This window comes from Vicia villosa, linkage group LG2, assembly GCF_029867415.1.
Source record: "Vicia villosa cultivar HV-30 ecotype Madison, WI linkage group LG2, Vvil1.0, whole genome shotgun sequence".
In the NCBI taxonomy this organism is placed as follows: domain Eukaryota; kingdom Viridiplantae; phylum Streptophyta; class Magnoliopsida; order Fabales; family Fabaceae; genus Vicia; species Vicia villosa.
Genome location: NC_081181.1, coordinates 1,405,601 through 1,466,548, shown reverse-complemented (window position 1 = coordinate 1,466,548; position 60,948 = coordinate 1,405,601). Strand labels below are relative to the sequence as shown.

Below are 60,948 nucleotides of genomic sequence, written 5' to 3'. Positions count from 1 at the left end.
ATTGACACAAACCCGGTTGTATGCATTTGCTATAAGATGGCCCATCTCGGGGAAGGACATCGACTTTGAAACTGGTGCATGAGCAGTAAGGGATGGAACAAGCGCATCATGAATTTTATCAAACTTTTATTTATTCTCATAAAGTCGGGTGTAGAGGTCCCTATGCAAAGTCAACTCCGAAATAAATGCTCGGCGAATAAACTTGTGATTCTCTTCTCCCTTACCGAGTAAACCTACAACGGCTCGATACCCACAATTACCATTGGTCCCTACATCAACTATATTTTGAATATGTTTATGCATAAATAGAGGCATCTCATCAATATAGATCATCGGTGGTTTTTTAATTGGAGGTGTGTGAGGCAGTTTGGAAATGCGTGATCCCTAATTAGCACTACACTTAGATTTTGGTGTAGGTGAATCCAGGATCAAAGAACCAACATATTTATTATAAGAAGGAGTCTGTTTAGTTGATGTGTCATCTTGGGTGCTCTCCGTCTTCTTAGGCGTACCGTTGGTTTTAACCGGTTGAGATGGATGTTTCAAATCGGTTGTTTCTGGAAACACGACTTTTTGCAATTGTTCTTTTATGTGAAATTTCATGGTGTCATCCGCTTTAGAAAATTTATTCATGATCTCTTCCAACTCGGTGGTGATGGATATATTGGATTCACCCTCTTTCTCTAGTTCATAATCATCAAAACGGAGTTTTTCCAATGATCGATCACTTCATCCATGCGTATCTGGGAACTCAACTTCATCTTTTTAGAAAGTATACAAGCACATGGAAGCCCGTAAGTTTTTCTAATTGTACACTCACATTTTGAACTATTCGGACACGTCGTTTCCACCCGTTTTGCCTCATGAAAAACAAAATTCAATCCCGCCTGGGATATGTTGAAAATCAATTACGAGTAGAGACTTTTTCCCTTAAGCCGGTGTTCCACAACCGTCTTGCTCCGAACAAATGATGTTTCAAGTTGATTATGTTAATTTTGTAGCATTTGATTCTCCGTGACCCATCCCCTACAAAAACCCCCTTGCTATCACCCAACCATTTCTTCAATTCCGCATGCGCGGATTCAACTCGGTTGGATGTTGTGCAATCCAAATGTCTAACTTGGTCCGTCCAAGCACAAATAACTTTCTCTTTTACTTTTCAAGGATAGTAGATTCAATTTATGTAAAAAAATTGGGATATCTGACACACAATGTCTGGATAGTAGATTCGATGTATGTAAGAAAATTGGGATACCTAACATTTTTTGTTATATGATACCGGAAAAGTATTGTGGTTGATGTCAGAAAGACGGTACTAAACACATTCATAAGGGCATTATCTAGGTCGATAACGATGACATTAGGCATATTTTTTGGATCAACCAATAAAGTCTTGCATATTCCCAAAGCCCATGTAACATTATCTTCTTTCTCACATTCCAAAAAAGTGAATCCAACCGAAAATCCAAGAAAAAGAAAGAGATCAAAGCTTCTCAGCGGGAGAAGTATGAACAAACCCTAGCAGAACTAGGAAAGACAAACGCAATAAAAAAACTCATATTGTGTTAATATGCAAAGTTTTCTTAAATCTCTTTGAATAATCATCAAAGCCAACCGATTCCCACAATCTCTCAAATAATCCAGAATATCACAAGGTTAAAACACAAGTAGAAAGAGAATATATAATAAAGTCCATCATTGAAAGTTTCAAACAAAACTAATCATTATAAGGTCAAATCATATACATTCATTCTATTCAATTACATAAGAAAAGACACTTTGACAGTAAACTCACCGGTAGACATTCTTCCACCAATTCAACTCTCAACTCTATCCTACTTTCATGCAAATAACCTGTATATAGTTTCACATAAACAAGATTAACACACATTCAAAACATTAAATTTTATAATCATCAAAATCTAAAACTTTATATATATATATATATATATATATATATATATATATATATATATATATATATCTCTTGTCATCAAATCACATGAAAGTAGAATATAATTCATTCTCTTTTAACATAAACATCCATGGCGAAAGATTTCATCAGCAGCATGATTGGTTCGGGACTCATTCAAATCGAAGTTACAAACAATTCTAGGCCCTAATTATGTTTCAACATCATTCGTCGGGAGCTCGTCCAAATCAAAATTTCTAACAACTGTTATTTCACCGTTATTTCACCTAATTCCCTCGGGTTCTTCTTCACTTTCACCACTGTTTCATCAATGGGAGAAGAAATTGTTGTTATTTATATAAGAAAAATCAACAGAAATTAAAATAAATTATTTGAAAAATTGAAGAAATGACATTGATGATTATTAATTGGGAGAAGAGAAAATAGATTTGAATGATTTGCATTGAGAAATCAAAAGAAGCGACTGTTTTTTGAGAAACCAAAATGAATGTGAAACGGTGAAATTTTTGTTTGGTTTCAACGCATAATTTAATTAATTATAATTAATTAACAATGAGTTTAAAACAATAATAAAAAGAGTAGTTAGAAATGAATTAATTCATTAAATAAAATTTTAAAACATGATTAACGATAATCGTAGAAAATGTTTTATTAATAGAAAACATAAAAATAGTAGGGACTTTAATATTTTCACAAATGACAAAGTTGTCAAAAATATTCCTTTTTGCTTTACAATATTTAATGATTTTCCTTTTCTTATATAAAATTGATTTGCCTCTTTTTTTTTTAAAGGAAATTTTCAAAGAAAATTTGACTAGATTCTTTAATGATATTGAGTACAACGTACTACTCAATTGAAATATAGAAATAAATTATAATCATTAATGTAAGTTACTTATATGAAATATTTTCTAGATATAATCTATTTTTGAGAATAAAATAAAAATAATAAAGTGCTATAAGTTGATCGACACCACCAACACACATTCTTATAATCTTTTAATGAAAGTTTCTTCATCAATAGCTATTGATACTTATAGTAATCATGCTCCTGGTATCAGAAAAGCAATGAAAATTCTTAAAGAACAATTTTCTCATTCAAGTGTGTCATCATCACCATCAGTTCATAATAATAATGATGTCGTCAGCATTTACAACAACAACATTAACATGAATGTTTATAATGAAGCTTATCATCCCAATCTTTTTCTCGCAGGTTCATCACATGAACCACAATCCGATTAGACAGTTGTTGATTCTGATGTTCGTGCTGTTTCGGTCAGGGTTCATTTCAAGAAGAAGAATGTTGATGATGGTAGAACCCACAACCTACCGCACAAGAAATATGGACCATACACGTGTCTCGAGTGCTACAGAGTGTTGGTTACGTCACAGAAATTTGCTTCTCATATGACTTCAAAGCACTACAAGTTTGATAGTCCAGAGGAGAAAAAAAAGAGATATATGTCTCGGGTCAATAAAAAACCAAATCTCCAGAACGATAAGCACGATAACGGACAAACTACATTTGCTCTTGTTGTTCCATCTACTCATCATCAACGGGTTGCTTCTCAAGTCAATAATGAAGATCAAAGTCAATCTCCTTTTGGACAACGTTTAATTGAGTTTAAATAAATGTGCTCAATTTATAATGTTGAAATATTTTCTTCATAGTCAAGCTAATAAGTGCATTTGTTAAATTACTGTACGCTTTATTTAAGTTTTTTTAATGTTTCATTTTATTTGGTCTTTAATTTTGTGTCCACTTTGTCTTGTTCTTGTGTTGTGATTTTAATTACATAAATAATAAAATTTCTCTATCTTGATATTAATTTATATATTTGGTAGATTATTTATACGATTCACTTCATAAGCGTTTTGCATTAGATTAGATTTTTTCTTTACCCACTCCCTATGGGGGTCACCCCCAGCGAAAACCCCATTTTACCCTGCTTCGGAAATGCATTTCCGAAATATTTTTTTTTCTAAATTTTTCCAGACTTCGGAAGTGCATTTCCGAAAAAATCCCAAAATTTAGGATTTTGACTAATTCGGAGATGCATCTCCGAGACAACAAAAAAAATCTTAAAAAATCCCAAAAATTAATTTTAGGATATTAATTAATTCACATATCATAAATTTGATATAATTTATGAGTAATGAATAATAATAATTATATATTTTGATATAATTTATGAGTTATGAATAATAGCTATTATATATTTCTATCCTGATTCATATTTTAAAATTTAAAATAATTTTAATTAAAATAATTAAAATAATTTCACTTATAAAATAGGTTATAATTTTTTATTTATATATTTATAACAATTGTTATATATTTATAAAAAAAATGAGTGTTTTAATTTATATATTTATATAATAATTATAATAATTATTATATATTTATAAAAATTATTATATATTTATACAATAATTATTATATATTAATTATAAATATATTTATATATTTATATAATAATTATAAAAATTAAAAAAATGAGTGTTTTAATTTATAATAATTATTATATATTTATATATTTATATATTAATTATTATATATTTATATATTATATATTTATATAAGTTAAAAATTATTTTTAACTTTAAAATTGTTTAGGAAATTTTGATTCACCTTGATTTTATTGATTAACCTTCATTTTATTGATTCACCTTGATTTTATACCTATTAATTGTATTGATTCACCTTGATTTTAATTTTTTAATAATTATTGAATTCTTTCGGAAGTGTATATCCGAAACATTCCAAGACCAATTTGGTCTTGAAATATTTCAGATATGCATCTCCGAAGACACCCCCTCCAAAAAAAAAGGTGTTTTCGGAAATGCATCTCCGAAAACCCAAAGAAGGGGTGTTTTCGGAAATGCATCTCCGAAAACACCTTTTTTTCGTGTTTTCGGAAGTGCATTTCCGAAATAAGACAAATTTTGAAAAAAAAAAAAGCGTTTCGGAAATGCATTTCCGAAGTGAGGGTATTTTGGGTTTTTCACCGGAGGTGATCTAGAAAAGAGGGAGGTAGGGAAAGAAATTTCCTTAGATTATATGTGATATATTAGGATAATTATACATTTTGTATTGTCTAAGGCAAGAATTTAAGTTTTCCACAATCAAAAGAATAGGAGTTATATTAGGAATGTTCGTGGTTTAAGAACTGCATTGAACTGAACTAAATTAATGGTTCAGTTCAGTTTTTAAAAACCACTTTAATAAAAAATCAATTAACCGTTAAAACAGTTTCAATTCAATTTCAAACTGGTTTTAAAGCAGTTTGTATTTATAAATTGGTTTATAATCAATTTCTAGTTATAAACTAATTTAAAACCAAATTATAATTAAAAAAAAAATTGTTGTGCATACTACATATATTATAGAATTACTATATATATATATATATATATATATATATATATATATATATATATATATATATATATATATATATATATATATATATATATATATAATTTTGTATTTTTTACTTTACGGTGCAAACAATTTGGCTTCTATTATAACTAAATCTATAAGATGTTCCCTTATAAATATTATATGTAAAAATAATTACTACTTGCTATTAACATTTTTTATTTATTTTATCTATTGTGTGATATTTGTTTTTTAATTATAAGAATAAGATGCAAATTCAATTTCAAGTTTTTTCATCATTGGTTTTAGTTTGCAAAATATTTTACAGTCGCTACAACGAATAAGGGCTTTAAAAGCGCTTATTTTGAGCTTTAAAAGCGCTTTAAAGCGCTGCCAAAGCCAGCGCTGCCGTAGGTAATGACAGCGCTTTTGAAACTCCAAAAGCGTTCTCGTAGCCCCCCTATAGCAGCGCTTTTTTTAGAAAAGCGCTCTCGTATCCTCCCTATAGCAGCGTTTTTTCTAGAAAAGCGCTCTCGTAGCTCCCATATAGCAGCTCTTTTCCATAAAAGCGCTCTCGTAGCCTCTCCTATAAGAGCGCTTTTATCCAGAAAAGCGCTCTCGTAGCCTCCCCTATAAGAGCGCTTTTCCAGAAGCGCTTTCGTAGGTTGCACTTTTTTTTATTTTTTATGTTTTTTTATCTTAGGCAGCGCTTTTAGTTATAAAGTGCTTTAGTAGGTGGCAATTTAAGAGCGTTTTTTAAAAGCACTGTCGTTGCTAAATGCAGTATTTTAAAGTGCAACCTGTAATTTAAGCCTCACAATTCGACTTGTAATTTATATTTATTTTCAACCTGTAATATTTTCGACCTCTAATATATTTTCAACCTGTAATATTTTCAACCCGTAATATATTTTCAACTATAGGTAGGACAATATATATATACTAATATAATACCATTATAATCCAAAATTATATATACATCATTATAGTTCAATTCACATGTAACTAACTCATGTCAAACAAACTAAATCAGTAACATCAACAATATTATACTTCAAATATTGGCAACAGTATGAACAAAGTTAGTAACCACCAAGACTATAATATTATACTTCAAAAGTTTGATCGTTTCCCGGCCTGGTCCTGCAAAGTATGAATAGAACAACTCGGTCAATTAAAGGCTCCAACATCTATACTTCAAATTTTCCAAGAAAACAAATTGTCATTCAGTAACATCAACAATATTATTAGCAACAATTTCATGTGATTTGCAACTCAATCCACCAATGTAATGTGTCATCAATTCAGTCTCAAATCAAACTATCAGCACCACTTAACAACAACAAAAACAAACATGATTCATATAACAACGTCATCATCGTCAACTAATATTAAGCAAAATGAACCAACATCCACCAAAGAAACTCAAACACAAAGTCATTATCAAAATAATGTATTCATAAAACTGTTCACACAATAATGTATTCATACCTATATGAATTGTTGCTGAATATAAAATTGACACAATTCCTCTTTGATTTCTTCCAACTTAAGTCTCCTGTAAGAAGCAGCATAGAAGTCATCAAAGTACTACATAACAAAAACATAATATGAATGATTTAGTTAAATGTAATAAATTATAAGAAATTATCTTAAGTTATAAATCCATACCGTGATTGGAATCTCTAATTGATTCGTTTGAATGATTTCTTTCATAAACCTCAAAACATAGTATCCGCAATCTGAACTGTTTCGCTGTATCGGACACTACATAGAAAAACAAATAAGATTTTATAGTTGTCTTGTTTTATCAAGTAGCATAAATATTATAAGCAAAATTGTGAAAATTAATGTACCTCCACTTTGATCCAAGTAATGTTGTTTGATTTAGTCCGAGATACTTGTGCGTCTCTTTGACTTCGGAACACTTGTGTTGATCTAACAAAAATATAAAAGCATATATTTAGATCAATCTCACAAATAATTAAATATATAAATATACACGAATATTTAGAACGATCCCACTTACGTATCAATCATTGACTTCATAGCCGGATAATTGGTCCACTCACCATCTACCGAATTCAGAAAATATATCACTTCTCTTATAGGGTTGATAGCAAGCAACAACCAGTGTGCTCTATACATTAAAACAAAATGAAAATTTTGGATAAACTTTTTCGTGGGGAATCCACTTTCATATGGTTACTTTAGTGTCAACAAACATTTCCTATTCTAATTATCGTTAATTCTACTAATTAATTGATTGTAATTGTATAAATTTTAAATGTAATATTAGATGTGCATGCATATAAATATTTTAGGTGTAGGTACTACTATTAGATATGCATGCATAGACGTAAAAATTATTTTCGAGAATTTATTTCTTTGGAAATGTTTTTATTTAAAATTTTTTTTTCTTTTCAGAATTTTTTACTCTTTATGAGAAATTAATTTTTATAATTAAATCAGTTTATAAAATAAAACTGGTTCAGAACCAGTTTTAAACCGAATTTGAATTGTTTAAATTAAATGGTTCAGTTCATGAACCATTTAAATGGTTCAGTTCGTTAACCATTTAAATGGTTCCGTTTTTTTATGGTGCAATACAATTCAGTTAACGACATTTTTGAACACCCCTAAGTTATACCATGCCATGTTGAGAAAATCCTGAAGCAGCAGGGGTTAAAAGCAGCAGAAGAATATACTAAAATGTTGTATGCATGCTTAGTTTAGTGGAGGAATAGTTGGAATTTTAATATTTGAATTCTAGTGGGTTAATAAAATTACTAGACAAAAGGAATATTTAGATTAAGGCCTATTATTTAGCATAAAGTGATGGAAAATAGCAGTTTCAATTTTATGTAAAGTTATTTATACAGCTTCAATTTTCAATTTTCTTTATAGAGCAAAGTTTGCAAAATCAACAAAGTTTGTGTTTATTGTGTTCTAACCTTAATCAACACTTGGTATCAGAGCCTCATCAAAGAGGCTTGATTAGGGAAGAATAGAGAATTTAAAGAAATTCGTGAGAATGACAGATAGTAGTGGCAGCGGAAAATTTGTGCAATCATCAATTCTTAAATTTGATGGCTTCTATGAGCATTACGCGAAGCTGATGGAGAACTTTCGATGATCTAAAGAGATATGGAACTTGGTCTAGGACAGAGTGGTTGTTGGTCCACAAAACTGAGAGACAATTGACGAGGAGGCAAAAACAATTTCAGAACAGAAACGGAAGCCAAGAAGTCTGGAAGATTCTTAGGACTACTCATGAAGGCACATTCAAGGTTAGGATGTCAAGGTTGCAGCTCCTCACGACCGAGTTTGAAAAGCTGAGAAGGATAAAAGATGAGTCCATATCTGATTTCAATGTTATGGTGAGTGAAATAGCCAACAATTCTATTTCCTTGGGGGGAGATATGTCAGAAGAAAAGATGGCTAGAAATATTCTCAGATCCTGGCCATAAAAGTTTAAGATGAAGGAAACATCCATTGAAGAAGCACGGGACTTAAGCATTTTGAAGGTTGATGAACTCATTGATTCTCTTCAAACTTTAGAAGTCTCTATAAATGATAGATCAGAAAAGAAGAAGAAAAGTATTCTTTTGAATCCAACATTGATTACGATGCAAATCAAAGTGAGAAGGAAACTGCAGAAAATATTTCAAATGCTATAGTTCTTGTTGGAAGAAATTTCAACAATCCTTTGAAGAAGTTGGAAAGCAAATAGAAAACAAATTCTCAAGACATCAGGTTCGACATTGGTCGTGAAAACAAGAACAAAGAAAAAGAAAAAGGTAAAGAAGAAGACATTGGTCCTCAAAAATCTATATATATATATATATATATATATATATATATATATATATACTTTGACTGTTGAGTTTGTGAGATGAGATTTGCACAACTTAGTCGTATCAAATCTCTTTTTAAATAAATCAAAATTAGGCTTTAAAATGAATAATTTGATGCGCATGCTTTTATCCACAAATAGGAGAACGCAAGAAGCATGTCTTCTTTAAGGTCAAATACTCTTTTCCATTTAAAAATAATGATAAATAAATTGTTTTTCGTGGACCAAAAAGGGATGGCAAAATGTACATCCTTCTCATCCTCGAGTAAATGAAAGCAAGACATGCGTCTTGTTTAAAAAGGGAATAATTAGATATACATTATTCTATCCTCATATAAACGAATGTAAGATGAACGTCTTATTAAAGTTTGAATTCTTTTCTTTTCTTAAAAATTACAATAAATAATATTCTTTTTCTTTTCGTCGTAACATAATCTTTTCAAGAACTTTTTTCGACTCCCCGTGATCAAATTGCAGAGTTGCCAAAATACTCTTTTTATTTTATTTTATTTAATGATTTTCCTTTTATTATATAAAATAGATTTGACTCTTTTATTTTTAAAAGGAAATTTTCAAAGAAAAATTGACTAGATTCTTTAATCATATTGAATACGACGTATTACTCTATTGAAATATAGAAATAAATTATTATCATTAAAGTAAGTTACCTATATGAAATATTTTTTAGATATAATCTATTTTTGAGAATAAAATAATAAAGTGCTATAAATTGACAGACGACACTATCAAATTAGCTCGCCCTAGTTATGTCATCAATGAACTGGCTACACCACTAGCACACACTCTAATAATCTTTTATTGAAAAATTCTTCATCAAAAGTTATGGATAGTTATGGTAGTCATCCCCCTGATATAAACAATGAAAATTCTTGAAGCACAATTTACTCATTCAAATGCGTCATCATCACCATCGGTTCATAATAATGATGATGTCATCATCATTTACAACAATATGAACATGAATGTTTATAATCAAGCTTATCATCCCAATTATTTTTTAGTAGGTTCATCGCATGAACCACAATCCGATCAGACAATTGTTGATTCTGCTGTTCGTGTTGTTTCGACCGAGTTCATTTCAAGAAGAAGAATGTTGATGATGGTAGAACCCACAACCTACCGCACAAGAAATACGGACCGTACATGTTACAGAAGATGCTAATGCTGAATTGGGCCAACAATATGATGATGTCATTCCACAAGGAAGGCCGAAAAGAAACAGAGTCAAGCCCAAATACCTAAAGGACTATGACACGTCTCATATGATATGCAAATGATGGATGATAAAAGCTTGCAGAGTAATATAATAATCTAGAACAATTCCTTGACAGCTAGCATAGTACTGACAACTGTTATTCTTATCCTTTACTGATTCCAAGGAATATGCTCTGTAAAAATTGCCTATTTAAGAACCAAACTTTTTCAATAAATGCAAGCAATCAATTATGAAGTAAATGATAGGTTTTGTTAGCGTCTAAGTTTCAAAGTTTTCCTTTTTCTCCTTTTGTTTATGCTGGTTTAGTGGCATTGGTGCTTTCATTGAATATGGCCTCCCCTACCAACAACTTTAATATCCTTTCAGCTCTCAACCAAATCATCGAAACACAACAAACCTTTCGCCAAGACATTACCCACCTCTTCACCAAAATGGAACAGATCCGAGCTAACTTGCCACCACTGGGATTCACTAGTGCAGATAGTATTTTTTACATCGGGCGAAAAGTACTTTTTACATCGATCCTAGCCCCGATGTAAAGCCAGGCGATGTAATAAGTCTGAGACATTTTACATCGGGCCAAGGCCAGGTGTGAAAATTATCGTACCACATCAGTTGAATTCATAGGCGTGATGTGAAAACCAATGCAATTTTTTTATAAAAAAATTATACGCAACATTTTACATCGGTTTTAAGCTTGGCCCGATGTAATAGATTATCATACCACATCGGTTGAGTTCATAGGTCTGATGTGAAAAATATTGCAAATTTTTATTAAAAAAATATAAGCCACATTTTACATCGGTTTTAAGTGTGGGCCGATGTAATAGAGCCTTTTTTACATCGGTTTTATAAAATTCCGATGTAAAAGGTTTTCTATTTTTTAGCATATTATGGCTGTTTTTCCTATTTTTCCATTTTAACCTGTAATTTTTTTTTGTACCTAATTTTCCATATAAGACTCAAATACCACACAGACCAAAAAGGTCGCTATATATTTTGCACATTTTTACTCACAGCACACAGACCACATTTAATTGCACCAAATAGCTAAGATGCATATATATATATATATATATATATATATATATATATATATATATATATATATATATATATATATATATATATATTCGTCAAAATATACAAAAGTATTAATCTAGGATACACAAGTGTACAAAATGATAAGAATGGTTTACACACGGTTTACTACTACAAAATAATAACATAACAAATATTCAACCATTTAAGTCCTTTCGCGCACTTGAAAAACCAACACGCATCCACGAGAAACATAAAGTTATTCTTTATATAACTCAAAGAAACATATCCAACATATTTTTCATCACATAGTATCCACAATCATTAATGTTATGTTGTTTCCTTGTCTACAAATGAAAGACATAATTAGTGAATAATTATCATAAAATTAAATATAGAATTATAATGTACATCACACTTACATTGGGCCTAAGCCATGTAATAGCCTTTCTTCTATTGCCATTTGCAAATTGATGAACCTCAAAAGCACTAATTCAAAAAAAATCCATATAAAGCCACATAAAATATGAAATTACTTTTGTAACAATTTATGTATATATATGATATATACTATATTATAACAAAATTCACATAAAAGATAAACTTACGTTGAAATAATTTTCATCGTGACTTTATCAATATCCCGATGAAGTGAACAAAAGAATACCACACTATTGTCTCTTGGACACAAGACTATTAATTGCCAATGTTGTCTGTACATGTGTATGGAAATACAAAAGTCACATAAAATATTTATGTTATCAAAATTAAAAAATAGAAAACAGAATTTCATAAAAACTTACCCATGAATAAGTGGTAGTAAGTGGCAAACTTTGTTTTGCGACATTAACTTATCTTGTACGTATTTTTTAACATCTACTATAGATTTCGGCACAGCATCATAATACATACACATAGCAGGAGGAAAATACGTCTTGTTACCTACATAATGTTATCATCAAGAATTTCAACAATTAAAGTTATGAACATGCTATTTTAATATCAAAAGGTAATGATAACTTAATTTGAACAAATAGTTGGTACCTATATATTGTGGAGTTAGCTCTTCTCGTATACCCATCACGCCCAAATCTAGACGAGCATTAATACCATCCTTTGTCTTGCCTTGAATGTTGAGAAGTGTTCTGATTACACTATCACATACATTTTTCTCCACGTGCATCACATCAATACAATGTCTTACCTCAAGACTAGACCAATATGGAAGATCGAAGAAAACCGACCTCTTTTTCCATATATTATTCATAATAGGCCCGTTTTGGTACTTTCCAAAAACAGCAGTAATGCCCTGTTGTCATTGATAAACTTCCTCTCCGGTTAAGGGCTTTGGAGCAACACCATGCCCTTGTTCCCCATTGAAAGCTTTCCGCAATCTACGATATGGATGATAACGATTTAGAAATTTTCGATGCCCGAGATAAACAGACTTCTTTACAAGCTGATGGTAACATGTGTCTTTTTCACATACAGGACACGCTTTATGCCCTTTAACTTTATACCCAGACAAATTGCCATATGCCAGAAAATCGTTGATAGTGCAAAACAACATGGCACGCATATTGAACTGTTCATCGGAATGCGCATCGAAAACATCCACCCCTTCCTCCCACAACAATTTTAAATCATCAATCAGTGGACTTAGATAAACATCTATGTCATTTCCTAGTTGTTTTGAGCCCGAAATCATCATGGATAACATCACATATTTACGCTTCATGCACAACCTAGGAGATAGGTTGTAAATCATCAGAAGAACGGGCCAAGAAGTATGGTTAGTATTTAGATTACCAAACAGATTCATTCCATCAGTAGAAAGTCCAAGTCTAAGGTTTCTCGACTCTTTGCCAAAATTTGGAAACAAAGAATCTATTTTCTTCCCTTGCAAAGAATCAGCTACATGGGGGATTTGTCCATCACATTTTCTTTCTTCTGCATGCCATCTAAGATTCTTTGCGTCGTTTGCATTAGCGAATAATCTCTTAAACCTTGAAATTATTGGTAGGTGCCATATCACTTTCGTGGGAGGACCCTTTTTGACCTCGTCATCATCACTATATTCACCATGTCTCTTTTTGTAGCATGACGCCTTGCACTTCGGACAATGGTTATAGTTTACATACTCTTTTCTGTATAATATGCAATCATTAGGACATGCATGTATCTTTTCATACTCCAAACCCATCGGACACAGTATTTTCTTCGCCTCGTAATAATGACTTGGCGGTACGTTACTTTCTGGAAGCATTTGTGTCAACAATTCAAGCAATTCGGTAAAACTTTTGTCAGTCAACCCGTTAATTGCCTTCAGATTAAACAATTTTAACACGGCTGATAAACGTGTAAAATTTGTGCATCCCGAGTACAAAGGTGTATCCTTGTCATTGCATAAAATATCATACGCATGTTCCCTCTTAAATGAATCTTGTCCAATATCACACATCATGTCTTCCAGAAGATCATCCATTTCTACTTAACATTATCTCTTTGGGACACGTTTGAATTTTCTACCACTTCACCGTGCCATATCCATTGTGTATAACTTTGACAAATCCCTTCACAAATTAGATGATCCATGATTTCTTTCTTACTAAGCTTTGGTTCTTTATTTGCACAACGAACACATGGACAGAGAAAAAGCGTAGGGTGACTATCTGTAGCATTACTTTTAGAAGGAGGAAGATCTTTTTTAGCATTACTTTCAGCAAACTGTAGAAATTCCATCACTCCATGTTCGTACTCAGCACTTAATCGATTAGCTCTCATCCAACTACGATCCATACCTATGTTGTGAAATTAATGCATACAGAATTAAATTTTTATGACGCCTACAATTGACAATAAATATTTGTCCAAAACGCGGGGGTGCAGACATTATTTCTAATAAAATTATTTCATGTTTAGCTTAGCTAACTCTAACTCTAAACTTTTTTTTCTTTTGTAAACCCGGTATTTGGCCTAATAATATAATAATCCTGAGACCAATCTCACTGACTACCGGAAGAATTCACGAAGCAAATAGGTATGAATAAACATAAACATATTCAACAAATTAACACATTCAAAACGAATTCAAAACCAAAATTCAATGCGATTATACTTCAATCTCCATGCCAACATTGCCGCGATATATAACTTTTATTAACACAATGAATCAAATCATACCACAAATATTCTTAGATTTAAACCAAAATTCTTATATTTAAAATAATGCATCGGTATAAGAATTTCAACTTTCTATTTAATTAAAAAAACGAGCAAAAACATCATACACATGAAGATCATAATTTAACCGGGAGTAATAATCATGAATTTGTTATTTTTATACATACCCACACATATCCTTCATCACATTTCCAACAGAATCAGATTCAGTAATAAGTAAGGACTCAACTAATCAAATGGAAACAAAAATATATACTCAGATTCATGAAACAAAGTTTGGGAAAACAAAAATATGTACCTGGAATGGGAATGGTGGCTGGCTGGAAGATGTTGAAGACGCGTTGACGGCGGTCTTGGTTTGCACGCCGTCCGGCTGAACGCGTTGACGGCAGTCTTGGTTCGTGCACCGTCCGGTCGAGCGACGTTGACGGTGGTTCGGTCGAGAGCGCAGCAGGTAGGCGGTGGTTGGTTCGGTCGAGGACGGCGGAGGGAGGTCGGAGCGGAGGTCGACGCAGTGGAAAAACAGAGGGGTTCAGTCGTATGTGGAAGAAAGGTTTCGCATGCAGGTGGAAGAAAGAAAAGAAATGTTTTGTGAGAAAGGAGGCTAGCGTTTAGTTGGAAATAGTGGAAATAGTGAGATATTTTTCCCATCGGGTATTACATGGGCCGATGGAAAAGCCTTTTCAAAAAAAATTTTCCCATCGGGTATTAAATGGGCCAATGGAAAAGCCCATTCTAGTAGACTTTTCCCATCGGTTGCTATAATAACCGATGTAAAAGCCTTTATAAAATATTTCATTTTATTTACGGTAATGCCACCATGTAATGAATTTTTAATTTTTGAGTTATTTTTCCCACCAGCTCCATTAAATGTCTGATGTAAAATCCTTAAATCAAAATTTTTTCACATCAATTTGTTTTAAAACCTGATGTAAAAATCTTTGACATATATTTTTTACATCAGTTTTCTTAATACCTGGTGTAAAATCTTGTAACCAAATGAAATATTTTTAGTAGTGATTTAACCACCTTACTCACTCACTCTCCAACACCACAATCAAGCTTGATATACCCAAGTTTGATGGTACTGTACCCTCAACTGGATCTTCAAAATTACATAATTTTTTAACTTTCACCAAATAGCTGAAGATCAACATCTCCGAACAGCTTCCTGCTATATGAAGGGAGAAGCTCTTACCTGGTTCCAATAGATGTTTTTCCAATGGACAACTCAGATCATGGCAAGCGTTTCTTCAAGCCCTAGAATTGCGATTTGCTCCATCTCACTATGATGACCCGAAAGGCGCACTATTTAAGCTCTGTCAAACCACCACCGTTACCGAATACCAAACTACCTTTGAGTCACTCGCTAATCGCATTGTAGGTTTGCCTTCTCATTTCTACTTAAGTTGCTTTATCTCTGGCCTTAAACCTGCGATTCGTCGCGAGGTTCAAGCTTTTCAGCCATTATCCCTTTCTCATGCCATTAGTTTAGCTCGCCTTCAAGAAGCCAAAATTAATGACCGTCCTCAACCAAACTACCCTCCCGCACCGAAACTTCTCCACCAGTCACCACAAACACACCTCTCACTCAAACCAACATCAACCAACACCATAACATCCAACCCGCCCTAACTACAACCCATATCGCACTGTTAACAAAAAACCCAACCCATATCAAACGCCTATCGCCGATAAAATTACAAGCACGCCGCGAAAAGGGCTTGTGCTACATCTGTGACGAACTTTATCATACTAGCCACAACTGTCAACGCCGATTTCACCTCCTTATAGCCGAACCTGACCCAATTGAGCCAACCTCTCATACTGCAACCCAACTATTGTTGGAAGCAGCGTCTACCCAACCACTTGAACCTGAACCCGTTGACGACCCATCTCAAATTAGCTACCACGCATTAGTGGGCCATTCCGTTCCTCAAACGCTGCGTGTAATGGGCCGTATTGGCAAACAACAAGTGTCTGTACTAATTGATGGTGGTAGTGCAAATAACTTCATCCAAGATAGGCTTGTTAAACAATTGGGCTTGGAACTTTAACCCACAGATGCCTTCAATGCCATAGTAAGAAATGGCGAGGAACTACCATGTGGTTATCTGTGTCGTCAATTAACTATTTTATTAGGCTCCAATGAATTTTTTGTTGATTTTTTTGTCCTACCCATTAGTGGAGTTGAGTTAGTTATGGGGGTCCAGTGGCTTAAAACACTCGGCCCAATTCTAACATATTATAACACACTCATAATGAAATTCATCATCAACAACCAAACCATCCTCCTTCAAGGCATTCCCAAACCTCACCCAACAAAAGCTTCACTCCACCAGTTAAAAAGAATGATCTCTGCCAAAGCCATTGATACTTGCTTACAACTACACCTTATCTCCCCACAACCTTCACCACACACTCCCACTACAACTCCTAAACCTGTCTCTATCCTACCTGAACAATTCAATCCACTATTTGAAACTCCAACCCACCTTCCTCCCTTAAGAAACACTGATAACCAAATACCCCTCCAAACCAGGACCAATCCAGTGAATGTCTGACCATATCGCTACCCGCATTTTTAGAAGCGTGGAATTGAAACTCAGATTCGTGACATGCTAACTCAGGGCATTATTCGTCCCATCTCTAGTTCTTTTTCCTCTCTGGTTCTCATTGTACGCAATAAGGATGGCACGTGGCGGTTTTGCGTAGATTATGGTGCTCTTAATGCCATTACCATCAAGGATCGCTTTCCGATTCCTTCCATCGATGAACTGCTTTATGACCTCTATGGTACTCACTTCTTCTCCAAGATGGACTTCCGCTTAGGTTATCATCATATTCTTATGTGCCCAGGTGACATACCTAAAACTGCTTTTTGCACTCATCAAGGTCATTATGAATTCTTCGTGATGCCCTTTGGCCTTTGTAATGCTCCATCTACCTTCCAAGCTACTATGAACATACTCTTTGAACCTTACTTGCGACACTTTGTTCTAGTATTTTTTGATGACATTCTAGTCTTTAGTAAGTCTCTAAAAGAACACTTATTTCATCTTAAACTGATACTTCAATTATTGCTTGATAACAAATTTTTCTTGAAGAAATCTAAGTGCTATTTTGCTCAGTCATCTATATCTTATCTTGGTCACATTGTGTCTACTGAGGGGGTTGGTGCATACCCTGAGAAGATAGAGGCTATGGTCAATTGGCCTACCCCAAATAAATTGAAACAGTTGCGAGGTTTTTTGCGCCTCACGGGCTTCTATCGCAAATCCGTGAAGAATTATGCTTCCATTGCAGCCCCTCTTATTGAACTCTTGAAGTAAGACTCTTTCTTTTGGAATGAAGATGTTTCTCATGCTTTTGCTACATTAAAGCAAGCCATGACTGAGAGCCTGGTATTAACTCTGCCTGATTTTGCAAGTGAGTTTTTGATCAAAACAGATGCTTCTGGACTTGGTATGGGTGTTGTTTTATGCTAACAAGGTCACCCCATTTGTTATTATAGTAAGAAGTATTGTTCACGTTTGCTTGCTTCCTCTACTTATGTGCGTGAATTATGTGCTATTACCTCTGCTGTAAAAAAATGGAGTATATACCTTATGGGCAGAAAGTTTGTGACCCACACCGATCAAAGCAGTCTTTGTGAACTAATGAAACAGGTTGTTCAGACTCCAGAACAACAATTTTACCTTGCAAAACTGATGGGTTGTTTCTATGAGATTGTTTATAAACCCGGAGCTCAAAACAAAGTTGCAGATGCCTTATCTCGCATCCATGATTCTGCCCCTACTTGTTTGGGATTTACAGTTTCACACACGGTCTTCTTGGACAAGCTACGTACCCACTGCCTTCAAGATCAGGCTTATCTGGAATTACTCTCCGAAGTGCACCACCAACCTTCTGAATTTCTTGACTTCAAACTAGTTCATAACCTGTTGTTCTATAAAGGTAAACTTTATATTCCAGCATCTTCTGGCTTTAAAGCTACACTCTTAGAGGAGTTCCATTCATCCCTTATTGGGGGGCATAGTGGGATTACAAAGACATTAGAGAGACTAAAGGAGAATGTCTATTGGGAGGGAATGCACAATGACGTCACTAAATTTGTCAAAACTTGTCTCACATGTCAACAAACCAAGATCCCCCCTCACTCACCATATGGTTTATTACAACCTCTTCCTATTCCCTTGAATGTTTAGGAATACATATCCTTAGACTTTATAGTAGGGCTCCCTTCCTTCCAAACATTCACAGTGGTGCTTGTTGTTGTTCATAGATTATCCAAAGTTGCACATTTTGGTATGTTACCTACTCATTTCACTGTTGTCAAAGTAGCAGAGTTTTTTACCAAAATGATCTCAAGTGTGTATGGAATGCCAAAGAGCATGGTTAGTAATAGGGGCCCTGTTTTTCTTAGCAAATTCTGGCATGAGGTATTTCACCTAAGTGGAACTGTGCTACGAATGTCTTCCGTTTATCACTTTCAAAGTGAAGGGCAAACCGAGATTGTCAACAAAGATTTACAATAATACCTTCGTTGTTTTGTCCACGAACAACCTAAGACTTGGGGAAAATTCCTTCATTGGGCGGAATGGCATTACAACACAACCATTCACGAAAGCACAAGCATAAGTCCTTATTAAGCAGTTTTTGGTAAACCAACGCCAACACTGAACCAGTACATTCCAGGGACAAGTCAGATTAAGGCTGTTGACACTGACTTAGTAACACGAGACCAAATTCTGAACGTGCTGAAAAGAAAGCTGCTGAAAGCACAGGAAAAAATTAAACATTTTACTGATAAGCACCACAAAGAGCATTCCTTCAAACCGGGTGATTTAGTGCTTGTCAAGCTAAAACCATATCGACAAGTCTCGGTTACCGGTTACCATCCTAAGAAGCTAGCTAAACGTTTCTATGGTCCTTTCAAAATTACTAGAGCTATTGGGGAAGTTGCTTTTGAATTGGAGTTACCACCTAGTAGCAAGATTCACTCAATGTTTCATGTTTCCCAACTGAAATCATGTCGTGGTGCCGTTGATTCCTCACTGGAATTACCTCCCAATGACTTTGAAAATTGTCCTATTATTGAACCTGTTGCTATTCTGGACAGAGGATGGAAGGAAGGCAAAGATATGGTGCTGGTGCAATGGAGTGGTCTATTTCCAGAAGACGCAACTTGGGAGGCGGCTGCTATCACACTCAAGTATCCTTAGTTGAACCTTGAGGACAAGCTTAGTCTTGATGGGGACATGGATGTTACGGAAGATGCTAATGCTAAATTGGGCCAGCAATATGATGATGTCATTCCACAAGGAAGGCCCAAAAGAAACAGAGTCAAGCCCAAATACCTGAAGGACTATGACACATCTCATATGATACGCAAATGATGGATGATAACAGCTTGCATAGTAATAGAATAGTCTAGAACAATTCCTTGACAGCTAGCATAGTACTGACAACTATCATTCTTATCCTTTATTGATTCTAAGGAATATGATCTTTAAAATTGGTTATTTAAGAACCAAACTTTTTCAATAAATGCAAGCAATCAATTATGAAGTAAATGTTAGGTTTTGTTAGCGTCTAAGTTTCTGAGTGTTCCTTTTTCTCCTTCTGTTTATGCTGGTTTAGTGACAGTACACATGTCCAAAGTGCTACGAAATGTTGGTTATGTCACAAAAATTTGCTTCTCATATGACTTCAAAACACTACAAGTTTGATAGTTCAGAGGAGAGAAAAACGAGATATATGTCTAGGGTCAATAAGAAACCAAATCTTCAGAACCATAAGCTCGATAACTGACAAACTACATTTACTCTTGTTGTTCCATCTAATGATCATCAACGTGTTGCTTCTCTAGTCAATAATGAAGATCAAAGTCAATATCCTTTTGGGAGACGTTTAATTGAGTTTAAATAAATGTGCTCAATTTACAATGTTGAAATACTTTTTTCATAGTCAAGCTAATAAGTGCATTTGTTAAATTACTGTACGCTTTATTTAAGTTTTTTTATGTTTCATTTTATTTGGTCTTCAATTTTGTGTCTACTTATACTTGAATCTTGTGTTGTGGTTTTAATTACATAAATAATAAAATTTCTCTATCTTGATATTAATTTATATATTTGGTAGATTATTTATACGATTCACTTCATAAGCGTTTTGCATTAGATTATATGTGATATACAGTATTAGGATAATTATACAAGTCAAACACTCTTAAATGGATCGTTAATAAATTCAGTTTTCAATTTCATTTCAGGTTCATGTTTTTAATATCTTTTTGAAAATAATTACTTGAAAAATTCACAGATAAAACACAAAATGCAAACATCTATTTTTATCTCCTACATTCTTGATAATTATGATTAGAATCATCCCAAGTACGCATAATTTAAATGTTATCAATTATATATCAATGATTGTGAGATGTTTTTTATGAATATATTTTCTACCCTCTCTCACTTGTGGCTGCACATACAAGTGCTCGTGCTAACACACTCTATTTTAAAAAAGATAAACAAGAGAGTTAATGTATATAATTTGAAGTTATTTGTATTACTTTATTGAATTTATGTAGATAGTTTTTGATATATATTATGCATTTTTATACATCTAGGAAAAAGAGGCATGCTTCTTAGATTAAGAGAACAAGAGAACCGTTCCCTTTTCTCATCTCCCTCCCTAGTAAAGATGCCTTGCATAGGATAGACCACAACAATTGCGAGGAAAAAACAGTGTATGGAAACACATGATAGCAGCATGTATTACTTTGTTGAGAAAATCCAGAAGCAGTAGGGGTTACAAGCAGCCGAAGATTAAACTAAAATGCGGTATGCATGCTTTGTTTAGGGGAAGAATTGTTGGAATATTAATATTTAAATTTTAGTCGGTTAATAAAATTCCTAGACAAAAGGAGTATCTAGATTAAGGCATATTATTTATCATAAAGGGCTGGAAAATAGTAGTTTCAGTTTTATGTAGTTTTATGTAAATATACAGCCTTAATTTTCTGTTTTCTTCATCGAATAAAGTTTGCAATATTAATAAAATTTTTGTTTATTGTGTTCTAACCTTGATCAACACTTGGTATCAGAGCCTCATCAAAGAGGCTTGATTAGAGAAAGAGTGAGAATTTAAAGAAATTCGTGAGAATGACAGATGTAGTAGTAGCAGAAATTTGTGCAACCAGTAATTCCCAAATTTGAAGGCTTCTATTAGTATTAGGCAAAGTCGATGGAGATCTTTCTCCGATCTAAAGAGATGTGGAACTTGGTCTAGGACGGAGTGGTTGTTGGTCCACAAAACTGAGATCCAACTGACGAGGAGGCAAAAACAATTGCAGAACACAAACTCCGAAGGACAGAAAGGTGAAGAATAATCTCTATCAAGCCATTGATAGAGAATTCCTGGAGACAATACTAAATGATTACATCTCAAAGCAGATATGAGACTCAATGAAGTAAAAGTTCAAAGGTTCAACTAGAGTGACGAGAGCTTAACTTCAAAGTTTGAAGACTGAGTTTGAGGTACTGAAGATGAAAGAGGAAGAATCCATCAATGGATACTTTGGACGATTTATTTCCATAGAAAGCGGATGAAAGCCTACAGAGATATTTAAAAGAAAATGATATTACTGCAAAAATTCGAGGTTTCTTGTGCCAAAATTCAACTATGTTATGTGCTCCATTGAGGAGTCTAACAATGTGGAAGGAGTATTAGTTCTTGTGTTTGTTTTCTTTAACTACATTGTGGTTCTTGTGCCAAAATTCAACTATGTTGTGTGCTCCATTATATTAGCTTAAAGACGTTAAGCAAAACCATTTAACTACAAGGAGTATTAGTTCTTGTGTTAATTTTCTTCTGTTTTTGAAATTTTTGTTTGTTTGATTCTTGTTTCTTTTCTATCTGGGCACTTCTTGTATCCATTGTACTCTTGTATTTTTCTGAGGGCTTTATCCTAATTTATTAATATATTATTTGATCATTCAAAAAAATAGTATATGGAGTATGTCAATTTAGACACCAACAACAAATATGGAAAATGAGGAAGTTGAGAAGGGAAATTAGGTCTTTTAATAAGGGGTTTAAAGGTCCTTTCATTAGAACTTCATTCATTGTTATCTTCATAATTTCATGAGAGAGAGTACCACGAAGAGATGAGGAAGGAATAGAAGGAAAATCAATTTAAAGCTTTAAAACATCTTGCATTGTGAAGTTGGAGTCTCAATCCTATGGAAGAAGAAAAGAAGCAAGAGCTCACCATCAATCCTTATTCAAATGGAAAACACTAAGGATTGAGGTTAAGTCAGTAGGATAACTGTGTTGGTTGGCACAAATTATGACTATTGGAAAGAAAAGATGTTTGCTTTTCTCAAATTCATAGACATCAAAAATTGGAAGGCAATGGGTAAAGATTGAAAACATCATGTGATAACTTCCAAGATGGTTCAACAAGCTTAAAGTCTGAAGTTGAATGATCCAAAGATGAATACGATGAATCTCTCGGAAACGAAAAATGCCTTGAGTTTTATATTAAATGTTGTTGACAAGAACATGTTGTGAATAATCAACACTTTTACTGAAGCCAAAGAATTTTGGAAGATTCTCAAGACTACTCATGAAGGCACATTCAAGGTTAGGATGTCAAGGTTGCAGCTCCTCACAACTGAGTTTGAAAAGTTGAGAATGATGGAAGATGAGCCCATATCTGATTTCAATGTTATAATGAGTGAAATAGCCAACAATTATTTTTCCTAATGGGGAAATATGTCAGAAGAAAAGGTGGTTAGAAATATTCTCAGATCTTGGCCATAAAAAATTTAGATGAAGGAAACATCCATTAAAGAAGCACAAGCCTTAAGCACTTTGAAGGTTGATGAACTCATTGATGTTATAACAAGATTTGTTCTGATCAATATTCTTAGTTTTGATGATAACAATGTATATGAATTTTGTATGAGATAATGTGGTACTCTAATACTATGAAATTTCCATGACAGGAATTATATAAAGAGTATGCACAAAATCAGCGCAAGAAGAACTGACTCAGAAGGTTCAGCATGCAACATCAGAACATGGTCTGGCAAGACATCAGAAGATGGTCAAGCAGAATTAGAACATGGGTCTATGGAAGCATCATAAGAACTTGAGATCAGAAGCAGAAGCACTGAAGTTCTCATGGTATCACACTAGAAGCACTTCAAGGTCAGAAGACAAGAAGATGCTCTGCACCAAGCTGTTTGACTCTGATGATATTCAAACATTGTTTACACAAACATCAGATCAGAAGCAAGTACAAGATGGCAGGCTACGCTGACTGACAAAAGGAACGTTAGAAGCTATTAAAGGCAACGTCACTAGACACAGCGAAAGCAAGGCTCGAGGTAGTTGACAAAAGAGTGAAACATTAAATGCAATGCTGTACGGATTACGCAAAGCATTAAATGCTCCCAACGGTCATCTTCTCAAGCGCCTATATATTGAAGTTCTGATGAGAAGCTGAATACAACACTTGCGCAAATATACAGAAACGCTGTCAAATTCAAAAAGCTCTCAAACTTCATCATCAACCTCACTACATTGTTGTTGTAATACTTTAGTGAGATTAAGCTTAAACTTAAGAGAAAATCACAGTTGTGATAATAGCTTTATAAGAAGCATTGTAACTCTTAAAAGAATTTGTTTACATTAAGTTTTAAGAACTAGAGTGATCAGGTTGTTGATCAGTATACTCTAGAAAGTCTTAGAGAGTATCTAAGCAATTTGTTCCTAGAGTGATCAGGTTGTGATCAGTATACTCTAGAAGACTTAGAAGATGTCTAAGTGGAAAACCATTGTAATCTTGTGTAATTAGTGGATTAAATCCTCAGGTGAGGTAAATCACTCCAAGGGAGTGGACTGGAGTAGTTTAGTTAACAACGAACCAGGATAAAAATCATTGTGCAAATTGTTTTTATCTTACAAGTTTTAAAGCTACACTTATTCAAACCCCCCTTTCTAAGTGTTTTTCTATCCTTCAATTGGCATCAGAGCGCCGGTTCTAAGGTGCAAGCACTTAACCGTGTTTAGAAAAGATTCAGGAAGAGAAAAACGCATCAGTACAAGATGTCTGGTGAAGATCCATCACATACATCTACATCTGGCTCAGCTGAGCAATACAATGGAAATGGTAACAATGGTTATACTAGACCACCAGTATTTGATGGTGAAAACTTTGAATACTGGAAAGATAAACTTGAAAGTTACTTCATTGGTCTAGATGGTGACTTATGGGATCTTCTGATGGATGGTTATAAACATCCAGTGAAAGCTACTTGCGTAACGCTTACAAGACAAGAAATGAATGATGATCAAAAGAAGCTTTTCAAAAATCATCATAAATGTAGGACTGTTTTGCTGAATGCTATCTCTCATGCTGAGTATGAGAAGATATCTAACAGGGAAACTGCCTATGATATATATGAGTCATTGAAAATGACCCATGAAGGAAATGCTCAAGTCAAGGAGACCAAAGCTCTTGCCCTAATCCAGAAATATGAAGCCTACAAGATGGAGGACGATGAAAACATTGAGAAAATGTTCTCAAGATTTCAAACGCTAACTGCTGGATTAAGAGTTTTGGACAAAGGCTACACCAAGGCTGATCATGTAAAGAAGATCATCAAAAGCTTGCCCAGAAGATGGGGTCCAATGGTGACTGCATTCAAGATAGCAAAGAATCTGAATGAAGTCTCTCTGGAAGAGCTAATCAGTGCCTTGAGAAGCCATGAGATAGAGCTGGATTCAAATGAGTCTCAGAAGAAAGGTATGTCTATTGCATTAAAATCTAATTATAAAAAATGCACTAACGCTTTTCAGGCTGAAGAAGTAGATTCTGAAGAATCAGAATCAGAAGAAGAAGATGAACTGTCCATGATTTCCAGAAGGGTAAACCAACTCGGGAAGAGCAAGCAAAGGAAGTTCAAAAGCTTCAGAAGCTCAAAGAAGCTTGAAAGAGGAGAATCTTCTGGTGGCAGAAGATCTGACAAAAAAAAGGTCATCTGCTATGAGTGCAATGAGCCTGGACACTTCAAGAATGAATGTCCAAAACTTCAGAAGGAGAATCCCAAGAAGAAGTTTCATAAGAAGAAGGGTCTTATGGCAACATGGGATGATTCTGAATCAGAATCAGAATCAGACTCTGAAGGCGAACAAGAAAACTTTGCATTGATGGCCACAGTGGATGATGGATCAGAATCTACATCAGAATCAGATTCTGAAGAGGTATTTTCTGAACTATCTAGAGAAGAGTTAGTTTCCAGTTTAACTGAACTTCTGGAGCTCAGGATCATCTTAGTATCAAATACAAAAAGCTGAAAAAGCTATTTGAATCTGAAACTAAGAAGCTGGAAGTATAAAATTCTGAACTGAAGGAAAAAGTTTTAAAATTATCCAAAGACATTGGATCTCCTTCTGAATCAGAAAAATCCACTCCTAGGGTCTGTTTGGTTGGAGGTAGATGGAGGGGAGGGGAGGGGAGGGGAGGGGATATTTGTAAATATATTTGTTTGGTTCACTTTTTATGAGGGGAGGGGAGGGGAGCAAAATTTCTCCTAAACTCACTTTTTGCTCCCCCCCAAATTGGAGGGATTTGGAGGGGAGGGAAGATTTATTTATTAAAATTTTATTATGTTCCCTAATTTATCCTCAAATATTTTTTTAATGCCAAGATTGTCCTTACTAAATTATTAAAGATTAGGTTTTTGTTTCACGTTGCATTTGTCTTCTATTTTGTGGCTGCTATCTGTACCTTGTTTTTCTCAGGTGATTTTTTTTCTTTCATTGAATTGTTCTTTTTGATTTTATATTTTTATTACGTGTGTAATCGATATTGTTTGTTAGGATGTTATATTTGTACCTATATGCTATTCAAATTTGTATATCAAATCTATAATTTTATTAGGATGTTGTAGTGTTAAATTTACGGCGAATAAAATAAGATTCAACCTATTATAATTATAAGAACAATACGGTATAAAAAATAGTAGCAAAGTACCGAAAGTAACGAAGACAAGTTAAGGTGTATCAAAAGTACCGAAAGCATACCGAAATCCTAAGCATAGAAAGGTATAGACTATGAAAAGAAATTGATTATCAAAATTACTGAAAGCATAGACTATGAAAAGAAATTGATTATTAAAATCCAAAGCAAAAGGTATACACGTCTGCTATATATAAAAAACAGTAGTAAAGACATTGATATACACGTTTTCTATAATGAAAAGAAATTTATATATTAATAAAATAAACAGTAACAAATTATATATATGAATTGTTTTTAACTTTCTAATATTAATATAATAAATAGTTTTTTTTTCAATATAATTTTTTTTTTTTACATTCTAATATTATTTTATCTATTCTTTATTATAGAAATTATTTTATTGAGTTAGATGGATCATCAAGATCAGAGAATTCGTATTAACAAATGGTTTGATTTGCGTCAAAGAGTTATAGTTCAACTAATGTGTGCTGTTGTTTACTATTATGTTCGATTATCTCGTAAAAGAAAATTGTGTTATAGTATGAGCTCTGAGAGAGAAAGGGTACGTGAAGAAATTATGTACCGAATTAGTAACAGTGAAACTAGTAGAAATATATTAAGAATGGGTCCCCAAACTTTTATGACCTTATGTGATATCTTACAAAGAGAAGGGGGATTAAAAGCTACCCGATGGTCAAGTGTGGAAGAGCAAGTTGCAAAATCAATTTACATATTAACACATAATGCAAAAAATCGTGAAGTCAACTTTTGGTTTCGTCGTTCTGGCGAGACTATTAGTCGTCATCTTCATCAAGTTTTGAGAGCTATTCTTGAATTAGAAGACAAATTTCTTGTCCAACCTGATGGCTCAACGGCCCCTCATGAAATTTCTAGTAGTTATAGATTCTACCCGTATTTTAAGGTAAAATTTATTATTAATAAATTATATTCCCTACATAAAAATACTAAAATTTCTAGTATTCATAGATTTTATTGATAAAAAAAATTATATTGTATTAGGATTGTGTTGGTGCAATTGATGGAACACATATACGTGTCAAAGTATCTGCAAAAGATGCCCCTAGATATCGCGGTAGGAAAGACTATCCGACACAAAATGTTTTAGCAGCATGTACTTTTGATTTAAAGTTTACTTATGTGCTCGCGGGATGGGAAGGGTCTGCCTCTGACTCTAGAATAATAAAGAATGCATTAACACGTGAAGATAAACTTAAAATTCCTCAAGGTAATACAAGAATAACCTAGACTTATAGTTGTTTATATTATATTTTAAACTATCACATTTATTATTTACCTTTACTATAGGAAAATATTATCTTGTCGATGCTGGATTCATGTTGACAAGTGGCTTAATTACGCCTTATAGAGGAGTTCGGTATCACCTGAAAGAATATTCCGCTAGAAATCCACCCCAAAATTCTAAAGAGTTGTTTAATCTTCGACATTCGTCTTTACGCAATGCAATTGAAAGAGCCTTTGGTGTATTGAAAAAAAGATTTGAGATTTTATCTAATTCAACAGAGCCAAATTATGGAGTCAAAGCTCAAAAATTAATCATTTTTGCATGTTGCATTCTTCACAATTATCTGATGAGTGTAGACCCGGATGAAGACCTTATAGCAGAAGTAGATGCTGAACTTGCAAATCAAAATGTATCGCATGACAATCATCAAGGTTCAAGAAGTGACAGAGATGAGCTTGCTATGGGCGGGGTTATAAAAGATAGTGTAGCACATCAGATGTGGTTAAATTATCAAAATAATAATTTAGCTTAGAGAGTCTAACTTATATTTTATAATATTATTTTTATGTTTGTTGTTCCTTGATGAACTGGTACCAAATTTATTATGATGTTTATTATGTTATTGGAACTTTTTGTTAATTATATTTATTAACTTTGCTGTGTTATAATTGTTCATTTTTATAGTTTATGGCATCGAATAAGCAATTACCAATTAATAATGGTAATTCTGGAACTTTAACTTGGAATAGAGCCATGGATGATGCTCTTGTTGATGCTTTTATGCATGAATATGAAAAGGGGAACAAAGTCAACGGTACATTCACTACATCAGCATATGAAAACATTGCAGCTGAACTCCGTGCATTATTTGGGAACAAAATTGACAAGCTGAAGATAAAAAACCGTTGGAAAACTTTGAAAAAAAACTTTACTAAATATTATGACATTTTTAAAGGCGGTATGAGCGGATTTTCTTGGAATTCAACTACACAATTATGGGATGCCGAGTCAGAAGTTTGGGATGCTCTAATTGAGGTAACTTTTGTATGAACTTTTTGTATTTTAAAATATTTTATTAATCAATAATTGTATAACTTTTATTAATCAATAATTGTAAAACTTTCATTAATCTTATATCTTTTATTTATCATACTTTTTCAGTCAAAACCAAAAGCATCAAATTGGAGAAATGTACCACTTCCAAATTATGAGAAGATGGTGATACTTTATGGACCTAATCGAGCGGATGGAGAGGAATCTGGTACTTTAAAAGAGACAAGAAAACAAAAGTCATCGGTCACCAATGAAGACTTTGTCGAAACTATTCAAGATATTGATGACCATGTTGCCCGAAATGAGGTGAATTTGGAAAGCTTTGATGTTGGTTACGATTTTTCTGTACCTGAAGCACAGTCACCAGATCCGTTAAGTGGGAGTAAAAGGAAGAAAATGAAAGTGGTAAAAAACAAAGATACAAACAACGATATTACTGAACTCCAAGAATCAATTGTCTTGGTTGCAAATGCACTAACCGAAGGAAATGCTGCAATACGAGAAGGAAATGAAATAATGAGAGAGCGTCAGAAATATGAATTGCCTCCAATTTCAGGGGAAGAAACATGGAATTTAATAAAGGAGTGTGGATGTGATGCAAAGTCATTGCCGCAAATATATTGCATTGTAATGAAAGATGCTGACAAACTTAGGATGATTCTCCAGTGTCCACCTGAAGCCCGCAAAGCAGTGATAATGCAAATGGTCTTTGGCTCATCTGATTGATCACTTTATAATAGTTTTATGACTTTTATGAATATTTTATTTACAATTTAATGTTTCTGAATATTTTGTTTACAACATAATATGTTTTTCGATATTTTCTTTAAATTTGTGTGGTTTATAATATGAACAGGTTTTTTATTTGGTGCCTCTGACTCTATAATTATTTTTATTTAGAATTAATTTTACCAAATACAAATGAAAATATTTGTAAGGTTAAAAAGGTAATTTAATTTTAAAATCCCTCCCCTCCCCTTGTGAACCAAACATATATGTTGTTAAAAACCCCTCCCCTCCCCTCCCCTCCCTTCTTTGAACCAAACATATATTTAGTTAAAATTCCCTCCCCTCCCCTCCCCTCCATTCCCCTCCCCTCTATTAAATTCCCTCCCCTCCCCTCCCCTCCGTTGAACCAAACGGACCCCTAGCCTCAATCATATTCTGAAAGAATATGACTCGAGCTTCAGAAAGTTTCTATCTAGAAGTATTGGCAGAAGTCACATTGCTTCTATGATATATGGAGTTTCTAGAAACAAAAGGATTGGCGTTGGCTATGAGGGTGATATCCCACATAAATTTGAATCTGTTGATGAGTTGAAAATCACATACAAGCCATTGTATGAGCAGTTCAAATATGGCCACTCACATGATATTAGGCTCACTTCACATGCACAAAGCTTTCATACTACACACACTAAGAAGCATGTGACACAACCTAAAAAATATCATGCTGCCAAACCTAAAGAGTATCATGTTGTTCCTCCTGTTAATTATTATGCTAAACCCAAGTTCAATCAGAACTTGAGGAAAACTAACAAGAAAGGACCCAAGAAATTGTGGATACCTAAGGAGAAGATAATTTCTGTTGCAGATATCCTTGGCAGCAAAGAAGACAAAGCACAAAATGTCATGGTACCTGGATTCTGGGTGCTCGCGACACATGACGGGAAGAAGGTCTATGTTCCAAGACCTGGTGCTTAAATCTGGTGGAGAAGTCAAGTTTGGAGGAGATCAGAAGGGCAAGATTATTGGCTCTGGAACCATAAGTATTGGTAACTCTCCTTCCATAACTAATGTACTTCTTGTAGAAGGATTAACGCATAACTTATTATCCATAAGTCAATTAAGTGACAATGGTTATGATATAATCTTCAATCAAAAGTCTTGCAAGGCTGTAAATCAGAAGGATGGCTCAATCCTATTTACAGGCAAGAGAAAGAACAACATTTATAAGATTGATCTTTCAGATCTTGAGAAGCAGAAGGTAACTTGCCTTATGTCTGTTTCTGAAGAGCAATGGGTCTGGCACATAAGATTAGGACATGCTAGTTTGAGAAATATTTCTCAGATTAACAAACTTAATCTGGTCATAGGACTCCCAAATCTGAAATACAAATCAGATGCTCTTTGTGAAGCATGTCAGAAGGGCAAGTTCTCCAAACCTGCATTCAAATCTAAGAATGTTGTCTCTTCCTCAAGGTCGTTAGAACTTCTGCACATTGATCTGTTTGGACCAGTCAAAATAACATCTGTCAGAGGGAAGAAATATGGATTAGTCATCGTAGATGATTATAGCCGCTGGACATGGGTAAAGTTCTTAAAACACAAGGATGAGTCTCATTCAGTGTTCTTTGAATTCTGCACTCAGATTCAATCTGAGAAGGAGTGCAAAATCATAAAGGTCAGAAGTGATCATGGTGGTGAATTTGAGAACAGATTCTTTGAGGAGTTCTTCAAAGAAAATGGTATTGCCCATGATTTCTCTTGCCCTAGAACTCCACAGCAAAATGGAGTTGTAGAGCGAAAGAATAGGACTCTGCAAGAAATGGCCAGAACCATGATCAATGAAACCAATATGGCTAAGCACTTCTGGGCAGAAGCAATAAACACTGCGTGTTATATTCAGAATAGAATCTCTATAAGACATATTCTAAATAAGACTCCTTATGAATTGTGGAAGAACAGAAAGCCCAACATTTCATATTTTCATCCTTTTGGATGTGTTTGTTTTATTCTAAATACTAAAGATCATCTTGGTAAGTTTGATTCTATGACACAAATATGTTTCCTTCTTGGATATTTTGAACGCTCTAAAGGCTACAGAGTATAGAATACAGAAACACTGGTTGTAGAAGAATCAATCAGTATCAGATTTGATGATAAGCTTGGTCTTGAAAAGCCCAAGCAGTTTGAGAATTTTGCAGATATAGATATTGATATATCAGAAGCTGTAGAACCAAGAAGAAAAGTTTCAGAAGCTGAAAGTCTCAGAAGCAAAGGATCAGAAGATCAAGTTGCTGCATCTTTAGAGAATCTCAGAATTTCTGAAGAGCCAACAGTCAGAAGATCTTCCAGACTCACCTCAGCTCACTCAGAAGATGTGATCCTTGGAAAGAAAGATGATCCTATCATAACAAGAGCATTCCTTAAGAACAATGCAGAATGTCAATTAGGTCTTGTTTCTTTGATTGAGCCAACTTCTGTTGATCAAGCTCTAGAAGATCCAGACTGGATAATTGCCATGCAAGAAGAACTAAATCAGTTTACAAGGAATGATGTATGGGATTTGGTTCCTAGACCAAAAGGATTCAATATCATTGGTACAAAGTGGGTGTTCAGAAACAAGCTTAGTGAGAAGGGAGAAGTGGTAAGAAACAAAGCCAAACTGGTGGCTCAGGGTTATAGTCAACAAGAAGGAATTGACTATACAGAAACCTTTGCACCAGTGGCCAGGCTAGAATCTATTCGCTTACTAATTTCTTTTGCCACTCAACATAACATCACTCTATATCAGATGGATGTTAAGAGTGCCTTCTTAAATGACTATAGATGAGGAAGTCTATGTCCACCAACCTCCTGGTTTTGAAGACTCTAAGTCTCCAGAACATGTTTTCGAACTTAAGAAATCATTGTATGGATTGAAGCAAGCTCCTAGAGCTTGGTATGAGAGATTAAGTTCTTTCCTTCTGAACAATGGTTTTACTAGAGGACAAGTGGATACGACTCTCTTCTGTAAAACGTCTAAGAAGGACATTTTAATTTGTCAAATCTATGTTGATGATATTATTTTTGGAACATCTAATGCTTCACTTGGGAAGAAGTTTGCTAAGTCTATGCAGGCTGAATTTGAAATGAGTATGATGGGTGAACTCAAGTATTTTCTTGGGATTCAAATTAATCAAACTTCTGATGGAACGTATGTTCATCAAACGAAGTATGTGAAAGAACTTCTGAAGAAGTTTAATCTTTCTGAAAGCAAAGAAGCCAAAACTCCTATGCATCCAACCTGTGTTCTAGGTAAGGATGAGGTAAGTAAGAAGGTAGACCAGAAGTTATACAGAGGTATGATTGGATCTCTTCTATATTTAACTGCTTCTAGACCTGACATTCTATTCAGTGTTTGTTTGTGTGCTAGATTCCAATCAGATCCTAGAGAATCTCACTTAACTGTTGTTGAGAGAATTCTAAGGTATCTGAAAGGTACTACTAATGTTGGTTTAGTCTACAGAAGATCTAAAGAATACAACTTAGTAGGATTTTGTGATGCTGACTATGCTGGAGATAGAATTGAAAGAAAGAGTACTTCTGGAAGTTGTCAATTTCTTAGAAGTCACTTGATCTCCTGGTACAACAAGAAGCAAGCTACCATTGCCCTCTCAACAACAGAAGCAGAATACATTGCTGCTGCTGGGTGTAGCACACAAATGCTCTGGATGAAGAGTCAGCTAGAAGATTATCAAATATATGAGAGTAACATTCCTATCTTCTGTGATAATACTTCTGCCATATGTTTATCAAAGAATCCTATCTTACATTCCAAAGCTAAACATATTGAGATTAAACATCATTTTATTAGGGACTATGTTCAGAAGGGTGTTCTCTCTTTGAACTTTGTGGATACAGACCATCAATGGGCTGATATCTTTACAAAACCCCTTGCTGAAGATAGGTTTAAGTTCATTCTGAATAATATCAGTATGGATTTATGCCCAGAATAAGAAGATGAGAAGATCTTATGTATGGTTAACTTCTGAAATGTGTTAGGACTAGGTGTTTATAAGAAGTTCTGATAATGATCAATTAGAAGTTCTGATTCTGTTATTACTAACATTTCATTATCTAAGTTGATTCAGAAGCTCTTTTAAAGCAAAACAGATGTCACCAGTCTTTCCAGAAAATGAACACGTGTTCACTATTTTTGGACAAGCATGCGTGCAGTTGAGGAGACGCCGCCCTAGGTAACTGTGCAAATCATTTTAGTTTGTCACTTTATCTCTCCTAACGTCATATCTCATTAAATGCAAATTGATGTCATGTTTTTCTGTAATCATTTCATTTAAACCATATTTCATTTATTATTTTTCTATTATTCAATCTTTTAAATACCCCACTTCATCTTCATTTCATCTTTTTCACTCTCTCTCTTCATTCGTCCCTCTCTTTCTGCATTCATCGCATAAACCCTAGCTTGTGTCTGTAACTAAGCATTTCACCATGAATCCTTCATCAAGTTCTTCAAGCCCAACAGAAGTTTCTTCCACTCATCTGGTCTTTACCAAGCGTGGGTATGCTCCGTTGAAGACCTGCTCCATTCCTACTGAAGAGATGGAAGTTCTTTGTGAGTCTTATGTGGACTTTGAAAATCTGAAAGCACATGGTTTCCAACCTGATGCAAGGATCTTGGCATAAGGCTGGTCAAACTATCTTGATAGATTGGTTGGACCAATTTATCCGGCTCTTGTGAAAGACTTATGGGCTCATGCAACGGTTACTCCAACTACAATCATCTCCTTCGTGTTAGGGCATGAAGTTGTGGTCACTGAGAAGTTGATAAGGAAGTTGTACAACCTAGATGATGAAGAAGGATGCACTGGTCCTCTTCAAGGTAGAGTTAGTTGGCTACAGGTTGAAAAACAAATCTCGTTTGCTACTGGTATTAAATCTCATAAAACTGGTACATTGAGGGCGTTCTATCAAGTATGGGATGAAATTATTCTGGGTTCTCTTCATCACAGAAGGAAATCGTTCTCCTCCTCTTACATCAGTCTTGATCACAAATACACTCTCTTCTGCATTGGAAGAAGGATTGAACTCAACATCTCCAACATTCTTTTTCAGAATCTGAAGATGTCTATTGAAGAATCTAGAGATGAAGAACGTGAGAAGTACCCTCACCTTCCCAGAGATACTATGCCTTTCGCCAGAATGATCTCAGATATTCTAATAAAAAGTGAATTGATGAACTCTCCAAGGACTATTGGAACGTCCAAGTTCTTTGGAGTTATTCAAGGTCCTGTCATCACTGATGTTGATTTGTTAAGATTGCAAATTATCAGGGAGATAACTTCTGTTCCTGTGATCCCCACAAATATTCTGTCCAGAAGAACTCCAGTTCAAGGTTTTGCTACCTTGTTCCAAGCAGAACTTCACAAGGCTGTCAAGCATTACTTGGAAGCTTCTGTTAGAACTCAATCTTCTATTGATCCTGCATGGATTCGTGGAAGAGTGCTTCCTTCTCTAGCTGATCTTCAGAAGAAGGATCAGAAGAAGCAAGAAGCAAGGCTAAAAAGAAAGGCTCAAGAAGAAGAAGCCAAGCAAGCCAAGAAGCAGAGGGTCAACTATGATCCTGACAAGGTCAATACTCCAGAATATCAACAGAAGCGCATAAGAGAAGCTCTCCGTTCTACAAGAACTAGCAACACTTCCAGGCATGTTTTCACTCCTCCTTCTGAACCACAAAACACTTTCACCATACCAAATCCTCCTCCACCATCTCTTTCTACACCTGTTTTGCTACCTCCTCTACCCTGACTACAAATTCACCTTCAACCCTCCTGAACCTGAACCTCATATCTACCTGGAGTTGTTCAGAAATGAAGTTGTTAGTAGGCTGGATCTCTTGAGAGATGCCTTCTTCAATGATCTTGATGATGTTTCAACTAAAAACCTTTGGAGAAGCTTTTGCCAGGATTTTCAAGTTGGAGCTATGGCTGTTCAGAAGAGACTAGTGGCTGCTGCACCTGGTTATGCTGGATATCTTCTTGAAGTTAATGATGGAAAATATTTTCATCTTATCAGAAACAGGAGAGTTATTGAGGAGAAGATGTTTGTTGATGAGCTGCTGGATAATCCGTGGAGAGATATTGTGGTCTGGAGACCTAAGTATCCAGTTCTGACTGGGGACTTCAAGTCATTGTTTGACTTTCTGAGGGAAAATCCTTCTGAGGAAGATCCAAATATAGTCATCCCAGAAGTTGCTGATCCTCCAGAAGTTGAAGGTCCTTCTGCCCCAAGGAATCTTGCTGCCATTCTTCAAGCTCTTGAGAATGGAGATTCTGATCTTCCTGCTGCTGAATATGATGGAGATGCTTCGATGGAAGAAGCTGATGCTGAAGATCATCCTGCTGGGACTATTCCTGTCGAGGAAAATCAAGGTGATGATCTGACTATGGAAGCTGCAGTTCAGATTGCTGTCTCTCTGGAGGTTATTCAGAAGAATCAGGCTGAGCTAGCTTCTCGCATTGACGAGCAAGGCACGATCAATGCTAAGTTCCGCTCTTTCATGGAGAGATAGACTGAGAGCAATAATGGGATTCATGACATGCTGGCCAAGATTATGTCTAAGCTAGGGTCGTCTTAGTCTTTTGTGTCTTGGTTGTTTTTCTTTGTTTCTTGCATCTGTCTTCTATGCATCCTCCTTGTATTTTGTGATAATTCTCCTTTTGCAAATCAATGAAAATTATCCTTTCTTCTCTCATATTGTTTTTTTTTCCATCTGAATCTTTTATGCTTTTTGATGTTATGACAAAAAGGGGGAGAAAATGTAATAAATGATCTGATTTATTTTATCAGTTGCTGGGAGAAAGTCTCCACATTTCTAACAGAAGTTGCAAGTTCTATGTCTTTGAGTGTTTTTGCAGGAAGTGAAGATATTCTTAAAAGCTCAACATGAGAAGCAAAGACATGGGGAAAAGCAATTCTGTATGGAAACAAGCTCATGGAAATTGAAGCAAGCTGAGTGCTACAAAGCTTCAAGATCAGAAGCAAGAAGGAAGAATGTTATGATATTCTGATGATGGAATATGCTCTAACTCATTCTTATTCCTTATATGTTCTGATGCATGTTTTTAATTCTAAAATATGCTCTAAACAATTATTGATGTTTGTTCTGATATATATTTTATGTTCTGATTCATTCATGCTCTGACTTTTGTCGTTTAGTTTGTTCTGTAACATTTCAGGATGTAGAGATGCTCTGATGATGCTCTGGTACATTCAACAATGTTCTGATACAATCTAGCATGCAACGATTAAAGAAGAAATTCAAGCTCTGAAGCTATCCTATGGAAGCAAGAATCAGAAGCTATGAATGTTCTGAAAGATCTAAGCATATGTGATCGTCTCAACTGGAATGGAAAATACTCAGGGAAGTCCTTTATTTATAAATTTCTTCCAGTATTTATTTCAGGGGGAGATTATTTATCTCAGGGGGAGATTGTTAATCTCAGGGGGAGACATATTCACACACTATGTTTATATGCTTATGCTATAGCTGTGTATTTGTCTTTAGCCGTCTGATATTCTGACTACAAATTCATATCATTTATATATGTTTTTGTCATCATCAAAAAGGGGGAGATTGTTAGAACAAGATTTGTTCTGATCAATATTCTTAGTTTTGATGATAACAATGTATATGAATTTTGTATGAGATAATGTGGTACTCAAATACTATGCAATTTCCATGACAGGAATTATATAAAGAGTATGCACAAAATCAGCGCAAGAAGCACTGACTGAGAAGGTTCAGCATGCAACATCAGAACATGGTCTGGCAAGACATCAGAAGATGGTCAAGCAGAATCAGAACATGGGTCTATGGAAGCATCAGAAGAACTTGAGATCAGAAGCAGAAGCACTGAAGTTCTCATGGTATCACGCTAGAAGCACTTCAAGGTCAGAAGACAAGAAGATGCTCTGCACCAAGCTGTTTGACTCTGATGACATTCAAACGTTGTTTACACAAACATCAGATCAGAAGCAAGTACAAGATGGCAGGCTACGCTGACTGACAAAAGGAATGTTAGAAGCTATTAAAGGCAACGTCAGTAGACACAGCGAAAGCAAGGCTCGAGGTAGTTGACAAAAGAGTGAAACATTAAATGCAATGCTGTACGGATTACGCAAAGCATTAAATGCTCCCAACGGTCATCTTCTTAAGCACCTATATATTGAAGTTCTGATGAGAAGCTGAATATAACACTTGCGCAAATATACAGAAACGCTGTCAAATTCAAAAAGCTCTCAAACTTCATCATCAACCTCACTACATTGTTGTTGTAATACTTTAGTGAGATTAAGCTTAAACTTAAGAGAAAATCACAGTTGTGATAATAGCTTTATAAGAAGCATTGTAACTCTTAAAAGAATTTGTTTACATTAAGTTGTAAGAACTAGAGTGATCAGGTTGTTGATCAGTATACTCTAGAAAGTCTTAGAGGGTATCTAAGCAGTTTGTTCCTAGAGTGATCAGGTTGTGATCAGTATATTCTAGAAGACTTAGAAGTTGTCTAGGTGGAAAACCATTGTAATCTTGTGTGATTAGTGGATTAAATCCTCAGGTGAGGTAAATCACTCCAAGGGAGTGGACTGGAGTAGTTTAGTTAACAACGAACCAGGATAAAAATCATTGTGCAAATTGTTTTTATCTTACAAGTTTTAAAGCTACACTTATTCAACCCCCCCCCCCCCTTTCTAAGTGTTTTTATATCCTTCAATTGATTGTCTTAAAACTTTAGAAGTCTCTATAAATGACAGATCAGAAAAGAAGAACAAAAGTATTTCTTTTGAATCAAACACTAATAAAGATGAAAATCAAGATGAGAAGGAGACTGCAAAAAATATTTCAGATGCTATAGTTCTTGTTGGCAAAAATTTCAGCAATCCTTTGAAGAAGCTGGAATGAAAATGGAGTACAAATACTCAAGACATCAGGTCCGACATTGGTCCTCAAAAATCTATAAATAGATGTACATCTATTTTAACCGTTGAGTTTGTGAGACGAAAGTTCCACAACTTGTTCGTTTCAAATCTCATTTTTAAATAAACCAAAACTAGGATTAAAAAATGAATAATTTGATACGCATGCTTTTATCCACGAATAGGCGAACACAAGACGTACGTCTTGTTAAAGGTCAAATACTCTTCTTCCATTTAAAAATAATGATAAATAAATTGTTTTTCACTGATTAAAAAGGGATAACAAAATGTACATCCTTCTCATCCTCACCCTTTGAAATATTGAAATGAAGAGGACAAGAGAAAAATTCCCCGTTATCTGCTCTTCTCCAATAAAGAAGCCTCACATAGGAGCTAAACTGTGTTCTAAATTGTTAATTATTTTATAATATTAATTGAAGAATAACGATTTTTTCAGATTCTAAAATTTTTCTTTTTTTGTTTATTTCGTTTTTAATATAAATTTTGCAAAATAAAAAATACTTTTTATTCTCATATAAGTTTATTACACTCTTTAAAGAGATGAAGTGTGTTAAATGACATATAATTTGTGTTGCAGAAACTAGTCCTCTAATGTTGGTGTATACAATGTTTTTTAGGTCAATGTGTTTGACTTGTTTTCTCGTTTTTGGTCTATGTATGCAATTTTGTTTTTAATAGGCAATGGAATTAAAAAGGAGCATAAGGGGTGCTCCACCCGATTACAAAGGCGAAAACAGATCGCTATTTAAAACAAGAAAGCGGAAGAATATGCCATGAATGAAAATTACAATTATAACCACATCTATGCTCTCGAAACGATATCCGACCAACACTCATGAAAACTAAATTTCCCCTTATTGAAAATAATATCATTACGTTTACACCAAATACTCCAACACGTTGCTAACAAAATTTGCTTCTCATATGACTTCAAAGCAGTACAAGTTTGATAGTCCGGAGGAGAGAAAAAAGAGATATATGTCTAGGGTCAATAAGAAACCGAATCTCCAGAACCATAAGCTCGATAACAGACAAACTACGTTTGCTCTTGCTGTTCCATCTACTGATCATCAACGTGTTGCTTCTCTAGTCAATAATGAAGATCAAAGTCAATCTCCTTTTGGACAACGTTTAATTGAGTTTAAATAAATATGCTCAATTTATACGGTTGAAATACTTTCTTCATAGTCAAGCTAATAAGTGCATTTGTTAAATTACTGTACGCTTTATTTAAGTTTTTTTAATGTTTCATTTTATTTGGTATTTAATTTTGTGTCTACTTTGTCTTGTTCTGGTGTGTGATTTTAATTACATGAATAGTAAATTTTTTCCATCTTGATAATAATTTATATATCTTGTAGATTACTTATTAGATTATATGTGATATATTAGGATAATTATACAAGACAAGCACTATTAAATGGATCGTTAATAAATTCGGTTTTCAATTTCATTTCAGGTTCATGTTTTTAATATCTTTTTGAAAATAATTACTTGAAAAATTCACAGATAAAACACAAAATGCAAACATCTATTTTTATCTCCTACATTCTTGATAATTATGATTAAAATCATCGCAAGTACGCATAATTTAAATGTTATCAATTATATATCAATGATTGTGAGATATTTTTATGAATATATTTTCTACCCTGTCTCACTTGTGGCTGCACATACAAGTGCTCGTGCAAACACATTCTCTTTTTAATTTATATGCAAATTTACATCTATTGTCCAATTTTATTTGTCAAGAGCCATATTAGAAAAAGATAAACAAGAGAGTTAATGTATATAGTTTGAAGTTATTTGTATTACTTTATTGAATTTATGTAGATAGTTTTTGATATATATTAAGTATTTTTTATACATCTAGGAAGAAGAGGAAGATGCTTCTTAGATTAAGAGAACAAGAGAACCATTCCCTTTTCTCATCTCCTTCCCCATTAAAGAAGCCTTGCATAGGAAAGACCACAACACTTGCAAGGAAAAAATATTGTCATCAAATGGATATACAAGATAGCAGCATGTATTACTTTGTTGAGAAAATTGTGAAGCAGCAAGGGTTACAAACAGCCAAATATTAAACTAAAATGCAGTATGCAGCCAAATATTAAACAGCCCTTTAGGGGAGGAATTATTGGAATAATAATATTTAAATTTTAGTCGGTTAATAAAATTCCTAGACAAAAGAAGTATCTAGATTAAGGTCTATTATTTAGCATAAAGGGCTGGAAAATAGCAGTTTCAATTTTATGTAAAACTATTTATACAACCTCAACTTTCTGTTTTCTTCTTCGAATAAAGTTTGCAATATTAATAAAGTTTATGTTTATTGTGTTCTAGCCTTGATCAACACTTGGTATCAGAGCCTCATCAAAGAGACTTGATTAGAGAAAGATAGAGAATTTAAAGAAATTCGTGAGAACGACAGATGTAGTTGTAGCAGCAAATTTGTGCAACCAGTAATTTCCAAATTTGAAGGCTTATATGAGTATTAGGCGAAGCTGATGGAGATCTTTCTCCGATCTAAAGAGATGTGGAACTTGGTATAGGATGGAATGGTTGTTGGTCCACAAAACTGAGAGCCAACTGACGAGGAGGAAAAAACAATTGCAGAACAGAAACTGAAGGACAGAAAGGTGAAGAATAATATCTATCAAGCCATTGATAGAGAAATCCCCGAGACAATACTAAATGATGAAACCTCAAAGCAGATATGAGACTCAATGAAGTAAAAGTTAAAAGGTTCAACTAGAGTGAAGAGAGCTCAACTTCAAAGTTTGAAGACTGAGTTCGAGGTACTGAAGATGAAAGAAGGAGAACCCATCAATGCATACTTTGGATGATTTATTTCTATAGTAAAGTGGATGAAAGCCTACAGAGATACTTAAAAGAAAACGATATTCACTACTACATTTTTGGCCTACGGCCACGCTAAAAGTTTCCACAGCTCAGAAACTGTGGCTACCTATATGATTTGGCCAGGGTTTTAAAAGTGTAGAATTATGTTATAAAATATTAAATCCGGAGTATGAAACCGTGGCCTTTACTTCAATTACCACGGTTATACAACTGCGGATATTTTAAGCCGCAAAGGAAAACCGCGGCCTTATAATTTTGACTAAAAACTGTGGCCCAAACTCAAAAAATTAACCCGCCAGAACTTCCCTCTATTTTTTTAAGTTTCCCTCTCCTTAATTATTTTTTCTAATTTATTTTAAATACCAAAAAAAACGTTGAAAAGGTAAATACCACATTCCTTTTATCTCCTAAAACCAAAACCCTATCTTCCACATTAAAGGGACTGCTCAGCTCCATCTGCTCCATTTCCTTCCACCTCACACTCCGCCTCTCATTCATGGCTTGCTCAGCTCCATCTGCTGGAAAATAGCAGTTTCAATTTTATGTAGTTTTATGTAAAGCTATTTATACAGCCTCAATTTTCTGTTTTCTTCTTCGAATAAAGTTTGCAATATTAATAAAGTTTGTGTTTATTGTGTTCTAGCCTTGATCAACACTTGGTATCAGAGCCTCATCAAAGAGACTTGATTAGAGTAAGATAGAGAATTTAAAGAAATTCGTGAGAATGATAGATGTAGTAGTAGCAGAAATTTGTGCAACCAGTAACTCCCAAATTTGAAGGCTTCTATGAGTATTTGGCAAAGCTGATGGAGATCTTTCTCTGACCTAAAGAGATGTGGAACTTGGTATAGGACGGAATGGTTGTTGGTCCACAAAACTAAGAGCCAATTGACGAGGAGGCAAAAACAATTGCAAAACAGTAACTGAAGGACAAAAAGGTGAAGAATAATCTCTATTAAGCCATTGATAGAGAAATCCTGGAGACAATACTAAATGATGAAACCTCAAAGCAGATATGAGACTCAATAAAGTAAAAGTTCAAAGGTTCAACTAGAGTGAAGATAGCTCAACTTCAAAGTTTGAAGACTGAGTTCGAGGTACTTAAGAAGAAAGAAGGAGAACCCATCAATGCATACTTTGGACGATTTATTTCCATAGTAAAGCGGATGAAAGCCTAGAGAGATACTTAAAAGAAAACGATATTACTGCAAAAAATTATGAGGTTTCTTGTGCCAAAATTCACTACGTTGTGCGCTCCATTGAGGAGTCTAACAATGTGGAAGAAGTATTGGTTCTTGTGTTTGTTTTTGTCAACTACGTGGTTCTTGTACCAAAATTCAACTACATTATGTGCTCCATTATATTAGCTTAAAGACGTTAAGAAAAACCCATTTAAATACGGGGAGTATTGGTTCTTGTGTTTGTTTTCTTCTGTTTTGTAATTTTTATTTGTTTTCTTCTTGTTTCTTTTCTGTCTTGGCACTTCTTGTGTCCATTGTGTAACATCCCTTTTTTATTAGTATTTTTATTAATTATATTAGTAATTATAATATTTGGTGTTTTTAATAATTATTATTTATTTAGTTATTATGAGATATAATAATTATTTGAATATTTGATTATGTATGTAATTATGCTATTTAGGTTAATTGAGTTATTAGAATAATATAACTAATCGGGCCTAAGTGTTATAATTATGATGTTAGAAAGATTGTGGGTTAAGCCCAATTAAGAAAAGAGGGATAGTAAGAGAGTTAGGGTTTTAGAGAATTGTTTTCATAACTTTCATTTGGGAAAAGAGGAGAAAGAGAGAGGAATAGAAGAAAGAAGAGAAAGAGAAGAGGGAAGTAGATTCTTGAAGAGGGTGGACTAGAGACTCAAGAGGTAAGGGTTAGAATTCAAGTTAATATAGGTTACATGATTGGGTAATGTGTTGTTTGTGTAATCTTTTCATCTTTCAATTTCATAGTTTTGGAAATGTTAGGGTTCATGATAAAACAATGAGATTTTGTGATTTGTTAATGTTCATTGTGTTGTATGGATGACTCATGATTATGAACATGTTTAAGAACTTTATATGTGTGTTAAATTGCTGTTAATTGATGTATAATTTGTATATGGGTTAATGGGTGTTTTATGAGGGGGAATAGGGAAGAAAAATGGTGATATTTGAGTTTTTACGCATTGTAGGTCGACCTACACAGAAGCCTGGGTCGACTTGAGCAACTCAAAAAGGCAGAAAATCCATTTTCCTTCAGCGTGCGTCGACCTACGAATTTTATGCGTCGACCTATAGAGTCCCAAAAGACCAGCATGAGTTGACTCATGGGTCGACCTGAGCTAACCCGAAGGGGGCAAACTTAGCTATGCGTCGACTCACAAAATTCAATTCTTGGCAGATTTTTGTAAAGACCATAACTTTTGATCCGTAACTCCGTTTTATGCGCCGTTCGAAGCGTTAGGAAGCTAATGAGATTATCTATATGATATGATAGGATTGGATGATGTTGAATGGTTTAATTTTAATATTAATATATGGATAACATGTGATTACTTATGTGTGCATTATGAATTAATGACTTGTGGCTAATATTCATAGATGTGTTAAGTGATGTGATATCCATGATATGTTGGAATGAATAATGATAATTCTAGACTTGAATACATGTGATTGATTGATGTGTGTTAAGTGATGCATTTTTTGGTATTGAAGTCATGTTGTGTATATTGTGCAATGTTAGAAAAGATGTGATTGTGTAGTTTAAGAGATACAGATTGTCTTAAATGCATGAGTCTTATTTTGGTTGCACACGTACACAAGCATGAGTCTTTGAAAGTGGCAATGTCGGGTAATCTCGCGAAGATTATTTGCTTGTCCCAAACCTAACGCCGACGGGGTTTTGAAAGCTTAACGCCGTATAGAGCCTTGAGGTGGTTATCTAGTCTATAGAGGAAAGATAATCGGCGTGACCGGAATGATAACGGATGGGATCCACATGCATATCGCATTGAGTCACACTTGAGTCGCACGTGTCGGTGTGAAATTTTGTTGTTGGTGTGATTTATGTGATATGAATTGTGTGGAATGATGTTGATGGATATGCATATATGTGGATTTGGTGATTCATTTGATATGAATGGTTGTTTTGTTATGAAAGTGATATATGAGACTGAAATATATGTGATGTAGATGTGAATTTATATGAACTAATGATATATGTATATATGTGGATATGTGAGTCATGTTTGATTGATGATGATACAAGTGGTAAGAGAGGTGATTACATGTATACATGTGATATTAATGACACAATTCTAATGATGAAAAATATATTCTATGATGTTTTGTGAAATAGGATAGAGATGAATATGTGCATTTGGTGATATATGTTCATACTTGCGATACATCGGTGAAATCTTGTACATGTCTATATATTTGGAAAAACATGTATATGTGATTATGTGAAGATAACTTGTATATTTAGAATATGATTATGTTTGTATACAATTGTTACTTCGTAAATGTTGTTGAAAAGAATTTGTACTTAGAACCTATATGTTGGTGAAATATGATTATGTACATTGTATAGTAATCATGTTTGATTATGTGGAATTGAATGAGCTAGGTTGCATGACATGAATATGGGAATCTTGATTAATTGCATATGATGCATGTTTATGGGAAGAGTGATGAATTCTTGAAATGTATTCTTGTTGTGTTTTACATTTCCCATATTATGTTTATTTATAATAACTTGAATTCTCACCCTTCTGTTTCAATGTTATCCTTTGTTGGTAACACGCAGGTTTTCAAGGATAGTGGTGCTTTGAAGGAGACTTAGCTTAGAGATTTAGATCTCTTGTAGAGTGTCGTGACTAAGTAGTCATTTATGCTCTGGTCATATGTAACACATGGGATTTGGGTTTATATTTTTTATGGCTCAATGTTATGAGATATTTGTTTACTCATATTATATTCGTATTTGAATATGTTATTTTGTTAACGTGTGGCCTTGAGCCGAGATGTTGAGACATGGTGGATGATGTATGAGAATCATCCGATTTTACCATTTATTTGATGAGATGATTATTCCGCTGTGGTTTTGCATGTTGTTTTAAATCTTGTGTTATTTGGAAATGACCATTGCATTTATTTGACTGAGTTCGAGGTACTGAAGATGAAAGAAGGAGAACCCATCAATGCATACTTTGGATGATTTATTTCTATAGTAAAGTGGATGAAAGCCTACAGAGATACTTAAAAGAAAACGATATTACTGCAAAAATTATGATGTTTCTTGTGCCAAAATTCAACTACGTTATGTGCTCCATTGAGGAGTCTAACAATGTGGAAGAAGTATTGGTTCTTGTGTTTTTTTTCTTCAACTACGTGGTTCTTGTGCCAAAATTCAACTACGTTGTGTGCTCCATTATATTAGCTTAAAGACGTTAAGAAAAACCATTTAACTACAAGGAGTATTGGTTATTGTGTTTGTTTTCTTCTGTTTTGTAATTTTTGTTTGTTTGCTTCTTGTTTCTTTTCTGTCTTGGCACTTCTTGTGTCCATTGTACTCTTGTATTTTTCTGAGGGCTTTAGCCCAATTATTAATATATTATTTGATCATTCAAAAAAATAGTATAGGGACTATGTCAATTTAGACACCGCGAAAAAATATGGAAAATGAGGAGGAAGGATTAGAAGTAAAATCAATCTAACGCTCTAAAACAACTTGCATTGTGCAATTGGAGGCTGAATCCTTTGGAAGACGAAAAGAAGCAAGAGCTCACCATCAATCCTTGTTCAAATGGAAAAAATTGAGGACTGAGGTTCATTCAGTAGGCTAACTGTGTTGGTTGGCAGAAATTATGACTATTGGAAAGAAAAGATGTTTGTTTTTTCAAATTCATAGACATCAAAAATTGGAAGGCCTTGGTTAAATATTGAAAACATCATGTGATCACTTCCAATATGGTTCAACAAGCTTAAACTCTGAAGTTGATTGATCCAAAGATGAATATGATGAATCTCTTGGAAACGAAAAAAGCCTTGAGTGTTATATTCAATGTTGTTGACAAGAAAATGTTGGGACTAATCAACACTTGTAAAGAAGCCAAAGAAGTTTGGAAGATTCTTAAGGCTGCTCATGAAGGCACATTCAAGGTTGCAGCTCCTCACAACTGAGTTTGAAAAGCTGAGAATGATGGAAGATGAGTCCATATCTGATTTCAACTTTATAATGAGTGAAATAGCCAACAATTCGTTTTTCCTTGTGGGGAAATATGTCAGAAGAAAAGCTGGTTAGAAATATTTTCAAATCCTAGCCATAAAAGTTTAAGATAAAGGAAACATCCATTAAAGAAGCACAAGACTTAGACACTTTTAAGGTTGATGAACTCATTGATTCTCTTTAAACTTTAGAAGTCTCTATAAATGACATATCAGAAACGAAGAACAAAATTATTTCTTTTAAATCCAACACTAATAAAGATGAAAATCAAGGTGAGAAGGAGACTATAGAAAAAAATTAAAATGCTATAGTTCTTGTTGGCAGAAATTTTAACAATCCTTTGAAGAAGCTAGCAAGAAAATAGAGTACAAATTCTCAAGACATCATTTCCGACATTGGTCCTCAAAACAAGAACAAAGAAGAAGACAAAGGCAAAGAAGAAGACACTGGTCCTCAAAAATCTATAAATAGATGTACATCTATTTTAACCGTTGAGTTTGTGAGACGAGAGTTGCACTACTTGGTAGTTTCAAATCCCATTTTTAAACAAACCAAAATTAGGATTAAAAAATGAATAATTTGATGCGCATGCTTTTATCCATGAATAGGAGAACGCAAGACATACGTCTTGTTTAAGGTCAAATACTCTTCTTCCATTTAAAAATAATGATAAATACATTTTTTTTCGCGGATTAAAAAGGTATAACAAAATGTGCATCCTTCTCATCCTCGAGTAAATGAATGCAAGACATACATCTTGTTTAAGTTCAGATGCTCTTTTTCCTCATAAAAACAACAACAACCAACAATCTTTCTTTTTTGCTACATTCAAAAGGGAATCACCAGATATACATAATTTTGTCCTCAAGTAAACGAATGCAACGAATGCAAGATGAACATCTTATTTAAGTTTGAATTCTTTTATTACTCCTAAAATTGCAATCAATAATATTCCTTTTCTTTTTTGTCGTAACGCGATCTTTTTAAGAACTTTTTTCGCCTCCGCGTGATCAAATCCTTTTTATATAAAATCAACCAACGTATAAGTTTTTGATACACAGAACTATGTAGCTTTGAATTCCCCATCACACTTGGGGATACGTCAGAGCAAAATCCACATCTTGTCAAGCACCCTAATAAAAAACCTATTTTCCCTTATTGTAAATATGTCATAATAATTACGAGAAGTCAAACACTTAAAGGCTAACACTATCTTTCTTAAAACTAATTAAAGGTGACTATTATTTTTAATGGTTGTCGTGGGGTGTTAATACCCTTTCGCGCCACAATAACTAAGAAAGGTACACAACGCATGAAGGGGACAAAGTGGCTGGTTGCAGTTATAATGTGTAGAGGGGACAAGCGACGTGCTGCAGTGGTTGTACAATTTCGTATTCTTTTATCTTCTTGCTCTTTGATATTATCCTTTTGCTTTCTAGCTCAACTTTCTTCTTCCACACCAATATCCTTCTACTTTCTCCTTTGTCTTGAAGTATTCCATTCCATTCAACATCTTTTGGCCATAAAGTCTGCTAAACAAGAAATGCATTCCAGAAGCGACAAAACTTGTCTCCAAGATAACTCGTCCACATACAATCATAAAATTCACAAGACAGAGAAACTAATGCTATCATTACTAGCTAAAATTATCAAATCTCACTTCAAAACTAAAATTTAAATCTAATAAAGCAGTAAAAATTCCAATGTGAGCTTAAATATCTCACAATATATGACTTATCAATAAACTTATACCCTTTTGTCATAATGAAAAAGAAGGGTAAAAATGCTAGACAGAATTTTACTTATGCATGCACATTATTTACATAGTCAAACATGTTGTTACTAAGGAATTAAAAAACATTATTCCATTAATTCAAAAGGATTGGAATTCAAATTATAAAATGTATGAAATTGAAAACAGAGGGAAACCATCATTAATGTGAAGTACAAGAATAGAAACAAAAAGGAAAAAACAATTAAAAACAACCAAGCAAAGAACCTAAGCAAATAACTAATTCGCCTCTTCATCATCTTCACTTGACACAGTTGGAGATATGAGTTTGGTTTTTGAGAATTTTTTAGTGAGACAACAAATCTTTGAGTTTGTTTTCCTATGTATCCTTGTTATCTCTTTTTGAATTTGAAGGAGAATGTTTAGGATATTTAATGAAAAGTTAATATATTTATTAGGGTTAGTAGCATTTTTATCCCTGTCATATTGCCGACTTCTACTTTTTCCTCATGTCAATCTTTTTTTGTAAAACCAATCTCTCCTCTTGAAGATCTTGTCCTTTTAAACCTTGTGGGAGTCTGACTGAGCATTTTTTTCATATTTTTTTGTTATAATCTAGCTAAGATGAAGTGACTTTATTGTTTTTATTTTGAATTATTTTTATTTTCATTTGCAATTTTCTTTTCTTTTTCAATTTATTTTAGGTTTTTTTTTTTTTTAAATTACAAGAGGAAAAACAGAAATCCCTTATATGACAGAAGACAAAAATGATATTGACTCTACTTATTAAAAAACATTTCCTAAAAATATTGTCCTAAATTGTTAATTATTTTATGCTATTAATCAAATATTAACAATTTTGTTTTAGACTCTAAATTTTATTATTTATTATTTTTTTTCTTTTATTTTTATATCATAAATGAATAAACAATTTTTTAAAACTATAAATAATTTCTATTCTCATATAAAATTTATTAAAATATAATTTATGATACATAATCTAGTCCTCTATTGATACATAAAATTTATTAATGTTTTTTAATGAATAGTTACTAATTTTAGTTGCCTTAACATGTGCAATATTAGACATGTGAGACAAACCCTTTATAAAATTACACATACTTTAAGTGATAACAATTGAAATTAATTATATATTTGAAAATAAGTAGAATATTTTAATCATTGAATATGGACAATTTTTTTTTTTAAATAAGTAGAATATTTAATTTAAAGGATATGGGTATGAAGTCATTATGTGAAGGTGGAAGAGTTTTTCAATAATATACCGAAAAAATATTCACTAGTCAAAAAATATATTTTATCCTTTATTTCTTTCACGGTCGTTAAAATACCAAAAAAAAAAAAAATACTATTTCATTATAGAGACCTACAAGTTTTCGATTAATGACGAGAGATAACTTTGTTAAGTTGGGAAGAGCATTTATCCATCTACAAATATATCATTAAAGTTAATCTACTTAATATAAATATAAAGAAGTCATGATGGCAACCCTAGTCACATGTCAATTGGAAATAATTCTAAATACAAACCCAAATTATACAAACTCAATATTAAAATAAATAATAATTATAATAATAATAGAGTAAATAATAATTAAAAATATAATAATAATAATATTAACCTTAATAATATAAATAATAAGTAACAATTAATATTATTTAAGTAGTAATTGACACAATATTAATAATTAAAATAATAGTAATAATAAAAATAAATAATATACTAAAATGATGATAATATATAAAAATAAAAAATAATTTTCATTTTAAGAATTACTAAATTATAACTAATACACTACTATTTAAACCCACTACTTTATCAATATATAGTCGAACCCTATATATTTGATTAAGCTAAAAGAAAATCTTACTTACAATTTCATTTGATCATAATTCTTTTGGTTAGAAAAATAGTATTCAAGTATATGTTTTAAAATTTCTTTATTATTTTTTTCACGTTAATTATTTATTATTACAAGTTACAAAAAGGTTAACCTTTTCTTTTATAATTTAATACTATTAATAGTAAAGATAATAAGAATATATCTAGGATAGCCGAATTTAACTTTTCATATACTTGCCTTTCTATTGCTTATTTAATTTTTTGTCAAAAGAATATTTTCAGTTACTTGGAAACCATAAAATTCAACATAAAAATTCATTATATTCCATCATTCCACCATTAATATTTATCCATTAAAATTAATTTAGTGTTGTTTGTTCAGTTACTCATATTCACTTAAAAATCTCATTTAATCTATTATGCATCCTTAATTTCAAGAATTCATGTATAAAGACCATCTAAAATCCCCTTTTATATATATATATGGTACAAACTAAACAAAAGACAAACAATAACATTAGTCATCCATGTTTTCTAACCTCTCCTACTTGCACTCCATTTTCCATTGCACTCTATTTTTCACATACAATTATATTGAATTTGTATTACGATTATGAAAGATATTGGTACTAAGTTCATCTTAAAGAATGACTTAATATTTCTCATATTATTTTATTTGATATTAAGTTCATAGCTAATGTTGCAGGAACGAGATAATTTCACAATTTGGAAAAATATTAGAGAGGTTACTATTCAATTGAGCTTGATTGGAGCTTTGAGAGAGGGTGTCGTGTCTTCAGTTTTCAATAAAAAATAACATTCAAAGCATAAAGCTCCAAACATATGTACCGGTGATCATGGATGCTTGAAAGGGAAGTTTTGCATATCAATTGTTGATGATATTATTCATGACTACAGAAATTTTATGTGCAATTTTTTTAGTTTCATTAGTAGACAATGTAATGTGAAAGCTTTTTTTTTTAATATATAATTTCTTACTTTTCTCTTATTAATATATATATATATATATATATATATATATATATATATATATATATATATATATATATATATATATATATATATATATATATATATATATATATATATATATATATATAGGCAAACATAATTGAAACCTTACAAAAAAATATTATAATTGAAAAAATGTAATCATTAATTTAATTAAAAACCGTCTTATAATTTAATTGAAAAAATATTTTCAAATGATCATCTTAAATATTTGCAAATTGTACTAATAAATAATAACAATTCAAAAACTTTACTTACATATTTATTCTCTAAAAAATGAAAAAAGCCACTATCATGTTATTATTAGAAAATATAACTTAATTCTATTTTATGAAGATTTTTTTTTTGGAATTTTAAAGTCATTTATTTGAGAAATTCTCCAACTCTCTATTAAAAAACAACAGACGTTTTTATTTCAATTTATTGACTAATTTAATAGTGGTTACAAAGAATTTAAATAATGGAATTATTTTACATCGTCTAATATAAGTCATATACATTAATTATAGTAAATTAAAATAAATAGAAGTCATAATTATAGTAAATAAAAGATAAAATTATATAAAAAAAGAAGATTAATACAAAAATATTATGATAACACTAATAATATAGTTTAACATTTTAATGATAAACTAAATATGAATATTTAATAAATATTATAATTTTTAGTTCTCAAATACCCGTACCCGTGCATCGCACGGGTTTACAAACCATTAATCTTCAAATGTAATAAGAAAGTGACAATTAATATTTTCCAAAGCTTTCTTCAGATTGTTGTAAGATCATTAATTTCCCTACAACATTTTCTATCAATAAGATTAATAACTTCTAAAATCACGTTTTGTAATTCTTTGCACTTTATCCATCAACGATTCTCATTTTCTTTTTAGAGTCACAATAGTCTATACCAAATCAAATTTAAGAGTATAAGAGAAAATAGTCAAATATAAACTTAAAAGTATTTTCGATTAGTCCACTATATAGTATTTTCAAATACCAACAAAATTCATCTTGATTGAAAATGATGCATCAATTTTTTTTTGGGTAGACAATCATAATTTAAAAAAGTATCATAATCTACTATAAAGAATATAATTACTTGAAGGTACACTACTTTAAGACTTATGTTGCAACTTTCATGTTGACTAAAAATTCTTCAACCATCAACATAATATCTCAGAAAACACTTTGGATCAATGTCAATAATTGTACGTTTGTTAACCTGCTATCAACCTAGTTTATCCTTTTTCATGACAACAAAAATTATATGACGACACACTTCTCAATATGAAAAAAATATCACAATTTTTTTTTGAAATTGTATATCTGCAATAATTTTGATGGTAATCATCAAGCTGATAGTAGATATAAATAGGTGCTTGCATTTTGTGTTCAACCTGTGAAGTTTAAAAATAATTCGTTTAACTCATATCATTTATAAATGAAATTAATACAAGGAGGAACAACATTAATGATACTACGCCTAGACCAAGAATTGACCGCCTTAACTAACGAGTCCGCAACCATATTCGTTTGGCGTTTAATAAACTTTACCTCAAAGTTTGGATTAAAAGCTAACAAATGCTTAATAGAAAGAAGAATACAGTTAAATTCAGAGCTACTAGTAGATATAGAATGAATGCCTTGAATTACCACTTGAGAGTCGCTTTCGAATATCACATGATCCAAATTCAAGGTAACAGCATGTTGAACAACTTCTTTCAATGCTAAAGGCTTAGCTTCTTTCGAGGACATACTACCTATATCCCAAGCAACTCTTGCAGTAATGAATCTACCCATGTTATTGCGAAAACACCAGCCTCTGTTAGTAGAACGGTGAGGCCTGTTGAAGCCAACATCAGCATTACATTTCACCCAACCTTCAACAAGAGGAGACCACTCTGAAGAAATTTGATTACCATTAATTCTTTCATGATTATCCTGGGCTGCGAACCAATCCTGCCAATTAAAATAGGCTTGCAAGCCTAATCTAGAGAGACTATCCCTTTCATTATTCCATACTATATTGTTACAGTTCTTCCAAATCACCTCTACCATCATAGCAAATCGACCCGCATCCTTTCTATCTTCTCTACTACAGATATCGAGAATAAGAGATTTAGCATCACTAAAAGCTTGTAAACGAGACTCAATGATAGAAAACAAACCTGCTGCCCCCCAACACAGAATAATAAAATTACACCCAAAAAACACATGCCAATCCTCTTCTTCATTTACTTCGCAAACTGGGCATTCCGGCGGACATTGAACAAAGTGTTGTCGGGGTCTAACCCGCGATGGCAAGCAACGTCTACAAATTCTCCACAAAAGGTGTTTATCTCTAGGCGGAGCCATAATGTTCCACAAATTCTCCCAATTACCGACAACTTTACAATTAGAGTGAGAACCGTGCAAGTTTCTCAAAAGTCTATAGCCTGTACGGACACTATACTCGCCATTATTCTCTTCATTCCAAACAAGCCTATCATCTACCACATCCTCAACCAAGGGAACATTCAAGATTTCCTTTACAACTACATGATAAAACAAGGAATTAACAACCTGGATATTCCACTGTTTAGTATTATGCAAGAGAATATCTTAAACATAAAGATTGTACACACCATGAGGATATGGTCCTCCTAAACGAACATCTTTACTTCCACGAATCCAAGGCTCATGTAATACTTTCATTTGGCTACCATCTCCAATACTCCATCTACAACCCATCCACAAAACATCTCTTGCTTTCCAAAGACTTCTCCAAGAAAAGCTTGGATTAGAACCAATATTAGAATCCAAGAAAGAAGTATTAGGAAAATACCTTACTTTGAAGAACTTGGAAATTAAAGAGTGAGGCTTGGTAATCAATTTCCACCCTTGTTTAGCTACCATAGCCAAGTTGAAAGCTCTAAAATCCTTAAAACCCAAACCTCCATCCCTCTTAGAATAAGAGAGCTTCTCCCACGCTATCCACTGAATCCCTTTGTTATTATTTCCACCCCCACCAAAAGGAATTCAACATCTTCTCAATATGGTCTACCACCGCATCAGGAATGATGTACATACTCATGATATAGGACAAAATAGATTGCAAGACCGACTTTATCATGACTTCCTTACCCGCTTTAGATAACGATCTTTCCCTCCAAGAGTTGATTCTTTTCCATATACGATCCTTGATAAAAGCAAAAGTATCCTTCTTGCTACGACCAATCATCGAGGGAATCCCCAAATACGTACGTGTCCCAGGAATATGACGGACTCCCATAATTTTTGCAATATCTTCCTGGGCCGGAATACTAAGATTGCGACTAAAAAAGACCTCAGACTTTGTCAGATTAATCTCTTGACCTGACGCAGAGGCATAGATCTTAAGTAACTGTATAAGGTGAGTCACCTCTGCAATAGTAGCCCTGTAAAATAAAAAACAATCGTTAGCAAAAAGAAGATGGGGCACACTAGGTGCCCCTCTGCAATCTAGACACCATGAATGTCCCCACGAGAAACAGCTCCCTTAATAAGAGCTGAGAAACCCTCTGCAATAAGAGTATAAAGATAAGGTGACAGTGGGTACCCTTGTCTCAAACCTCTCCCTGGCTAAATTGGTCTAACTCTGTCATTATTGACAAGAACCATGTAATTAACCGATGTCACACACATCATCACCCAATCAATCCACCTATCTACAAACCCCATTCTCATCAACATACCTCGCAAAAAAACCCAATCCACCATATCATACGCCTTACTAATATCAATCTTCAATGCCATATGAGCTTTATTCCCCCTAGTCTTTCGTTTGAGAGCATGAATAATCTCAATAGCCATCATTGCATTATCTAAAATGGACCGATTATCAACAAACGCAGATTGTTCCTCAGAAACACATTTGGCCACACAACACCTCATTCTGTTGGCTAACAATTTAGCAACCATCTTGTAAGCTATATTACATAAAGAGATAAGGTGACAGTGGGTCCCCTTGTCTCAAACCTCTCCCTGGATGAATTAGTCTAACTCTGTCATTATTGACAAGAACCATGTAATTAACCGATGTCACACACATCATCACCCAATGAAACCACCTATCCTCGAACCCCAATCTCGTCAACATACCTCGCAAATAATCCCAATCCACTCTATCATATGCCTTACTAATATAAATCTTCAACGCCATATGAGCTTTATTCCCCCTAGTCTTTCATTTGAGCGCATGAATAATCTCAATAGCCATCATTGCATTATCTAAAATGGACCGATTATCAACAAACACAGATTATTCCTCAGAAACACATTTGGCCATACAACACCTCATTCTGTTGGCTAACAATTTAGCAACCAGCTTGTAAGCAACATTACACAAAGAAATAGGTTGCAATTCTTTCATCGTTTGTGGTTTAGGACATTTAGGGATCAAGCAAATATTTGTGTCATTGAGCGAAGAAGGGAAAAAACATTGCGCAAGCCAACGGGAAGCTGCGGTAAAAATGTCATCACCGCATATATGCCAAAATTTCTGATAGAAAGCCGGGTTGAAACCATCAGGACCCGGTGATTTGTCCGGATGCATAAGACTAAGGGCTGCATACAATTCCTCTTTAGTAATATTAGCTAACAATTTGGTATTATCCTCCATAGAAATCACCGGTTGAATAAGATCAAGAACCGATTCGTAGTCCATAACATTTGCCTCAAAGAGATTATCAATATGCCTTTGAGCAATATCACATAAACCATCCTGATAATGCACCTGGAAGTTATTCTCATCCACTAACATGTCCAGTTTCATATAATTCTTCCTCACAGTGGCCGATCGATGAAAAAACATTGTATTACGATCACCGCTACATAACCAATGCATTTTGGCACATTGCTTCCAAAATACTTCTTCACTAACAACATAAAAATGTTTTGAAATTGAAATTTGAATTTACTAACAATATTCCATTTATGAGTGCTTTAATAGTATTAGTTGATAGCTTTGTATAACTCCTATTCATTTTGATCAAATTCGTACTTGAAACAAAAGAAAATACATATTTATCAAAGTCAAAATGATAAAGAGATTGAAGGAAACATTCTAACATTTCACATAAAATTTAAGGCAAAAGGCTAATGACGTGAATCATATATATAATCTACGTGACTTAAAAACCTTCAGCAAGATGGAAACATTTATTAATCATAAAATTTTACTGGTACATTAAATTAGAATCATAGACACCACAACAAGATAAATTAGACATGAAATTAAACATCAACCAAATAAAAAGACACACTATAAAAACTTAAAGAATGCGTACAAAAAATGCAACAGTATGCATGCAGTTATTAGCTTAACTATCTAAAAAGTATTTAATTACTAGTACATACGTATTTAAATTCTGTTGAGAGGAAGCGCCAAAAGAGACTGAGTTTGAACTTGATCATCATCATTATTGACAAGAGAAGCAACATGTTGGTGATAAGTAGATGGAGCAACTTGAACACAAGTAGTTTGCTTATGAATCCGGATATTTGATTTCTTATTGGTCCTTGACATGCATCTCTTTTTTCTCTCTTCCGGACTATCAAACTTGTAGTGATTTGACGTGACATGAGAAGCAAATTTTTGCGAAGTAGCCAACACTTGGTAGCATTTTGGACATGTGTACGGTCCGTATTTCTTGTGTGGTAGGCTGTGGGTTCTACCATCATCAATGTTCTTCTTTTTTAAATGAACCCCGACAGTAGCAACACGATCTGCAGAAGCAACAATTGTCTGATCGAAACATAGTTCATGTGATTGTGATGATCCCGTGACAAGGATATTAGGATAATAAGCATCATAAGAAACATTCATCTGCATAGTATTGTTGTAACTGTTGATGACATCCTCATTATTATAAGTTGATGGTGATGATGTTGATGCATTAGAATGAGAAAACTGAACTTCAAGAATTTTCAATGCTTTCAGGATTCCAAGAGCATGGCTACCGTAATTATTGATAGCGATTGATGATTTAGAATCTTTCAATGAAAGATTGTGAGAGTGTGTATTTGTGGTATGGTCAGTGTTCATGTTGGATTATAGAGAAGGAGGAGGAAGAGAAGATGATATGTTTATCCCTCATTTATATTATCCTCAAAAATACATTATAAGTAAAAATATTTAGTTATAGGTAACTTACTTTATTAATTAAATTTAATATTGTTTCTATTAATTAGACCATTGTATTATTTTACTCATTTCCTATTTTAATTATTTTACATTATTTAAAGGTATATTGCAGTTGTCCAAGCATAAAAGCACTTAGGTCATTAAGAATACAAACGAGCTCAACCATTCATGCATTATGGGCAATTCAATTCAAATTTTTATAAGAAAGAAAAATTATTAACAGAGAAAATTTTAAAAAAGAAAGTGATAACATGGAAAAATATAAATAAAGGAAACTATAACAGAGAAAAATTATTAACATAGAAATTCTTTTAAAAAAGGAAAGTAACAAGATTGAAAAATTATTAACATGAATAGTAAATTTTTTTCCATCTTGAAATTAATTTATATATCTTGTAGATTATTTATATGATTTACTTCACAAGCACTCTTAAATGGATCGTTAATAAATTCAGTTTTCAATTTCATTTCAGGTTCATCTTTTTAATATCTTTTTGAAAAAAATTATTTGAAAAATTCACAGATAAAACACAAAATGCAAACATCTATTTTTATCTCCTACATTCTTGATAATCATGATTAAAATCATCGCAAGTACGCATAATTTAAATGTTATTAATTACATATCAATGATTGTGATATGTTTTATCACTATGTTTTCTACCCGCTCTCACTTGTGGCTGCAGATACAAGTGCTCGTGCACACACATTCTCTTTTTAATTTTTATGAAAACTTACATCCACTGTCCGATTTTATTTGTCAAGAGCCATATTTGAAAAAGATAAACAAGAGAGTTAATGTATATAGTTTGAAGTCTAAGAAGATGATAATCTCCATTGAAGGAGAAGAATCAAAGCACAGAAACGATAGAACGAAAGAGAAAGAGAATAGAACTTGATTCATTGATTACACTAGTTAGTTACAATCTACAGTTATATAATATCACAAATGTAACTAACTAATAACAGAAAAATAGAGTATCTAATCTCATGCATGAGGATGCATGATAACATGCGTGAGGCTGAGCTATGTGTTTGGATTAGTTGCATGCTTTTTGTTCTTCACGTTTCACTTCTGTTGTTAATACCCCCTCACAAGCTTGAGGTTGGTAAATATCTACCAAGCCAATCTTGCCCAAACAAGTAGAAAAAAGTCGTGGACCAAGAGCTTTTGTAAACACATCAGCAGCTTGATCATGGGAACGCACAGGAAGGAGATGCATCACACCAGATTGAAGTTTTTCTCGCACTAAGTGACAGTTGATGTCAAGGTGTTTTGTCCTCTCATGGAACACCGGATTAGAGGAAAGTTGAATAGCACTTTGGTTATCACAATACAAAACAGGGAGCCTAGAAAGATGTTGCTTAAGATCATGTAAGAGGAAGCACATCCATTGTAGTGCGCGTGTTGCAGATGCCAAGGCCCTATACTCAGCTTCTGTGGAAGAGCAACTGACCGTTGATTGTTTCTTAGATTTCCAGGAAACCAAGGATTCACCAATGAAAAAGCAATATCCTGAAATGGAGTGTCTGGTTTCAATACAACCACCCCAATCAGCATCACTGAAGCCCAAAATTTGAAGATTAGAGGAAGCAGATAAAAAGATACCACGGGCAAGAGACCGTTTAAGATATCTTAGTACACGCAACGCAGCACGATAGTGTGCTTCAGTAGGGGCACTCATGAATTGGCTTAATTGTTGTATGGCAAATGCAATGTCAGGGCGTGTTGTGGTGAGATATATGAGCTTGCCAACAAGTCTTCGATAGGCAGTGATATCTGAGAATACATTGCCTTTGTCTTGATGAAGACGAATGGAGGCATCCAAGGGAGTGTGAAATTCTGGACTCAGACACGCGATGTCTTACAGGATGTCACGACATCACTATCTGAATGTTTTTAAACAAATGAACAAAGCGTAAACAGAAAACAACACAGGAAAATTGTTAACCCAGTTCGGTGCAAACACACCTACATCTGGGGGCTACCAAGCCAGGGAGGAAGTCCACTATAAGTAATATCAATTCAAGGTAATACAACTCAATATTACGCCTTTCACTTAATATCTACCCAATGCAACTTCAATCTAAACAACTTAGACCAGAGATCCTACTCACTCCCCCTCAATCACAGCAGTGATGAAGAACTAACAGACGAATGACAAAAGAAGACACTCTTCAAAAACACAACTTGATCTTGCTTAAAAGCTTTGATCAAGTACAATAGTACTCTTGCTTAAAAGCTTTGAGTACTTCTTACAACTCAAAACAAAAACGCCTAGACCAAGACAATCATCATGATGATTGTTTGGCTTACAAGAAAACTACAACGAGAAAACTAAATCAAAAAGAGCTCTAACAGTTTCTCAACAAAAACCCTGACGGCAACAGCAGCACCTGCACGGATTAAATAGCCTTCAGACAATACAGCAACTGGGCCTTGGATCCACAAAATAGTTTTTGCCCTAATTAAAACAAATCTCCATTACACAAGGAACTCATAATAGTAATCATCCAAGACGTCCTTGAAACAGATCAGAATCCATTATTACCAAATATAGCGCATAAGGTCTTATCAGATCATACAATCATAAGTAGTAATAGAAAATAACGAACAGCTGCGAATGTCATGACATCGGCCCTGACATCAGGTAAAGGCCTGCATAATGAAGGACTTCACAACAACAGAAAGCATGTCATGACACTGTTTTTGACATGATAGAACCACAATTAGTTTTACCAAAAATTACAGCCAATCAACAACATCTACAAACTCCCCCTTTGGCGAATTTTTGGCTAAAACAATAATAGATGCAAACAGATATCAGAGCATACAGCAGCCAACAACAGAAAAATAAATTCTGTAAAAAACAGCAGCAACTTGATTCAACTTGATTAATCACCAAAAACCAACTACTTAATCAATTGTTACAGAAACCACTTGTCATTGTCAAGGAGAACCAGAGAACACCCAAATAAAGGGAACCAAAAAGAACATTGTCCAAAAAAAACCAAAAGATCATCAGAACAATCAAGACAATCAATACAACCATTACAATCAAAACAACACACACTACTCCCCCTTTTTAGCCACAAAAGGAGCCAAACATCAAATGAAGATTTAATCTTCAGAGCCAGCAGTACCATCATCATCCTCCTCACTCATCTCCACATCACTGGAGCTATCAGTCTGGGCATCAGCATCCTCATCATCCTCAACCTTATATTCATCCTCACTATCAGCATCCATCTTCTCACCATCACTACCAGCAACATCATCAACACCACTATCAGCAGACTGCTCAAGACTGAGTATAAGCTGTTCAAGCTTCATCTTCCTATTTTCCAGCTCTTT

General features: G+C 33.6%; 3 protein-coding genes and 1 long non-coding RNA gene across 4 annotated transcripts; 2 read left to right on the top strand and 2 right to left on the bottom strand.

Moving 5' to 3' along the window:
• Nucleotides 1-11,576: 11,576 nt before the first annotated feature.
• LOC131645747 (uncharacterized) lies at nt 11,577-12,166 on the bottom strand. Its single transcript, XR_009297180.1, has 3 exons — nt 12,061-12,166; nt 11,875-11,941; nt 11,577-11,799 (listed from the first exon to the last, which is right to left on the bottom strand). It is a non-coding gene; the product is annotated as an uncharacterized LOC131645747 (long non-coding RNA).
• Nucleotides 12,167-12,767: 601 nt separating this feature from the next.
• LOC131647254 (uncharacterized) lies at nt 12,768-13,937 on the bottom strand. Its single transcript, XM_058917162.1, has one exon. It carries the CDS (start codon nt 13,935-13,937, stop codon nt 12,768-12,770), a length of 1,170 nt encoding a protein of 389 aa, XP_058773145.1.
• A 3,316-nt stretch (nt 13,938-17,253) lies between these two features.
• On the top strand, nt 17,254-19,860 carry LOC131647174 (uncharacterized). Its single transcript, XM_058917088.1, has 4 exons — nt 17,254-17,963; nt 18,150-18,738; nt 18,844-19,077; nt 19,324-19,860. Exons 1-4 carry the CDS (start codon nt 17,254-17,256, stop codon nt 19,858-19,860), a joined length of 2,070 nt encoding a protein of 689 aa, XP_058773071.1.
• A 7,221-nt stretch (nt 19,861-27,081) lies between these two features.
• LOC131647150 (uncharacterized) lies at nt 27,082-29,715 on the top strand. Its single transcript, XM_058917064.1, has 2 exons — nt 27,082-27,162; nt 29,296-29,715. Exons 1-2 carry the CDS (start codon nt 27,082-27,084, stop codon nt 29,713-29,715), a joined length of 501 nt encoding a protein of 166 aa, XP_058773047.1.
• Nucleotides 29,716-60,948: the final 31,233 nt, after the last annotated feature.

Coding starts and splice junctions, on each gene's coding strand:
- LOC131647254 (XM_058917162.1), bottom strand. CDS start 13,937: ATGGATGATCTTCTGGAAGACATGATGTGTGATATTGGACAAGATTCA.
- LOC131647174 (XM_058917088.1), top strand. CDS start 17,254: ATGCTAACTCAGGGCATTATTCGTCCCATCTCTAGTTCTTTTTCCTCT. Junction 17,964..18,149: donor CCTCTTATTGAACTCTTGAA/GTAAGACTCTTT, acceptor TTGTTATTATAG/TAAGAAGTATTGTTCACGTT. Junction 18,739..18,843: donor GGGAGGGAATGCACAATGAC/GTCACTAAATTT, acceptor TTGAATGTTTAG/GAATACATATCCTTAGACTT.
- LOC131647150 (XM_058917064.1), top strand. CDS start 27,082: ATGGATCATCAAGATCAGAGAATTCGTATTAACAAATGGTTTGATTTG. Junction 27,163..29,295: donor TAGTTCAACTAATGTGTGCT/GTTGTTTACTAT, acceptor GCCCGAAATGAG/GTGAATTTGGAAAGCTTTGA.